The sequence below is a fragment of the Cajanus cajan genome, chromosome 5, assembly GCF_000230855.2.
Source record: "Cajanus cajan strain Asha chromosome 5, NIPB_CcT2T_4, whole genome shotgun sequence".
Lineage (NCBI taxonomy): Eukaryota > Viridiplantae > Streptophyta > Magnoliopsida > Fabales > Fabaceae > Cajanus > Cajanus cajan.
In genome coordinates, this window is record NC_138521.1 from 68,076,373 (window position 1) to 68,136,281 (window position 59,909).

At 28.4% G+C, this 59,909-nt stretch overlaps 3 protein-coding genes across 4 annotated transcripts; 2 read left to right on the forward strand and 1 right to left on the reverse strand.

Moving 5' to 3' along the window:
• Positions 1-27,571: 27,571 nt before the first annotated feature.
• TES (ATP binding microtubule motor family protein) lies at positions 27,572-34,152 on the forward strand. 2 transcript variants are annotated; one of them, XM_020370015.3, is made up of 15 exons: positions 27,572-27,863; positions 28,317-28,570; positions 28,827-28,916; positions 28,996-29,096; positions 29,325-29,438; positions 29,531-29,612; positions 29,841-29,908; positions 30,074-30,133; positions 30,223-30,347; positions 30,982-31,177; positions 31,570-31,707; positions 32,064-32,153; positions 32,226-33,137; positions 33,345-33,649; positions 33,765-34,152. In XM_020370015.3, exons 2-15 carry the CDS (start codon positions 28,336-28,338, stop codon positions 34,087-34,089), a joined length of 2,841 nt encoding a protein of 946 aa, XP_020225604.1. In that variant the 5' UTR covers positions 27,572-27,863; positions 28,317-28,335; the 3' UTR covers positions 34,090-34,152. The 2 variants fall into 2 exon arrangements, with proteins under 2 accessions (XP_020225604.1, XP_020225605.1); XM_020370016.3 differs by having other exon boundaries at positions 27,572-27,796.
• A 2,730-nt stretch (positions 34,153-36,882) lies between these two features.
• On the forward strand, positions 36,883-40,631 carry EIF3K (eukaryotic translation initiation factor 3K). The gene is made up of 8 exons (XM_020371302.3): positions 36,883-37,119; positions 37,239-37,295; positions 37,386-37,436; positions 37,529-37,591; positions 38,523-38,573; positions 38,646-38,712; positions 39,732-39,814; positions 40,243-40,631. The coding sequence occupies exons 1-8, from the start codon at positions 37,006-37,008 to the stop codon at positions 40,444-40,446; spliced, it is 690 nt and encodes a 229-aa protein (XP_020226891.1). The 5' UTR covers positions 36,883-37,005; the 3' UTR covers positions 40,447-40,631.
• A 2,075-nt stretch (positions 40,632-42,706) lies between these two features.
• LOC109809219 (phosphoinositide phosphatase SAC3) lies at positions 42,707-54,730 on the reverse strand. Its single transcript, XM_020372467.3, has 16 exons — positions 53,993-54,730; positions 52,821-53,025; positions 52,575-52,737; positions 51,788-52,010; positions 51,563-51,639; positions 50,498-50,685; positions 50,280-50,377; positions 49,584-49,717; positions 49,365-49,493; positions 48,552-49,167; positions 47,830-47,951; positions 47,184-47,285; positions 44,730-44,921; positions 44,115-44,291; positions 43,807-43,921; positions 42,707-43,300 (listed from the first exon to the last, which is right to left on the reverse strand). The coding sequence occupies exons 1-16, from the start codon at positions 54,095-54,097 to the stop codon at positions 43,184-43,186; spliced, it is 2,763 nt and encodes a 920-aa protein (XP_020228056.2). The 5' UTR covers positions 54,098-54,730; the 3' UTR covers positions 42,707-43,183.
• Between the last annotated feature and the right edge of the window lie 5,179 nt (positions 54,731-59,909).

Consider the following 59,909-nt stretch of genomic DNA (forward strand, 5'->3'; position numbering starts at 1 on the left):
TGATAAACATATAATTTAAAAATTTTAGTTATAATTAAAATTCATGAAATCATAAGTTATAAACGACAAAAATACAATTAAGCATTTTTTTAATGAATTTATGTATCTTTTATCAAAAGACTCTTAACTAAATCAGATAAAGTAATTTAAAGTTTAAACAACAAAAAATTGTCTCTAAATATTTAAGCGTAGACAAGTAGTGATAATTAAAGTTTAAAACCAGTGTCTAAAGCGTTGGATACAATGTGCTATGCGGTTGGTAGTAATACTAGTTTGGTACGGAAATTTGAATTTAAGATTTAATGAGATTCATAACTTGCCTCGAAAAGAGGCATTCATTATTACTGGCAAGCTTGGTGTGGTTTATTTGTTGTTTTCACAACTCACTTTTTTCTGCCATTACAGGAACCAAGAACCAACTCTCTCTCCGACTCATCAACTGTGTTTTAAAACTCATATCCTTATCCACTTCATTCGTACGTCCTCTCTCTCTCTACTAACCCTCTCTGTCTATTCCTCAATCCTCACTCATTAATTAATTATCCTGCCCTATTAAATAATGCATTTGTTTAAGCAGCCTTAACATGTTGTGCTTACCCTAATACTATTTGACTCAATGTTCTTGTCTCAACCTCCAAGGCAGATACATTCATTATATTACAATAATTAAGTGTCATAAATAGTATTTAAAACACAACTCTTAATATCATTAACTAATTTTAAATTAACATTTAATGATAATGCACTGAAAGATTAAAATAATTTTATACCATAATTTAATTCTATTTGCATAGATGATAAAATTTATTAATTTTTATAATAATCATTATTTGAAAATTTATATAAAATATAATTTTTAATTAATTAATAATATAAATTTTTTTATACCAATAATGTATCATCATTAAATCTTTTAGATTACAAGATTATATTTATTGTATTCTTTATTTAAGAAGATATATTGATGGCTAAATAATATGTTCAAAAAATACTAAAATATAAAGTCTTAGTAGTTAATGTATTAAAAATATCATTTAAAAAATTTAAAAATTTTACTTTAAAATTTTTTGAAATTTTTTTTACTTATTGTCAAAAATCATCCAACACGAAAATTAATTAATGTGAAGTTCTTCCAACTTAATTAAAAGTGTTGAGTTTGAATCCTAGTATGCATTTATGTTAAATAATAGTCTCATTTGATTCAAATATGATTAACTCAAATAAAAAGTACATGTAATTTTTTATCCAACAAAATATTGACTAGAAAAATATAGATTCAAGTGATTTACATATTTTTTTAATTATTTTAATTGTTTTAATATAGAAAATTCACAAACAACTATCAAAAATTAAAACATTCATCATGATTATTATCTCACAAATCATATTATCATGATTACAATCATGTATGATCTCATAAATCTTGACACCTTGTCTCATTTGTTATTAGAAAGTAATTGATCGCTAATAAAGTCTAATTCTAGTAGTAACATAAGAGTTCGATCATTAAATCCTAATTAGTTAAAGACTGATTCAAGTATTAGAAATGCAAAGTGTGATAATCTATACAATCGTTTAAAGGTCGAGACGATAAAAACGTAATATATTAAATTTGATACTATTGTAACTTTTTTTATTATATGACGAATGGATGACCGGTGTATATTAATTCTATAATTATAATTAAGAATATAAGTTAATAATATTATGTTTATAGTATAAAGGTATTTATATTGTTAATTATAGACAATAAATGTTAATTTTTGTAATGATTATTTTTTCATGAAAGAGTTTAACTTTTGTAAATTATTAGAGTAAAAAACAAATGCACTCTTGACTAATTAGGAAACATCATTAACGTAGCTTTTCAAAGTATTTGTTAAAAATAAAAATAAAAAGAAAATTCATCAAGATATTTTCTAATACATTCACTTATGATTTTGTCATTATTTTGAGGGAAAAAAAATACAAAAACTTGTAGGTCTTATATTTTATTTAACAGACTTCACTTATGATTCTAAAATTTGAAATAAAATTTAATCTATAATAAAATATATATTAGAATAGCAGGCTTTGTTAAATGCATTTTTCTGTGTGTTTTAAGTAATTAAGTTCTCTATATAGAAATACATAATTAGAAAGATAGGGCAAAAAAATTATTATCATAATACATACGAAGTAAATTGATAAAAATCACAGATAAAATGACTGTAATTAATTTATAGTATAAGATTCATAATATTAAGAATGTATTAGAAGATTATTAGGTAGTTACATTAAGAAATGTATAGATTTGGGCGTTAGTTATAAAGTTATAAGCTGATCCGAAGTTGGCAGCAGCGGTAGTTACCGTACGAATACGAAGGTAGAGAGGCAAAGGATGATAGATAGATTTGATGGTGTCGGAAAAGCAAAATGTAATGTACAAGATACTCCTTTATATACACACGATGACGTGGCATTCTTCCATTGGAGGACCAACTTTACATTGACGTAACACCAGATGCTCATGTGAGTCATGTCCCCTATCCTCTGCCTCTTGCTCCATTTTATTTTACATTTTACATAATTTTGCATTGTCCCATCTCTCTGACACGTGTCCCAACACGTTCAAGGACGTGTAACCGCTGGACCCCACCTCCATGCGGTGGCTGAGATTCCAATATCCGACGTGGCAAACACCGACAACCATTTCTGCCTCATCACCGATGAATACTGAAAATGCACTAATTATAACTTAATAAAAAATATAAATTTCATAACCTTTTTATAATTTTTAATTCATTACAATAAGATAAATACGTTAATTAAAATGTATTAACAAGAATATAGTTAAAATTCCTCCTTCAAGATATGACACTCATTCTTGGTTGCCTTTTTGTTTGTTCATAATGTCAACAAAATTTTAAATGGTACTATTGTACTGGTAGGTACTAGCTAAAAAAATTACATTAATATGTCACACTTCAATTTTCAATAAATATTCTTCGTAATTTGGTTTAATTAATTTTGAATAAAAAGAAATTAACTGAACATAAATTATGCTTCAATTTTAATCCATTTTCAATATAATACTAAAATTGATTCAATCTACCTAATAAAAAGTAATATAAATTGAATTAAATAATTTGGTTTTTATATGTCTTTTCTGAAATATATTAAGTTTTGATGAGTAATATATTTTTCAAGATATGGATAAATGTTCATAAGAGGAGTGATAGCCATGGAATTTATAACAGACTTTTTTTAATATATATTTTATTAGTTAAAAATTATTAAAATTACAAAATTAAGAAAAATAATTATTAAATAAGAGTCATTTATTGATATAATTGTACAGACGAGGTACGTTAAGCTCAATTTTTATATTAATTGTATTTTTTATTAGTTGAAATTTATTATAAATTACAAATTTTAAGAAATAATCATTAAATAAGAATTATTATATATATATATATATATAAATGGTACAATCGAGGTACGTGAAGCTCAATTTTTACATTAATTAAGCTTCTAATTTTATTTTCAAGACTGTGAGACACATTCTATACAATTTACAAAAGAAAAAAAAGAAAAATATAAATAAATATATTTAATACATTCAGAATACTAACTTTTGTTATGAGTTATGTATACTATAAAATACGTAGCAATGGAGAACGTGGTTTCTGACCGAGCACACGATTTTTCACATTCACCCATCAGTCGCTGAATTGACCCGTTGTCGGTCGGAGACGGTGTCCTGCCCGCAAAACTTTTCTTTTTTCTTGTTTTCATTTTTTTAAAAATTATAACAACAATGTATAAAGTTTAATCTATCATTTCTATCTCTATACGTTTTCTAGAGAATTTTAATTAATTTTTAAATAAAAAAATTATAATCAGGTGTTTTTTTTTTCCTAATATTCTTATAATTTAGTTTCAGAACTTCATGCACAATCCCAAAAATTCTTTATATTTTCATATCTAAAAAATTGCATTATATATTTATATGTTTCATGTTTTAATCTTTATTTATTAAATATTTCTAATAATATAAAAGACAAAATTTAGATACAATTTTTTAAGTGTAATTAGTGTTATTTTTTAATCATAATTAAAATTTTATCTCAATAATATATAAAAATATATAATAGTAATAGTTTCATTAAATTTAAATAGATAATATTACATTAAAACTTCAATTTTAATTGGAGAACAATACTAGCTATATTTAAAAAAATTGTATCAAGTTTTTTCATTATTGAATTCTTGTAATAAAGGAGATTATAATAATTTTTACAAGAGATTATAAGAGCCCAATTTATTCAACATTTTAACATATAAAGGGAGTTGGTATTTAGATGGTTAAATGCACAAGAATTAGAGGATAAGAGTTTTGAGGACAAGACTTCATTAAACAAAGGAAGACAACAAATACCCCAATACTTAAGTCACAAAGTCTTACATCAATATAATAGTATGATAAAAGTAAAGAATGTGATAATACATGAAGATAGTATATGTAAACACATTAAAATTTATTAGAATATTTCATATATAGACATACAAAGTGTGATGAGTTCGACACTTATGTTGCATAAGTGTTAAGTTGGATAGTGCCTTTGGTGAAGATTCATGCTTATATAGATAAGAGTTAATTTGTTAATTTCTAACAAACTTTAATTATTGACTAACAATAATATTTCAATAGTAGGTCAAGACTTGCAATATTTCTCCATAACAAGATAATGTGATACTTGTATCTTTGAAGGAAAAAATTATAAATTAATTTAACAAAGTTAAATGAAGTAAAATAACTTATATATTTTAATATAAAAAGAGAAAGAACAATATAATACTCTTATCTATCAACGAAATATCACTTTTTTTTATAATTATAATAATGTGTTTTTTTAGTGATTACATCTTATATTATAACTCATATTAGTCATGCAAAATAATTGTTGAAAAAATATATTATTCATTTATTTATATACTATTAGTTATTAATAGTATAACTTTTTATTATATATAATTCAAGATACCTAAATCGTCTTTATATATAAGACCTTCTCACTTTTTTTTATCATTTTTCGTAAAATTATATTCTAATTGTGAGATGTAATAATTATATATTTTTTTAAAAAAATTTACAATAAATTATTTGGATAAAATTTTTCTATCTCACTAAGATTAGAGAGGATAAATAGACACACACTCACATATACATATACATTTTTCCACTTAAACCCTAAATGATTAAGTGGAAAGAGAAATCTCAATTCAAGAGATGTTAAAGAAAATTTTAGAAAAAAAATTTAAATTGTTGATAAAATTTAATATTAATTAAATTAATTAATTTTCTTTAAAAATATAATTTAGTTAAATAATTGTAATTAAAGACGAATGTAATCACTTTTAAAACACTATCAAACATGTGCACTATAAATAATTAAAATATTAAATGAAGCAATAATTACAAATTAATATTTTCACTCTTTTGTTTTATTTTTGAAAGTTAACTAGCAATAAATACATATCAATTGCAACATTATCAGACTTGTGTATTATAGATAATTAAATATAATAAATAAAGTAATAATTACAAATTAATATATTTAGCTTTATTATTTTTATTTTTGCATTTGATATTTTTATTTTTAAATATTAAATATTATCAATATAATACTCCAATGAATGAATGCATAAATTCAAACGCTCATTAATGATAACATTAAAAGTCATTATTCTTATCCAATACATAACATTAAATGTGAATATAAATTTATTTTTCTATTGAATATCTTATCAATTAATTTAATTTCCTAAGTAAATAAAAAACACTCCGTCTAAATGTTCTCAATTAATTAGTTAATTTGTTATGAAGATTTTTAGTATATTATCAACTTCTTGTCCGGTAGTCTTAAAAGTGTCATCCTTTATCTATTATTTTTAATAATAAAAAATGTGTTTAATTTAAATAAAAAAATATTATGTCGAAACTTCTTTTATTTTATATTATTATAAAATAAAAATATTGTGTATAATATAAAGAATATATTGGAGGTTTACACAATTAAATCAACCATTTTATAAACAAAAAAATATGTGTTAACTCGGTCAATAACTGATCTTTATCAAAAAAAAAAGTCTAATTAACTGTCTTTAATAAAATTTTTACTCTTAATTACAGTACTTTTTAATATACATAATTTGAATTTGAAACTTTATTTAAGAACAAACATATTTTTATTTGGACTAATAACTTATTTGTAATTTAGGATTGTAACACCCCGAATTTTCTACTAATAGATTATTAATTATTATTTAATTTTATATTTATGAAGATTATTATTTTAGTTAATTAAAAGGGGCTTTATAGAATATTTTAAAGGTTTGTAATAATTTAAATTATTTATAAAAAAATTAATTCTGGTTTTTTTTAGGTTTAGAACGGCCTGTTCCGAAAAGCGGAACGGACTATTCCCAAAAAGCAGAATGAGCGTTCCAAAAAGTGAAACGGGCCGTTCCAGGATAATAAAATAGCCTAAAATTGTTAGTTGGAAACAGGCCGTTTCAAGTATGGTCAATATGAGTTAAAATCATCCCCAGAACGGGGCGTTTTGATTTAAGAACGGACCGTTTTGGTGTTGAGAACGGGTCGTTCCACTTATGATTAATCTGTGTAAAAAGGAATCCCAGAAAGGGCCGTTCTAATTTTAGAACGGGCCATTCTGCTCTTTGAAAACAAGTCGTTCCAATTTTAGAACGGGTCGTTCCAGTGGAAAAATTTGTCTATATTCGAAGGATCCGGAACGGACCGTTCCAAATTCAGAACAGGCCGTTCCGGGGACCCCAGAATGCCTATAAATAGGAGGCAGGGGGTGAAAAAATTATACTGAGTGAGAAGGTAAAATCTTAGAGAGAGAAAGGGGAAGAGAGAGAGAGAGAGAGAAAGAAAGAGAGGGAAAGAAAGACGGAATCCAGAGGAGTAGGTCCTGCCAAAGTTTCAACTCCTGCTTATCCAGGTAAGGGGGGGAGTGAGAAACCTCGCTCATGGGTGTGAGGATAATTGTTGGATAGTTTGTTTGTCGAATTGGCCCCCAATCCCTTGCTGTTGTTTTGTTTTATTTTCTGTTGTTCTGCTCTGTTCCTTGTTGAAAATAATAAATGATTATGTAACCCCAATCCCTTGCCGTTATTCTGTTTTATTTTCTGTTTGCTCTATTTTATTCTTTGTTGAAAGTAATAAATGAATATGAAATTAATGTTAAAAATAAATAAGTTTTAATATGAATAAAGATGTTCTCTATGAATTCTTATGCGGACCTTATGAGGAGTATTTATGACATGACCATGTGAAATATGGACAAATGACATGAGACCTAAGAATGGACTATTGAGACAAGTTATGATTATAAGAATATGGAAAATAATGACATGATATACTTGATGAAATTTTGTAATAAGTTAAATGTAGAGTCCATGAAATAATGAAGGTATGACATGCATTATATGCATATATTACTCCAGGTGTGCCGCTGAGGCCGCATACCAACGATGCTAACTAGGTGTACTTCCGGGTCACCCACGATGTAACATGCTAGGTGTACCTTTGGGTCACCCACGACGTAACATGCTAGGTGTACCTTATGGTCACCCACGACGTAACATGCTAAAAAGGTGTACCTTAGGGTCACTAGTGATGTAACTAGGTGTACCTTAGGGTCACCAATGATGAATTGTGAATCTTCCGTATGGCGCCACATGCATGCATTTATGAGTCGAGTCCATGACATCATAAGCATGATAAATGAGTATATATGTGATATTGATTATTTATGTGTATTGTTTACATGTGACTTATATTTGTTGTGCGTGTGTGTGCTATCTTAGCTTTATTTCTTCACCTAAAACTGAGTGAGATGTTTCTCACCCCCTTGTTGCTTTTGTATGTGTTTAAATTATGTTGCAGGCGATCAGCATCATGAGGATGTGGTTGATGAAGCCTAAGGCTTCAGTTGGGCATGCTCTGATAGGATGTGACATCGGGGCATAGCTAGCTTAGTTTAATATGTTATTGTTTTAATAACTTTAGTTTCTATTCTTTTGTAATTTCTGACGAAGAGATAACGTAGATAAAATTTATAATCTAATAAAAGACCCAAATGTGCATCTTTGTTATATTTTTATTACATGATTTGGAAGTTATAAATAAATCCCTAACCAGGAGGCACTGCCACTTTTACTGGAGTTAATTTATATTTCCTTTATTATTATTTGTATATATATATGATTTCTTATTTTTCACTAAATTGTATTGAAAATCTTAACTTTTTTTTATTTATAATTTTTACATTGGAGTGATGATTTATGAGTTATGAATGTGAATCTTCTACCTTGTGATATTTGAGACATTTGTCAACTACGAAAGATTTTATTTACTCAAAAAGAGAAAAAATTTGTTTACATTTATTGTGTATTAATGTTGGGATAGAAGGGTGTCACAAGGATAATTTAATTCATCTGTTTTTTTTTCTTTTAAAATTGAGAGACTAACCTTATACATTTCATAAAATTTGCTTTAAAACGCATTCAGAGTTAGATTCGACCCTGGTGCATACGAACTATTCACATGAATAATGTATACATGTATGTATCCATATATATACTCGTGGAAGGGAGTTATGGAGTGGTTGGGTGCTAAGGTACCAATACTTGCATCCATCCTGATAAAATTTTATGTGTATAATTATTTGTATTCATACCATTATTAAAGGATCATAATTAAGCGAGTATTTTTCTTGGTAATAATTGATATTTTTTAACAAGTACTCGTCAAATTCACTACCTAATATCATCACTCCACAATATTTGATTTACTATCCATACCACATGTTTTAAGTTAATGCACAATAAAAATAATTGGAGACAGATTTAACACAGAGATTTAGTTATTTTTAGAATAGTGAATCAAGATTCAAATATTTGATTGAAGATATATGTCAACATTTAGTTTCTATCCCATACCTTAGACAAAAAATTGTCTCCAAAATGAAAAAAAAAAAAAACACAGACAAAACCAAGGAACCTAATTTTAGGGTAGTTGGTACATTAGTGTGTTTTGTAGAAACTCCATATTAAAACATAAGAAACAATACTAAAATTATAATTGGACTACATTATTGATAAAATCTATGAAAATAACATATTAAAAAAATATTTGCAGTTATACCAACTAGCAAATAAACGTCCATCAAGTTAAATCTTAACTTTTAAACTTTAAATAGAATATATGCTGTTAATGATAAAATTAGAGACTTTGTCTAAATTGTTTTTCTTATGTATAATAACATTTAGCAACGGAATTAGCTTAGTGACCATATATATCTGTTGCTAATGTGAACTACAACAAAAAACAAGTTAAAATGCTGGAAATCATTTATTATTAGTTATTGAAAAAGTTAGTAATATTTTATTATTAGTTCGTGATAAAAAGATATTAATTGATTAGGTCTATTGATTCTTATTAATTAAGACTTAAAATTAAATTAATTTTTTATTATATTTTATATCTTTATGTAAAATTGAACTTGTATTGAAGTTGACAATATGTAATTTGATTAAAAAAATTTAAATAGTCTAATAATTGATTTTTATCATATATAAAGTTATATTTTACATTAATATAAAATTTTCTATATAAAAAATTATCTACTATTAAAATTTAAATAAAGTTGCTAAATATGTTAATAACTAAATTTATATCTTATTATGAAAAAATTTAATTTCGCCTCTTATTTATTTAGTCACTAATTATTTTTAGTTCCAATATCATAATCCTAATTTTTCTTTGTGCTTGTATATATGTCTCTTTCTAATGTATAAGATAATTTATTTAATCGCATTATTATTTTTCCTATATGTTAATTAATTAGCAGTTTTTTAAGAAAAATAATAGATACTAGAAATAATTGAGACAGTTTTTTTTTCCATTAGGATTGAAAAATATGAATAGGCATAAGTTTTAAAACATTAATTAATTAAATAAAATATTTTTTTTATACATGAGTATATATAGATGTCACTTTTATAAACATAAGAATTAGTAATTAGCCAAAATTCGATAACTCGAACAAAGCATAAAATAATTAAATGAAAGTAAGATTATTATGAAAAATATTAAATGCTTATTATTTATGAAAAACATATTAAAAATAATTATGAAAAGTAATTTAAAATTATTTATAATTTAAGTATTTAAAACAACAAATATAGATAACTAGTATTTTAATATGAATCACGTATTTATATATAAAGAAAATTATATGTGTATATATTATATCGGTATATAAATTATAAAAGTTTAAATTTTATATAAATAAATATTTTTAAAATATAAATTATGTTTTATATTTGTGAAAATACTTTGTATTATGTAACACAAGTATTTTAAATTATTGATATTATATTTAAAAATATATCAAATTTAATTTAAAAATAAATATAATAAATAAAATATAAAGAAAAATAATAATCTTAAAAAGCCTCTCGATTAGTGGCTAAGAAGCAAAAACACCCTCATCCATAAGAAATCTTAAAAAATATTTACTCTCACAGAATATAATTATTTATATTTAATATATTAGATGAAATTCTTTTCTCTTTTCACACAATATTGGTATCACGGTTACAAAGGAACCATGAAGTACATATTTGTACAAAGAGCTGCTAATAATTCTCCAATGTGAGGTAGTGTGCAGATGATAATATGGGTCTTTAATACAGATTTTAAGAATATACTTAAAAGTAGTAATATTTAATTGAAAATATTGATTATTAGAAATTTTAAAAATAAAGATGTTAAATAGCACTTTCGTTTTTAATTTAAAAAAACAACCTCGAGTATTTAAAATAAAAAAAGGTTAAAAATACACTCTTTGATATACTTTCTATGGTCGGTTAAAATTGATTAAAAATTATAAAATTTAAGAAGTTCAATATCTTATTTAACAAATCTCTTATTTTATTTTGTACATTATTTAAATTTTTATATAATAAAATATAGTGTATTAAAAAATCTGTTTCTACACTCTCTTTGAAATGAGTCATTTTATTTTAAGTAAATCAAAATATTTTTTAATAAAAAATTAAAGACTAATTTTTCAAAACAGGAAGATACAAAATTATTTATCAATTATATAAGATGTTAATTTTTAAAATTAGTCTCAAATATGATAACATTTTCCTATTTTTATATAGGCACCATAGAATTCAATATCAATTTATTTAAAGAGAAATGAATAAATAAGTGTTGCGATAGGTTTAGTTTGGTAGGGAGCAGAGGAGGAGTAATAAGAAAATAAAACATGTGGGGAGGGAGTGGGTGGTATGGTGGGGTTGTCACGTTCAATCTCGCCTTCAATGACTCCACTCTGTCCCAACAAATGCAAACATTTTGCATACAAGTTTTTCAGTGTCAATGTTATCCATAGTGTCTAAGAGTTAAATATAAGTTATTAATATATTAAATTTAAAATTAAGTGATGTTTTATAACACTAATATAAAAAAAAAATAGTCTTCAATAAAAAGAGTAAATTGTACTTTAAAGTCTTTTCAAGTGTGAAATTATAGTTTTTTTAATTAATTATTAATATTTTAATAATTTATAAGTTATTGTTAATGTATGTTATTATTATTAACATAAATTATGAATGGAAGAATTAGAGGAAAAAAAAAACTTATATTACATTGAAAAGTGAGAGTATAATTATTTTTTAAATATTAAAATTACAATTATTATAAGACGAAGAGAGTAAATTGTGAAATTAAAATAGTAATTAATAGTTTTAAATGATAATTATAATTATATTTCATCTTCAAGAAAGCTCTCTCATGTTAAATGATAAATTTTCAATATATAGTTTCATTTGCAACATTTTTCTTATTTAAAAATATAAAGAAAAAAAATCACATAATGAAGATTCACTTGAATCAATTGTCAAAGATGAAGAGATGAATATTTATTATATAAATGGAAGAACGGTTTAAATTATGTGCATGGTTTTAAATTCTAATTTTATTATTGTGGTTGTAAAAAAATGTTATAATTTACATTTATATTTGATCATAAAATATAATAATTAAGACTTGTTCTCGTCACTTATTATTTTTTTTTTAATAAAACAAAGTCATAAATTATAAAATAAAAAAAGTGATGCATCATTATTTAGGTGATAAAAGTGATATATCATTTAATGATGATTTTTAGAAGAAAATATTGAATGAAGTAATAAAATATGAAATTTATACCGAACAAGCCAACCAATTACTCAACATTCCTAGCCTATGATAGGAACAATTGTTAAAATTAAGGACAATATTCACCCGGATTGTGAAGTAGAAGAAATTATTTATGCTTAGTGTTTGACCTAGCAGGTAGTTGAAACTCTCATGGTTTGTGTTTGGCCAACTAAACAGGTGAACTCTCATACTCAATATTTAAGTAGTCGAATACTTAATGAAACAAAAATAATTACAAAAAAGGCTTGGGTATTTTAGATGATTGAATAGTCAAAGACACCCTAGGCACATAACCAAACCTTAAGTACAGAGAGGAAAGCAATTAAGATTATTTGAATTGTAAGTACACCATACTGTCATTAAGCTCAAATAACCTAATTGGTAATTGTGGATAAAAGCAATTATAATACTTAATTATAAGTAAATTATAAGTACACACATACACTTATATGTATGTATATGTGTACATTCTGAAGATGATATAAATTAGAGTCTAACACTGTTTCAAAACAAAATGTAAAAGATTCACTTTCTTTATTCATGATTAATGTTCAAACTTTATTTTATATTTTGACTTAATATAAAGTTATTAATAAAATTGAACACTAATTAGTTCTATAACTATGATATTTTATTTTTGTTAATATTGAAAGTCCTTCCTAACTATAATTCTGGTAGTATAAGTTAAACAATCTACAATAACCTATTATTTAATTTTATTTTATGACTTCTTATATATGTAATTTAGTATTTCTAGTATCTCTATATTATATATAATACTTGTTGTTTGATTGATAAGAAAAAAATGTGTTTTTTTTTTTTGTTGAGGAACATTGTTGCCAACAAAATTAACTTGGCACTTGGAAACATTAATTTTGATGTGAACACCTAACAGTCTTTAATTAAGTGCACTTATTTTTAAAGTCATAATTTATCTTAGGATTCTATCTCCTTCTAATGTTACCGTGACCTGACCCCTCAACGTCAAACAGCCATATTTATTTTAGTTTGTGTCTGCTGCGGTTTTCTTTTTCTCAATTGGTTCTTCTGCCCATTTTATCAATCGAGACATTTAATAAATGCTTTTTTCGTACCTTCGTCTTCGTCTGGTGTTAAATTTTCTGCACGTGATATGCGCTTATCCGTTTGGATATTCCCTGTCATTGTGGTGTCACCACGGTAAAGTTTTTTATTTATTTATTATTATTATGTCAAAAATAAGTATAAATAAATCCTGCTCCTTCACCTATTTGTTTTTCACATATTTTCGTTTACTACTAAATACATTTACATTTTTTACCTTACTAATTTCATTATTTTAAATATATTGTACTTATTTAACTAAATTTATTATGCTTTATATTATACCACTTGACAAACTTAAAGGGATATTATTAAAAAAAAATTTAAGTTTTATTTTGACTAGAGATAAGATATAAACAAAAAGTAATTTATATTTTATAAATTAATTTTATAGGATTGAATTAGATTCAAATATATTATTTAAAAAAATATATTTTTTCTAGCTTGATATAAGTAAAAAAATTAATTAATTTAAATATAAGTAAACTTTAAATTAATATATAGGGTCAAAGGAATATGATAATTCCAAAAGAATGATAAGGAAGAAAAGGTGAATAAATTTGACGTTCTTTTCGTTTCCATGTGTTCTTTAGAGTCTTGGAAGAACTAGAATGTGTCACAGAAATGGCAATTCCATTGAATATTAATAGCACGGTGCGCATCAGATAAGTACTACTATTTTTGTTTCTAGAGACATGGCTCCTTAGTCGTAAATTGGATTTGTTTATTTTTTCCTTTTATCTTTCATATATACGTGGATATTGTTGTGACTTGTGACATTAACACATTATATATAGTATTATACTGCTTCTTACTTTATTTTTATTCGTTTTTAAACGTTATAATTCTAGTAGCAGTGTCCACATAGAACACGTGAAGCATGCAGTTTCAGGTCGAAGAGTCAGTCTTTTGTCTTCTTCTTTTTATCTATTTGTCTTAGGAAAATTCCAATTATAATTTATTTATTCATCGTAAATTCCCGTTACAACTCAGCGTACACACCTCTTTTAATCATGCGTTTATAGACACTTTTTTCTTTTATCTCATCCTTTTTACACTCGAAAAATTGATTCAATTTCTTCTATTTTTATATCAACAATTTTGTGAGAACACGATGCAATGGAGTAAAATATGTAAGATAATAAAACAATGTAATGACACAAACTATGAATCCAACTAAATAAATAAAGATGGTTTGGTGTGACAATTCTTGTAACCCCCTCTTTACTCTTCAATATAATTTAAACGAGTTGTTTACTTGGTCCGTCCAACATAATTTGAAGTCTAAAATCAGTTTTTAAGTTGGAAATTTTTAAAGATGAGAGAAAATGATAAGAAAATCAACAGTCATATCCATAAAATAAAAAAAATAGCAAAAATTACAATATTAGAATCAAATTTCAGTCCTTTAATACTAGACTTAGACAATGACCAATAAATCAAAATTAATATTAATACAAGTGATTCATTAAATTCTATAAGTAAAAAAAACATTTTGAGAGTCTAATGCTAAGGCTTGGGTTACCTTATGCTTGGCCGCTCTGATTGTTTGTGATATCTTTAAATTCATGAATATAATAATATCTAAGTTCCCAAAACTAGATTAAACCCTTATCTCCAAAGTCCAAACAAAATTTAAAGGAAGAGATGTATTTACTCCAAAAATAAATTTACTTTGACTAATTCCATTAAATGTAGATCCCTTATTGATTGAGTCTATCTAAACTTAATTTTTTGAATAAGTATTCTCTCTCTTTATATATATATTTGTGTGCATGAAACGAATCAATAATAAATTTACCTTTACGAATTTATACAAATGCAATCATGATACTAATCCTACGAATCATAAATGACTTATTATTCAAGTTTAACTCAAAATAAAGTAGTGAATATTGGACCTCTACGATGAATATAATAAAATATTCATTACTCAATCATTAGTCAATGATACAGATTATAGATTAAGAATAAATAATATAAAGTATAATGTAAAAACATATATTTACTTAAAATCATTATTATCAATAATAAACTCACAAATATTAGAGAGAAAGAAATTTTATTTTTTTAGAGAGAAAGAAATTTTATTTTTTTAGAGAGAAAAAATAAAAAAGAATAGAGAAATCTTCTAACTTTTGCATTATCTAGATGTGTGAATCATCATATACTTTATATAGATAAAGTCAAAGACCCTTTCATAAACTCATAAATATAAGTGTCCATTTAATTTGACTCATCTATTAAAAGTTAATAATAATTTTTTTTGAAACTTATAACAACTGTATCAATTTTAATTATGAGTCACTTAATGTTATATTCTAACCGTGAATACTTAATTGAAAAAAAAATTAATAGACGAAACTGAATGAACATATTAAGCAATAATCCATCATATTGTAATTGAATCAAAATTATTCCAAACCTAATCTACAAAAATTTTATTTTATCTGTAAAATGAAAAGGGAAAAAATAAAACAAAAGAAAAAAAATTAAAAAACCAATATTTACGATGATTCTTAATACTATTATCTGACCTAAAAGACTCTTAAAATGGTCTAATCTAATACTTATTCACCCAACCATTCATTAAATTAATACAATAAATTTATATAAGATATAGATTTATCATCAACCAAAATTCAAAATATCTACTATTTAGTGACAAAAAAATGTTTAATAGTGTGATAATGACTAGGATATATATACACGGGAACTGTGATGACTTTAATTACTCTTAATCAACTCAATATTATATAAAATAACTAAAGTAAATATTTTAAAAAAAATTATACTTATACAATTAAAAAGTTATACAGAAATTTATAAATATATATTTTTTTTTGCTTTCTCTGTCACATCATTTATTACATTAATTAATAATAGAGAAAGATAAACACACCAAATAATTAACGTTATACAAATTGTTGTAAGATTTTTTTTTTTTGACAGAGAATTGTTGTATTGTACTTGTATGTGTATCAATATTTTTTTATATTAAAAAAGTCGACTAAATATTTGATTAATAGAAACTAAAATTAGATAGAGTGTATATAATAATAAAATAATTTAAAGGAATCTTAAACTAACTAATTTCACGTTGAAAAATAGTGGTAATTTGAATTGTACGGAGAGGATTTGGGCAATGACAAGCTTAAAAACAAACGATAGTGGATTAGTGGAGAGTGAGTGGATCTCAATGATCAAACAATTCGGTAAATGTAAAAATCTAGCTCCCATAATTTTACGTGTTTATTGGTTTGAATAACCAAAGTAGTAATAATAGTTTGTTTTACGAAAGCGATATCTAATCTAAGCTTAGGCTTCTTCAAATATATATAATCTACACACCCTATCAAAATATCTAACCTAGTTTGGTTTGCATAACACCTAACTCATGTCGTGACTCATCATACAAGTCTTTGATTAACACATCTTCCTACTAACAACTTGGACTCATTTCCGATTATCAATTGTAAATTTTGCATACCAACCTGTTAGTTCACCAAAAATCTTATGTTAGTGATTGGATTTAATTGTTATCTGTATATTATTAACGAATTTATTTTCTCAAAACTATCGTATCCAAAACTCACTTATTTTCTAAAATTTATCTGCCTTTTACAACTTAAATTTAATGACCTCAATTAAGGACATGGTATTTTTAATGCTAATTACGTGCTTTCAAATTTTTTTTTTTTTTTTTTTTGGATTTTATATAGACCAGTCTTTTGTTAGTTCATAAGTAATCTCCTTTTCAATTTGTGTTCTCCTCCTTCACCTATTATTCTAAGTATATATGTACTTTATTAGTTTTTCCCTTTTATTTTTGTGTTTATAGTGATGAGATAACTTAAAACGACGAATATGATTAATAATATTTAAAAATTCTTCTATTTTCATTTTTTCTCTTTCTAAGATAGTTGATCATAAAGGTTGTTTTATTACTCTCACAATTCAATATATTCTTCATATTGACTTAGTGAATTGTGCAATTAATTGGTATTTAATTTTTTCGTCTATTGTCCAATTTTCATCATTCTTTTGTTATCAAGAGGATATGAGGTACATTATCTCCTTTCATTCTTAATTCTCATTATTTTCTCACACATATTTTTGATACTTAATAACTCCTTTTACATGAGAAGGACAATTGAAAAACCAATAAACATGATACTTTTATTATGAATTAAGTTTTAGACTTCTCATTTTAATGTTATACGAAATTGATAAATAAAAAATGAAAAGTTAATAGAAGCTGTATACAAAAAGATATAAAAGTAACTTTATTATTATTATTATTATTATTTTATTTATTTATTTATTTATTTATTACTATTATTATTATTATTATTATTATTTGTGATTCAATTTGTTGAACATTAATTATAATTATCTATTAATGTAAAATAGTTAATTTTTTTAGGAGAAATATAGGGAAGTGATTTTGTTAATGATAAATCGGACATATTGATATAACATTTTATAAAAAATAATAGATAAGATGGATATCATTGGTATCGCAAAGTTTTATTTGTTTATAGAAGATTTACACATGATTAAAAGACTTAAAATATTTCCAGTCGTCTTATTGATTTTTTTTTCTATTTTGTATTTTTTTATCACATGAATCATATTTTTTGAATTAATTTTTTTTCAATTAATTACTCATTTACATAACTAATTAAAGATTGAATTTTTTAATAACTAAAATACACTCAATTTTTATAAAATTATAATTACAATAATTAATTGTAATCAAATTTTTTATCATTAATTATGAAAAATTATATAATATCATTATAATTAGTATTCAAGTCATAATGTCTTATTTATGAATTTTTAATATGTTGTTTAATTTTTTTTTATTCATATCATGTTATTTAACCAAGGGTTAATATTTTATGCATTAATAATATTAAAATAAAATTACTCTGTCATTCCATCGAAATAATAAGTTTTAAAATTTTAAAATAATTACTTAAAAAATTATATTAATAATATTTTATTTGAATATTATAAATTAAATATCATGATAATTTTAATTTAATCTATAATTATCATAAAAGGGTTTCATTAACTTTTTTATTTTTAGTGTCGTGATATATAGAAAATTAGAGGATCGTAACTTCTTTTAATTAAACATCAAATAATTTTAAATTATAGTAATGATATTGTATTATTAAAGTAATTAAACAATGTAATTCTACTTGAAATAAATTTATATCACCCGTTCACTTACATTTGTCTACACACTCACCTTTCACTTAAAGGAAAGCATTATATATAGTATTCTAAAAAATATATACTATACTTTAATCATTAACATCTGATCATGATTTTAATCATTAGTATTTGATCGTGATAAAAATGGATCACAAAAGTTTGATATGTAATTTTCTAGTTTTTTCTTTCATAAAATAAATATAAAATTATGAAAAGAATAAAGAGAGTCAAATTAACACGACCAACAAAATCAATGGCCTATACAAAAAAGTCAAAAAGTGAATGAGATGAGAATAATATTCATGTCATATCTCGCGAGACATTTTTTTTTAATTTATAAATAATTTTAGTAATCATAATATTAAAATAAAGTATTTTTTTACAAAAATAATAAATAATTTTTATAAGAGACTATGAACACACATAAAATAAATATTTTTCTTCTAATATAATCTATTTTATATTTAAGGTTAGAAATTAAACTTCAGATAAATTAATTAAGAAACACCAACAATTGTTAGATTGAATTGTACAACCCATTTTTATAATTGAAACTTGTAATGACATGTACATTATATTATCATAAAAATAAGAAAATTATATTTTGATCATCAATATGATCATAAATCGAGACATAATTTGTTTTTTCCAAAAAATTTGTTATGTATTTTTAAAATAATTTTTAATGTTAATTATAAGATAACTTGGTCTTTTTTTTTAATCTATTGTTCATACTAACTAAAAAAACTCATTTAACACTCCTTTAATTATAATATTGTATAAACTTAATAAGGACAAACTTAAAAATAAATGTTACTATTTTCGTAATAAAATGTGTTTAAAAGAATATTAATGAATAGTGAAAATTTAAAAAGATGATTATGTAAATTTGGAGGACTTATGTTTACATTAAGTTAGCACGAAATTAAGTACAATTTCTTCCACTTAGAGTTATTTAGACAAAGAAAAGATTCCATCCCCATCTAGCCATTTAATATATATTTGTCCTCGGCGAATCAGTTTAGTATTTTAGTAACATTATTAAAAAAATAAATGTGGCAACAAAAACTGATCTATGCTTGTTCTTTTCAAAAGTAAAATAAATAAAAGAGAAAAAAAAAAAGGAAAGTACTTGAAGAAACACATGTTTGTGCGTGCATTTCAAGCAAGAGGGAGTGATAAATTATACAGTAATATGTAAAATAAAAACATAAATTCTGAAATAAATTCTCAATACTGTGATGATTGGATATTGCATTTGCAGAACACGTGGGGTCGTTGACCAACAAGTTGCAATAAGTCCCATGATATACAGTAATCTAGGCCAAAATTATAATTTTGATACTTTAATTTTAAAAAATAAAATGTTTTAGCCTGTTTCATTTATCTTATATTTTAGTTATTATAGTTTAAAATAAATATTTTTAAATTATTAAATTTATCTTTTCTAATCATTTTTAATCACTATAATTTAAGACAATTAATTATTATTATTTTAATCATTATCGATAATTTCTTTTTTGTAATATTGTTTTTTTTTTGTGTTGATATAGTACAAATATTTAATTTTATAAAGGTAAAAAAAATATCTTAACAATAAATATTGTATGTGAAAATAATAAAAAAAACACAAAATATCAAGATATTTACTTTAGACTAGAGATAAAAATGATGTTATTCGATAATGAATAGTAGGATACTCATATTCATCACATCAAATTTATTATTAAAAACAATTTTAAACAATCTCATCTAATTAAGTATTATTATTAATATAATTAATTATTTATTATAAAAGTCAACTATTTATAATAAGTAGTCTATAATTAAATAATAATATAAGTTTATTATATTTTATACTCTGAGTACTTCACCCATTTTCACAATTGTTGCAAAGAAAATTAGCCTTAGTAACCTAATTGTTGTGATCCTTAATCTCTAATGAGTGGAGAAATTAAGTGATTCAATGAGAGAAGGTATAGATGTTGTTGTAGTAAAATAAAAATCAGTGGGCAGTTAGATGGTATTGTGGGGACTGAGATCTGATTCATTGGCTTTTCATTTGCTGTTTGCTCAAATGACTTTTGTTACACTCAAAGCGTCACTGATTTAATTATTGTGATTAGCGTAACCAATATATTAGAATTATTTCCCCTTCTGTTAGGAGTTGAATGCATAAAAGTATTTTATTTTTTGCGTGATTAATGAGTTGCTATGTAAAGGTAACGTGATAAGGTTTGTTGATTTGTTTGTGTGAAAGATAAATGAAGTACTGATAGTTACCAACCCAAAAGCTGCTTTCCCTTTCACAGTCAAGGTAGTAATCACTTTGCGCATAGCTGTCAACCATGTTTCTCCGCCTTCTCTGTCTAACAGTGTGTTTGCATTCGAGTTCTGACATAAATTTTTACGTTTAGTTTAAAGTGAAAAATACTAACTTCTACGTAAAATTCATATTTGACGCGGAGAATGTAGGATTCACATTTTTAAATCTAATCTAAATATGTACTAAATCACTAATTTACTTTCATCTCCTATGATTTTTTTTTAATAATTCTTTTTTGTGATTTCAAGTTTTTAGTTATATCAAATCTACGATTTTAATCTTATGACTAAATATTCATTTATTAATGTTCCGGCCAAATGGTGGACTAGGGTTTTTTCCTAGATCGTGTCTCAAAGCCAGAGCATTTAAAAGTGTAATCTGCTTTCTTAGCCTTAGGGTTTTAGGTTTTATACTTCGTCGTCCATGGGCCTTATGGGCTCCGAGAACATAGGGATTTCCTCAACCGTTCTTGCTACGAGGCCGCGCAATGAGTGAGGATTAGTCAAGTCGGATTTTGACCGACTAGGCTTGTGCCAAGGGTCCAATCGGGTAGGCGCCGAGCAGCCCCCTTATAGGCGAGTGGAGTCGACTCGCGTAGGGATGTCAACTCGGTTGTAGGCCGAGTGGCTTCCAATCAGACAGAGGATCAAGTCGGATTTTTACCTAGATGGTACACTAGTCGGGTTTTTACCTAGATGGTACACTAGTCGGATTTTTACCTAGATGGTACACTAGTCGGGTTTTTACCTAGACGGTACACTAGCCTTCCAGCCCTGAGTCGATAAGGCGAGAGGGCTTGTGGCCTGGTAACTTAGTCGTGTATCGACCGAGTAGAGATCAGTCGAATTTTCACCTAGACGGTACACTAGCCTTCTAGTCCTGAGCCGATAAGGCAAGAGGGCTTGTGGCCTGGTAACTTAGTCGTGTATCGACCGAGTAGAGATCAGTCAAATTTTTACCTAGACGGTACACTAGCCTTCCAGCCCTGAGCCGATAAGGCGAGAGGGCTTGTGGCCTGGTAACTTAGTCGTGTATCGACCGAGTAGAGATCAGTCGGATTTTTACCTAGACGGTACAATTAATTATTAAAATGGTAATATTCACTATAACATAACATTAAACAGAACCATAACGTCAAGCAAGTATTATGATCATTAATATTTAAAAATAGATAAAAAAAAAATAAAAAATTAGTGAAGTTTAATTTAAATATTGATTATCATAAAATCTATTTATCTTTATATCATGGTTAATGTTATAATTTTAATAATTAACAAATAAATATTTAGTAGTAAAGTAAAAATATAAATTTTTACAAATTCAACTATCCTCAAATTTACTTAAACCTTAATTTTTTAGTTAAAAAATTCCAAGTTCCTTAAGAAAAAACCTAATTTGTTAATAAAGTAATCCACATTAAGGTCAAAGACATGAAAATTAATTAATAAAACATTATTAGTGCTATTCTCTAAACCATAACTTTAAAAATATTTCTCAATCTCAATTAATTATATGAGATCATGCAAAGAGAAACCAAGTCAGAATGCGCATTAAGTGATAAAAAATAATAATTAATTAAATAAAAACATTAATCAAATAAAAACATAAGTTTTTTTCATGAAATAGGAAAATTATATCATTCTCAACGATTAATAATTTAAGAGTATTGATACAGTCGTCAAAATTTTGTCCGAAAATTAAAATAATAATACTTTTTAAATAAATATATTATAAAATAATTATTTTATAATAAATTTATTTAAAAATTATTATTATTTTAATTTTTGGATGAAATTTCGGATAAAGAATTCAAAAGTTAAATCATAACTCATAATTTAATCACTTATGACTAAGAATTTTATTCATAAAGTGACAAAATAAAAATTTTAATAAAATATTATTCTTAATCATAAAATATATTTAATAATTATCTAAATTAAATAAATATATTAACATATTTAATAATTATCGATAATTAATGTGGTTATGTCATACATAGTGATAAAAGAGAAATACAACATAATAAAATTTCAAGAGGTTGGTAAAGTGAAGCAAGACAATACATTCGACAAGTCGCATGATTGTATCTTCTTGTGATAAAGTAAACGGAAGTAACTCTAAATATTTTTTTGAGGTCGATAAGTATCACTACAAAAAAAAAATTAGTTTTATTATATGCTAGATTTTTTTCTCCGAGAATATAGTTCGCTTTTATTTTAAATAAATATAACATTTTTCAATGTCTTTTTTTAGCGAGTTGATCTGAAAAATAATTTTAACTATCATTTCACGTAAATTATAAAATGTCAAAATAAAAAATAAAAAAGTTTGTAAAAAGTGGAAACCCCATATCTAATAGAGAAATTGATGACGTTTTTCTTGCATTGTATTTCATAATTTAGAAGCCTATATTACAGGCTAATCAACCTGAAAAGAAAGAGAAGAAAGTACATAGAGAAAACGTGAATTTCAATAAATTTAATCTCTGTTTACAATTATAATAGAAATGCCTAAATTTATAGTACTTTAATTCAAAGTAACTTTCTATATCTCTTAAAAAAAATCCTATAACTAATTAATTAATACAAATTTAATCAATAATTAGTTATGAAAACCTAGAGTTATGGTTGGTTGTTGTCTTTTTATAAAACATTGCAATCTTGACGAAAATATCTTATCAAGATTTCAAAATTTCTTTTCAGTGGCTTTATGTTGTGAACTAATTTTGACAACTTTCCACGTTTATAGCCTTTCTACAACTCCAATTTAGCCTGCAAGATGTTTGATTGGTTTTCTTCGTATTTGACTTTTGTTAATGAAAATAATGATAGGGGAAGCATAAAAATAAAAAATATATTTAATATCTTTATTTTTATTTTTAAAAGTATTATATAATTCTCTTAATTTAAAAATAAAAAACATATTCCATTTTTTATTTATTTCAAAATTGTACTCACACCCTTAGAGACTCTGATCCCTTTGTATTGTCAATTTGTTTGGGTAAAATTATATTTTTGACAATCATTCGAGCCATCGAGGTGTTTATATTTTATTTCAGTATGAGAGTGAAAAAAGGAAAAAATGAAACATGTGAAGATAGGAAGAGAGAAATTAACGAAATAATAAGAATGATAATATATGCTTGTTTGCTTTACAAATTACAACCTTAAAACGAATAAATATTTGGGAATACACATTGAGTACAACCAAGTTGGTTGGCTTTGAACAGTAGTGACCTTTTTATTTTTCATTAAAAAAATGTTGGCCCATAAGATAGGACTGGTAGCCATTGGTTTCTTTTTACTTCGACAAAGTTAATTATGATTTGGAAAGTTGAAAAAGAAAAAGTTAAATGTCTCAAATCGAATAATATTGGAATCATATGATCAAGTTTTTGCTGAAAAAAAAAACTTAAAAAAAGGATAAGGTCATTATTTTAATCCAACATTTTCATTTATCAATGAAGAGTTATAATAATGAAAAATAGTGAATAATTACTCTTTTCAATTTCTATAAAAGGTGATATTGTAACCATAATAATCACCATTTGATGATATTTAAAGTTTGTTTATATAGAATGTATGTGGTCATGAAGATGGAAAGTGTATCATCACATATTTTGGTACTTGTTCCACATTTTTACTTGAAATGAGAATTAAACGTTAGTGAATAAGGGTATACGGAAGAGAATGGATAAATGAAAAAGTGCATAGTAAATGACATGTGGATGGCTCCTCAAGTGTGTCCTTTAATATAGAATAGTAGTTAAGATAGTTACAAAGACAAATTATTTAAATAATATAAATGAAAAATATAGTAATCCCCTTTATTATAGATATAGATTAATAATACTCTAGTAAAATGATTCACATGTAAAAAAATTAAAACTTTGAATGCAAATAGACATTTTAACTTTCAGTTTTTTTTTTTTTTGCCTCTTCACCTTCCATTGCTTAATACCTTTTAATTTTGGGTAACTTTTGATATATCTAAACCATATTCTAGTATATATATATATATATATATATATATATATATATATATATATATATATATATATATATATATATATATATATATATATATATATATATATATATATATGGGAATGCTAATGTACTCCCACCTATTTTTTAGTGGGAGTATGTTAGTAACCTACACCAATTTTTTAGGACAAAAAAATCACTCATTTATTTTGATTTGGTTAATTCGTACAAAAGATATTATAGTAATTTAATTTAATTTTAAATGAAAATAAAAATATTTTTTCTCTCTTATTAATTTTATTCTCCAATTCATTTATTTTTTTTATTAATAAATTTTTATTTTTTCAGAGAGAGAGGAGGGAGACATCATAAGAGATGAAAGAGAAATGAGTTAAAGAAAAAATTTAATAGGAGAGAGATAAATAAGTTAGAGAAAGAATTTAATAAGAAAGAGAAATGAGTTGGAGAAGAAATTTAATAAGAGAGATAAATGATTTAGAGAATGAAATTAATAAGAGAGAAAAAATATTTTGTTTTCATTTAAAATTAAATTAAATTACTATAATATCCTTTGTACGAATTAACCAAATCAAAATAAATGAGTAGTTTTTTTGTCCTAAAAAATTGGTGTAGGTTGCTAACATACTCCTACTAAAAAATAGGTGGGAGTACGTTAACATTCCCCATATATATATATATATTAATGATATTTGTAATGCAGGTGTGTTGCGTTTATTTGAATGTTATTGTGGATAGAATTTTCAAAATGAATGTTCCAAATTTGAATTTTGATAAATTTATTTACTCCACCTATATTGTCTAAGTATTTCCGTGTTAGATATAGTTTTTATGGTTAAAAGAAGAAGAAGGTTGGATAACCTCAATTAAAAGAATTAAAATTTGTCATGATCTTAATAATATATAAAAAAACAGCTTATCATATATAAATTAAAAAAAAATGTTCAAATAAAAGAAACATAATAAACAAGAAAAAAGTACAAAGAAATGAAATTGAAAAAGGTTATATTTCATTTTGGTAACACATTATTTTTATTTCAAATTAAATTTATGAAGTCCTATGCACTCTTATTTTCATCAATTATTGTTTGTTTGATAATGATTAAAAAAATTAACTTCTGTTGTCATGTTATATTAATATTTATATATTTTTTAAATTTAGTTTACATAATATTTTTTCAAAATTAAAATTTGTTTTTGTAAAATAAAGTTATAATCTATACATAATTTATCGTGCATCGCACATGTACACGCACTAGTAATGTTTAAATTTATAAAAGTGAGTTACCATTTTTGATCGAATTGAGAGGGCACTATATAATATTTATAACAAAAGAGTTATATATAAACGTTTTTTTTTCTTAAAAAAATTGCTCCGGCCCATTCCAAAATTATTAATATTTATTTTTTACTTGAAAGTCATTAATATTTTATAAACTTCGTGTTTTACTAACTACTTTTTTCCACGTATACCTCATATATATAATCATTTTGATTTTGACAAACACTTGCAAGTTAATAAAGAAAAAACACATCAATCAACAACAAACTACATTTATATCTTATTTAAGTAAGCGTGTTGTTGATTAAATAATATTTTACATTTATTAATTTTTCCTTAATAAACTTTCACAAATCTTAAACATCAGCTTTAAAATAAATGAAATATATAGATGCAACATGTGTTTATATATTAAGGTGAATCAAGGGTATTTCCAACCCAAAGTCAATGACTAACTCTTAGAAGTTTTTATCTTTTTTCATTTTATTTTAATTTATCAGTTAAAGATGAATTGTATATGAAAATCATTAAATTAAAAATAAATAATAACTCAATAAATTGACAATCTACTTAACAACAAATTGTATTTAAGCTTTCTGTATGTGAAAATTCACCGGATTAATGATAGTCACATTATTTCAAGTGAGATTAATCTCTAATCGAGGGAATTAAAAATCCTTATGATAGAATATTTTTTTAAAAAAGTTCACTCTTAAAATAACTAAATCATAAATTCTGCATATATTGACTATTATTATACACAAAATTCTCACAATCCACCTCATGAAAAAGACACTGGTATAAAAAAAAATTGAACATTAGTGGCACGCAGTGGAAAAAAGGTGACGAATATATTACGTATCGTGACGAATAGGCGTGGTAAGTGACGAGCCATGCATGCGACCAAATTTTATAAGATGTAGAATTTACTTCACGTAGTTTTCAATAGAGATTAAAATCATTTCTTTAACAATCATCGTAAAAGGATAGTTCAATACATGCATAATTTAAAAAGAAGCATGTGCAGATAAAAAACTTGCAAAATAAAGAAAAGTCAGATGGAGTTCACTACCAATTAGATCATTGCATGATTTCACGAAGTTCTATTTGCTCACGATGACGCAGAAAATGCAAAGTGCATGGATAAGGTTCCATAAAAAATGTAAAGCATTTGTTATTATTTTGGTCAATAAATCATTTGTTGTTCAAATACCTCAAACCACATTTTTTTTTCCGTCATGGTTGAAACAAAATACAGAGGCCCAACAAAGCCCATGAGACAGCCATTGGGCCCAAGAGGAGGCCCGTGAAAGTGGAAGATGTGGGACCCAAGAATTTAAAACGTCCGTTTATTGTTTCCCGTGCCGATGCGCGCACTGAACGGAAAGGAGTACCAGAAGTAGCCGTTACTATACACCTCTGCTATCTCCAGAGCATTGAATTTCAAAGAGTTTTTTTCTCTTTCGAAAAGTAAACCTTAAGAGGTTGAAGAATTTTACTTGATTTCGGGACTCCAAACTACGTCGTTCAGCATTTTCACCGGCGAATACACCATTTCCGGCCACCGCGCACTCCTTCTTCGTTTTCAAGTACATCTTCTCTTTCATTTCACAAAGAATCATTTTCTTTTCGAAGAAACGTGTCTGAAAGTGCAAGGTAAAGATCAAGAAAAAGAAGGTTTAGTAAAATACCACATGAAACACATATCAAATCATCTTAGTGAAGTAGTGGAATATTATTTTGTTTTAATCGGAGGTGTTTTGATAACCATTTGCTACGCGATTCAACAATTTTAGAAGCTTTATATCATGCTAGGTTTTAGCTTAGTTTTCCAACGCTCTTTGCAACGTAGCTTATTCAGACATCGGATTTTGAATTTTCACTTCCACGAAGCTTGGATTTCCGTTTTTTCTTCTAATACCGCTATTATGAACCGTTCACAGTGAGCTCCAAAAAATGCAAAAGTTTTCAAAAGAGCACGGCATTGCTATTATTAATATTTATAATTATAATTATGATAATAATTATTATTGTAATGTTATTCATCTGTATTTTGTTTTGAGATGAAGTGTTGTAAATCGCTGTTGCTGATGGATGATTGATCTGCAGAAATTAACGGCGGAACGCAATGACGGAAACACCGGCGTCGGCAACGCCACTGTCTAAGATACAGAGGAATCCGTCAGGTACTCCTGGTGGCACCAAAGTTCGGGAGGAGAAAATCCGAGTCACGGTTCGGATGAGGCCACTCAACAGAAAGGAGCAAGCCATGTACGATCTGATTGCGTGGGAGTGCTTGGATGAGCACACTATTGTGTTCAAGAATCCAAACCAAGAGAGACCTGCAACACCGTACACTTTCGGTATGTTTGAATTTCTTTTCTCAAACTGAAATTTTCGTAAATGCAAATAAATGAATTTAAATTTAGTTTCATTTAAATTCTTTATAAATGGAAACTTACGAAAATAAACTTGGTTGAAGCAAGTGGATCGAAATGATTCCTCTACCGCATTTATTGTTTTAATGTTTGTTGGAGTGTCCTTGTATTTGTTAAGTTTCTGTTTCCTTTTATAAGATAATTTATTTATTTTATTTATTATTTGTTATTTCTGTTATAGATAAAGTTTTTGCACCTGCGTGCTCAACTCAGAAGGTTTACGAGGAAGGGGCTAAAGATGTTTCTTTATCGGCATTGTCTGGAATCAATGGTAACTTATTCTCAGCTAATGCTTATTCTTGGCTAAGGACTGTTTTGAATACGTTCAACGATTTCATTTTTTCTTGCAGCGACAATTTTTGCGTATGGGCAGACAAGCAGTGGTAAGACATTCACGATGAGAGGCGTCACTGAAAGTGCTATTAAGGACATTTACGAGCACATTAAGAATGTAAGTTACTAATTTACTGTTGATATTTGATACCTACCAAACTTTGCTCTGTAGCATTACAAGGTGGATGTAGAGACTAGAGCACATGCCTATTATGCATTCGTAAAAAGAAAGTAGAAAGGCTATACGCGATTTGATCCTATAAGTATTAGTATTTAACTATTTGAATAGTGTTTAACTATTGATTATTTGCAATTATGAACACTTTTTTGGTTTCAATTTCCACAGACACCAGAGAGGGATTTTACTTTGAGAATCTCTGCTTTGGAAATCTATAACGAGACTGTCATAGATCTTTTAAAACGTGAATCTGGTCCTCTTCGGCTCTTGGATGATCCTGAGGTATATAGTTTTCAGATAAAACCTCTACTGAAATTTGTCAACGTATGCTTTTAATGTTTTTTGATTTATATATTTTTAATCTTTGGATACAGAAAGGGACTATTGTGGAAAAACTGACTGAAGAAGTAGCTAAGGATGGTCAACATCTAAGACATTTAATTGGCATATGTGAAGGTAATTAAAAAATCTGGCGTGGTTTGTCTTGCATAGATTTCTCAAGAGCATACAGTATCATCTTGTTGTTCGGCTAATACTTATATGTTTCGCAATTGCTGATGTCCGCTTTGTATAGAAACCAATGTGACTGAGTTGTAGAAATATAGAAGTCGTGGGCATTTTATTTTAAGTACTGATTAGGTTATTTGTATAGTACTATTATTCATGTAAATATTGAATCTGCAGCGCAAAGGCAAGTAGGAGAAACTGCTTTAAATGATAAAAGCTCAAGGTCACATCAAATAATCAGGCTGGTAAGCTGAGCTGATGAAATATAAGTGTTCGTTATCATCTTTAATTTCAGTATTTCAGATTGGTTACTTTCCCATTTCTCTTTAGCTACTTTATGTGGAGATTAGAGATAAGACATCATTCTTACTTCTCCGTAATCCGTATTTATTTTTATACGGGTATTTCAGACTGTAGAGAGCAGCCTTCGCGAAAGTTCAGGTCATGTAAAGTCTTACATAGCCAGTTTGGTATGTTTTATCTACTTAGTTTGACCTGAAAAAGTCTTTATAACAATTAACAAGACAGTCATATTGATGAGTGATTAAAATAACCTCAGAATTTTGTGGATCTCGCTGGAAGTGAACGCATCTCTCAAACAAATACATGTGGAGCAAGAATGAAGGAAGGCAGTCACATCAACCGAAGTTTGTTGACACTTGCATCAGTAATCAGGAAGCTAAGGTCCAGCAACTGTAAATTTTTTAAATATCCAAATGCATGTGGCTATTGTTTCTTATTATTGTTCTTCAATTCTTCAACAAAGAGTCATGCCATGATTATATGTATACATTTTAGCAGCCATGAGGTGTAAAAATTAAAAATATGTTTAGAAAACCCATAATAATTAGATAATTATTTTAAAAAAAGCAAAATCCTCAAAACAGTATTTTGATGCTTATCCAGACGTCATAGTAAAGTTGTCTTGTGACATGAAGGGCACAGGTTCAAATCTTTGAAACAGTCGCTCCACTTACAGGGGGGGGTGGGGTGGGGGGTAAGACTGACTGCCTGCATCTATCCTCTCAAGATCTCAAAACCACCATAGCTATTTCCATGAAAGTTCTATTTGAGTTACATATATTGTGAAAGGGAAAAGTTATTGACGAGTATTAATAAAATTAAGGGACCTAGTTTGTCCCGTAATCGTTTTCTTTTTGATTTATAGAAATTGCTTACTGTGGAAGTTGGTTAATTTGAAATTATAATTGATTATTATGATAAATTAAAGACATATAGTGCTATGTAATTTGGTCAATACACAGGAATCTGATTCGGCTTTGGAGTTTTTTTTTTTTTTTTTTTTTTTGCTTTGCAGTGGTGGAAAACGTGGTCACATACCATATAGAGATTCAAAACTAACACGAATATTGCAGTCTTCAATAGGGGGAAATTCTCGAACAGCAATTATATGCACCATAAGTCCATCCTTAAGTCATGTGGAGCAAACAAGAAATACACTAGCATTTGCAACAAGTGCAAAGGAAGTCATTAATACTGCCCGAGTGAATATGGTATGACTAAAAGTCTGAGTAATATTTTGTTTGATTGGCGAATAGATTAGTATAAGAATCTTTTCTCCTAGAAATTAGTATCTTACAACTTATTGACCAGTGTGATAATTTTGGATACTAGCTTACGACCTATCTCACGAATTAGTATCTTAACATCTAATTGACTAGTAGCAAATGGTATTTGAAATTATTGAAGAAAGTGATGAATTTTCACAAAAAGCACTTTGTCTTTTATTTCCAGTGGCAATTCTAAGGACTTGTTTTTCCTTGTACTCACTTCTAAGTGATATATTTTATTTCAAGACGCCATCTCATTGATAAAAAATTCTTTCATATTTTTCACTGAAAAAGGAAGTATCACATTAAGTAAGCTGGTGATGGTTATATGACAGGTTGTTTCAGACAAGACACTAGTTAGAAAATTGCAAAAGGAAGTTGCCAGGCTTGAAGGGGAGTTACGAGGCCCCGACCTTTCGTCACGTTCATCTCTAAGGACATTGCTAGCTGAAAAGGAGTTGAAAATTCAGCAGGTACAAAGTTCTTGGTCTTGATTTCTTCCATGTAAAAATATTGACATGCAGAGTTAAAATTTTTGAACTAACCTCTACTAGTCCTCTAGAGAGATATTACAATGAAACTCTTTGGAGTTCTTACAGAAGCTATTGCCTCAAGATGTAGTCAATGATTTCTATTTCTATATGGTCAATGCATTTGACTTTCTTGTGAGAACTGGCGCTTCACGTTGGCTGCTGCTTTTCTTGTGAGAAGACAAGCATGAATTGTGAAAGGCGAATTTATTATTTACAGATAACTGTCTTTTCTTGAGTTTATTTGTAAAAGAGAAACTCTTTTGGATGAATAGAATTTGATAAACATAAACTTACAGATGGAAAAGGATATAGAAGACCTAAGGCGACAGAGAGACCTTGCACAGTCTCAACTTGATCTTGAAAGAAGAGCGAATAAAGTTCAAAAGGTATTTGGAGTGGTCATATCATTAGCGTAACCCTAAATTATTCTTCTGATTCAAATTATATAATTATTATAGGGATCAAGCGATTGTGGACCCTCTAGTCAAGTTGTCAGATGTCTTTCTTTTCATGAAGAGAATGAATCAGTTAATGGTAAACGTACTCCGAAGAGAAGAGAGGCAGTAGGCAGGCAGGCAATGCTGAAGAATTTATTGGCTTCTCCTGATCCATCCATACTAGTCGGTGAAATTCGCAAGCTTGAGAATCGGCAGCTGCAACTTTGTGAGGATGCAAATCGAGCACTTGAAGTTCTGCACAAGGATTTTGCAACTCACAAACTTGGGAATCATGAAACTGCTGAAACTATGGCGAAAGTACTGTCTGAAATAAAAGACTTGGTAGCTGTCAGCTCTACTCCAGAAGAAATTGTGACTGCAGATAAGGCAGACCTAATGGAAAAGATCTCTCAGTTGAAAAATCAAGGGATTACCATTGCATCTTTAGAAAGGAAGCTGGAGAATGTTCAAAAATCTATAGACAAACTTGTCTCTGCTTTTAGTGCCGAGGAGACTCCAGATAACAAGAACCCGCTGAGAAGGAGGAAAATTCTTCCTTTCACCTTAAGCAACAGTCCCAACATGCAACATATAATACGCGCTCCTTGCTCACCTCTCTCCTCTTCGCGTAAACCAATGGATCATGAAATTGAGAACAGGGAACCGGAAAACAACATTGGCGTCCCTGGCAGTGATACTTTTGCTAAGTTACATAAAGATACTCCGCGAAAGGCTGATCAAAGTAGTGATTCTATTTTATCGAGAGAAGGAAGCCCCGCTACAAGGCAATCCAAATCAGTGAATGTTAAGAAGATTCAAAAAATGTTCAAGAATGCTGCGGAGGAAAACATTCGGAGCTTTAGAGTTTATGTTACCGAGTTAAAAGAGCTAGTGGCAAAACTGCATTACCAGAAGCAGCTTCTGGTTTGTCAGGTAACAACATTCCTTGATTTACAATAGTGCTGCATTGCTCATTTTGTTGTGCTAAAACTTTTTCTTGCATTAAACCATGCTGGCTATTCTTTCAGGTTTAATCTATTGCAGATATTAGATAATGGTTGTGTATGAGTTTATTAGCAATCCATTAATCTTATTTAGTATATAATATGCTAATACTTTTTAATCCCTGCATGGGTTTAGGTTTTGGAGCTTGAAGCAAACAAATCGTTGAATGAAGAGAAGGATACACCTGATCGGTCTCCATTACCATGGCACATACAATTTGAACAGCAGAGAAAGCAAATCATCATGTTATGGCACTTATGCCACATTTCTATTGTGCACCGGACACAGTTTTATCTTTTGTTAGGGGGAGATCCTTCTGATCAGATATATATGGAAGTTGAACTACGAAGATTGACTTGGTTGGAACAGCACTTGGCAGAGCTCGGTAATGCTAGTCCTGCACTTTTAGGCGACGAGCCTGCAGGCTCTGTTTCATCAAGGTATGCAAGTGTCCTTAATAATTCCTCAAATGAAAAAGGTTTATGATGTCTTTTATTTGTATTGTGAACACAGAATAGTATTAATCTCATGCTAGTGATTGATCATCAAATGCAGCATTAGAGCTCTGAAGCAAGAAAGGGAATATCTAGCTAAGAAGGTGAGCATTAAACTTACAGCAGAGGAGAGGGAACTACTTTATGCAAAATGGGAAGTTCCTCCGGTTGGAAAACAAAGGAGGCTGCAACTTGTGAATAAATTGTGGACTGACCCTTATAACTTGCAACATGTGCAAGAAAGCGCTGAAATTGTAGCAAAGCTCATTGATTTCAGTGTATCCGATGAAAACAGCAAGGACATGTTTGAATTAAACTTTGCAAGCCCTTATAATAAGAAAACATGGGCGGGCTGGAACTTTATATCGAATCTTCTAAATTTGTAAACACAAATAGTTGTAGTGTTGAGAGAACTATCAAATATATATATTTCGATTATTGGTATACAAGTGGCATGCTTGCGAAGAATGAAAGACAGGAAGTTATTCAAGTTTTCTATCAACTAATGGTAGGCGTTTTTTTTTTAAGATAATAATTTGGTTTACTTTCAGTAACCATTGTAACTCAAAATTGAAGAATTGCAAGGACTCGAACATGTTTTTTTTTGCAAATGCTTAGGACATCAAATTCAATTTTTAAATTAACAAACAATGCATGGTGTATTTCAACTTCAATAATTATTTAATGTTATAAATTCCGATAATATTTTATAATTTTTAATTTCAAAAGTAGAAGTTTAAAAAAACAATATTTTATTCTCTTTAATTAATAAATTTCAAACTATTCTTAAAAACAGTTCAAACTTAAAATAAAGAAAACATTTATTTTAACAGTTTTTCCTTTATTTCCTAACCACCGTTATAAAAGTAAATACAGTCTTTATAAAATTAAAGCATTTGATAGACAATTTTAACTCATAACTCATCAAATATTTTATTTATAAAATTGTTTTATTTAAGTTTTTTTTTAGAGTTGTTAATTTTAAAAAGCAACATAAGTAGGGGTGGGTAGATGGGCTCGGGTCCATGAACCGCTCAGTAAGTCCGCGAATTTTGCGGATAACGGATCCAATTTTTTTAAAATCTGTAGGTTGATGATATATACACATCCATTTTCTTATAAGTACACCTCCTTTTCAAAAAAAATAATTAAAATTTTAAAATATTCTTAATTTTTTGCTTTTTTTTTTTTAATTTTACATTTACAACATTTAATTTAGTAATTTTTTTTACAGATCTTTCTTTTTTCTTCTTTTTTTCTTTTTTCAATTTTTACATGCACCCCGTTATCTTTCCTTCACTCCACCTATTTTGATAGCATTTAAAAATTGAAAGAGAAAAAAAAAGAAAAAAGTAGAAAATTGAAAGTTAAAGGTATAAAATTAAAAAATATATATATAAATAATATTTTATAATTTTTTTAAAAAAATAAAGAAGGTGTACTTATAAAAAAACAGGAGGTGTATATATTATGAGCCTTCCGAAAAGAACTTTTCGTCAAAATAATTACGGAAAGTACTTTCCAGAATACTAAAATTACTATTCTGAAAATAACTTTCCGTCAAAATAATTATGGAAAATACTTTCTGTAACACTAGAATTACTATTGCGAAAAATTATTTCCGGAATATTAACCGTGTGTGTATTTGTTACCATAATTCCGGAAAGAACTTTCCGCAATAGTAATTTTAGTGTTACGGAAAGTACTTTCCAGAATTATTCCGACGGAAAGTTATTTCCGGAATAGTAATTTTAGTATTCTGGAAAGAACTTTCCATAATTATGTACAAATACATCTCCGAAAAAAAATTTCAGGATAATTTTTTTTTATTTCAAATAATATTAAGGATAATTTAAGAATTTAATATTTTTTTTAAAAGGGGGTGTATGTATAAAAAAATGGAGGTGTATATATCATCAGCCAAATCTGTATGATTATGTTTAATTTTTGAGTCCGGTCCATGAAGTCTGCGGATTTGGCAAATTTAATCTGCGGGCTCGCGAGCTAGTCCACTCGCGAGCTAGTCCACGGACTTCACTAATTAATATTTTTAAATATCAAGACTTTAATATTAAGTTGTGTATTTAATCTTTTTAATTATTATGACATTAAAACTATATTTAGTTGGTATGTATTTTTCATTTAAATTATTTTTATGACATTTTGATGCTTTTATTATTGAAAATTTGGTACTATTATATAAGTTTTTGTAATTATTTTTACTTTAACATTTTAATATTTAGTATTTTAAACCATTTTAAAGGTTGATAAATTTTAGTGTGATAAAATTTAACTTATAAATAAAAAAGATTTTTTTTTCTTCTAATTTTATGTAATTTTATTATTTTTTTAAATTATTTTTTTAAACTATTATTTAGACTTGCAGATCGCCGTTATCCGCGGGTTTTGGCGGCCGAATACGGACTTTAAAAATAAATCAATTTATTTTACGGACTAGACTTATCCAATCTGTATAAAATGCAGGTTTTAAGGGCTGAGCCTTAAACGGGCCGGACCGATCTGTATACCTACTCCTAAACATAAGTAATTGTAAAAAAAGAAGCAAACATAAATATTTTTTTAAAATTAAACAATACAATAATATAAAACGGTCTGGCATGCACTGTTCAAAAAAATTATTTTTAAACATAAATTATATTTTAAATTTAAAATAAATAATTTATATTATGATACATAATTTTTTTTGATAATTTATTTTTAAAATATTAAAATTTAATTTATAAATAAATATAATAAATAAATAAAAATTAAATAAAAGGCTAATTTTTTTTTTGCATAAAAGATAAAATATGAAATTCACCCCTTTAATATATAAGGAGGTATTAATAAGTCTTTTTCATTTTTTTAAAGATTAAATATGTTTTCTTTATATGAATTTTGGTTTATTTTTATTGTTAGTTTTTGAATAAATTTTGGTTAATAACTTTTTTCGATTTTCATTTTTGATGTTTGGACTTTTTTCCTTGTTAATATTTTAGTCTTTAGCTTTTAATTTTTTTGATGTAAAAAATTTATTCAAGAGGTATAAAATTTATTTAAGGACTAAAAATAAAATTTTTTAACGAATTAAAAAATATATATATATATATATATATATATATATATTTTTTTTTTTGTTTTATTTATTTATTAAGTTATTACCTTTCTCCTTGTTCCATTCCACTCCCGTCAGCCAAATAAAAGGGAAAGGGTTTTGTAAAGTATTGCGTTTGGTGGCTTTCCGTATACTGTTGAGTTTCGGAGGCAAAGTAGGGTTTTGCGCATCTGTGAGAGAGACAAAGATGGGAAGAGAAAGAGAGGCAACGAAAGTAGCTTACACAGTGGAGCAGCTTGTAGCCTTCAACCGATACAATCCCGATATCCTTCCAGATCTCGAAAACTATGTCAACGACCAGGTTCATTCTCCTTCTCTATTCATCCACGCTTCACAATTCGATTCTCCTTCTTTTTTCCCCAAAATCCGAAACCTAGCTTCGTAAGCCATTGCCGAATAACAACTTCTGTCTCTTGTTAGGTTTCATCGCAAACTTACAGTCTCGACGCGAATCTGTGTCTTCTGCGCCTCTACCAGGTAATTCATTGGTTTAAATGTCAATTCCTCGAGGGAGGTAAGTGATTAGTTACGAGTTACGACTAACAGTTTGTTTATCCGTTGTTGCAGTTTGAACCAGAGAAAATGAGTTCCCAGATTGTGGCCCGCATATTGGTTAAGGTGCGGTTAGCCGATTGTATTTTGGCTGTAAGTTATAGGAAGCATATGAATGTCATCATGGCTCAAATCTCTGTTTTGTTTTTTTGGAACAGGCTCTCATGGCAATGCCAGCTCCAGATTTCAGCCTTTGTCTCTTTTTGATTCCAGAACGCGTGGTATGATTCTCACAAACACCTAGATATTTGAATAATTCATGATTAGCGTTATGTGGATTTGAATAAGCAGGATTTAATAGTCTCACCTGCAATTTTATGTATTTTGCTAGGTTAAATCTGGAATGTTTTGTGGGGGTTTTTTATGAGCCCTTGTTAAGTATACCAAGTCGAATAAGCAATATCGAGTATAGAATGAGTGAATAACTTTAGTGATAACTATATAAATTCAAGCAAAGAAGTAATAGAATATTGATTTTGTCAATTCCTCATGCAAATTCATTCTCATACATTTGACGGATATCCACTTCGTAAGCCAATCAGTTCCTCACTTTCTCAGTTATTCCTCTGATTATTGATTCAGATTACTAATTCACCAGTTCTATCAATTCAAAAGCAGAATAACAAGCGCAAAGGGATTTAACAAACCAATGCCAACCATATCAAGAGCCTAAAAAATTGACGTCTAAGTGTAGCTAATAAAAAAGCATTAAGATAGAAATAGACTTGTCAAATCAAATGAAAATAAATTTAGATTGGTAAACAAGATCCAATTACATCTAAATCAATGTCCTAATAGGAAAGCTTAGTTACAATCCATGAAAGAATGAAAAGAAAAATGGGAAGGGGAAGAGGAACCCCATCAAGGTTGGTTGTTGGAGAGAGTGGCTTCAGTCTTCCAAAAGAGGCTTCCTTCTCCTTCAAAAGACTTAATGGTGTGGTGTCCTTCCCTTGAGTGAAATGAGAAAAAAAAATTTAAGTTGCAGAAAGTGGGATTCTTTCAAGTTCCAGTTCAACTCTAAATATCTCTCTTTTGGTTTTGAATTTTTAAGTTTATCTGTGTGTCTAACCATATCATTGATCGATGCATTTCCTTGTTATACGTTGTGTGACATTTTGATTTTGTTTTGGATTTTTTTTTATTGAATCTTAGCAAATGGAGGAGCAGTTCAAGACTTTGATTGTTCTCTCTCACTATTTGGAGGTAAGCATCAGCTTTAGTTTCTCAAGGACTAAGCAGTCATTTGAAATTAGAGATTAATATTTGCCTCTTCAGACAGGAAGATTTCGGCAGTTCTGGGATGAAGCAGCAAAAAGTCGACATATAGTTGAAGCTGTTCCAGGTAATTATATAGTATTAATTTATAAGCTAAATTATAATTTAGGTCTTTTATCTTATTTTTTAGATTCATTTTGGTTCTTTATTTATTTTAATGTTCATTTTGGTCCTTTATCTTTTATATTTGGTTCAATTTGTTCCTTTTAAAACAATTATCATTTTCAATTGTGATACAATTTTGAATCAATTTTTGATTGATTTAAGATGAGGAACTTAAAACATTAGATTCATCTATATGAAAATCATAAAATACAATTGACATTCAAATCTAAAAAGACTATAAACATAGTGAAATTTGTGTGAAAAAATATATCACATGAACAACTAGAACATAGTGTGAAATTATATTTTTTGAAATTTTTTATTTTCATCTTGAATGTAACACTTTTGATTTGAATTTTAATTGCATTTAATAGTTTTCATACAAGTGAATCTAATGAGACAAATTTAAAGTTTTGAATTAGTTAAAATGATTCAAAAGGACTAAGTTGACCTTAATTTTAGAGATGAAGAACCAAAATGAACATTTTATTTAATAAAGGACCAAAATGAATTTAAAAATAAGATAAAGGACCAAAAGTATAATTTAACCTAATTTATAAAATGATAATTAGCTGTTATGATTAATAAACTTTGAATGTAACCAATAGATTTGAGTCTGAAAAATAATCATTTGAACACCTTGTTGCTGCTTTATTTCATCGTGCTCAATCTGGTTAATTGGGTCTTGTTGTGAAATTAAGCATATATTATCTGTCTAGCCATACGTATTATACAGTGCAAATTTTAACCAAATATTGGCATCTATTCACCTTTTCTGAACTAATGCAATCCTTATAATATGCTGCTACTGTATCTTGTGGCTGATAATATTGCTTTTACAGAAACAAGTGGGGATTTTAACTTGAGCTTGATGAGGCCTTTTCCCCTCCTTGTTTAGTTTTGACACTGATTAAGTTTCGTAACTTCATTTTTCCCCCATTAATTCTTGCTTATACTAGCGTAATTGTAATTTAATTGCAGGATTTGAGCAGGCAATTCAAGGCTATGCAATTCATGTCCTTTCCTTGACTTACCAAAAGATTCCTAGAACTGTGCTTGCTGAGGTATGTTTGTTTCTTTGTTCATTTGAAGCATTGATTCATTACTTGGTGATATATTTTTTTCATCTGCAGCTGCTAGCCCAAAATCTAGTGCATTTATTCCCTTATTGCTAGTTGAACTCATGTTTAATGTGACTCATACATTACGAATACAACACTTGTCTGCTCACAAATGTAATCCTCCATTGTGTGTTTTTAGATGTTAAATGGTTCTTGAAAACTTTGGCAGCTTGTTATTTGCATTTTTCTCGCTGTTTGTCAGAAACAATTGAGTCAAACTATTGACAGCTATTCTGGAGTCTTTTAGGAGCGGTTGATTATGTAAAAGTGTTTTTTTCTGACTCCGGTTACTTGTTTGAGTCAGACCGGAAATTAGTTTCTTATATTGCTTTGAAATATTTGATTATTAATTCTGCATTAAACTTTTATAGGCAATCAACATAGAAGGATTATCTTTGGACAAATTCCTTGAACACCAAGTAGCCAACAGTGATTGGGTTATTGAGAAAAGCCAAGGCAGGGGACAAGTCATTATCCTTCCTAGAAATGAATTTAATGACCCAGCTTTAAAGAAAAATGCCGCAGACAGTGTACCATTGGAGCACATTACTCGCATCTTCCCTATTCTTAGTTGATTTTTTTCTATGGTAGACTGTCAATTTTCTTCCCTGAGATCAGTTGGAGCAACATGTTGCAGTCTCCATTCGCCTTGGATGCTTCAATTTGAGAATTAGTGGACAGCTATTGTAGTTTTTACTTATGTTTTGTATTCCTTTCTTAAAATTATTTTGCTTTGCTATGCTTAATTATTCGTTGAACATATTACCTGTTCTCTTTAATGTGTCTATAAATTCTCCGGCAAGTTTGGTGAGGGTACGATACAAGATACATACTAGGAGTTCATGAATAATTTGAAATAGGAAGAAGGAATAGAGTTGGGGTTAAGGGGTAGAGAAAATTTCACTTATATGGAAATACTGGTGAAAATTTAAACTCGAAACTTATGCTAGTGGTAAAGGTCACTAAATTGGGACTCTTCATTGTGTGTTGAATTTTGTATTTTCATTGTACGGGTTTTTATTGTAGAATGTGTAAGAATAATCTTGGATGTGGATTAACAAAAATATATAAAAATTTAGTAAATGTCAAATTGTCAAAATGTGTCCGAGAATACGCTTTGATATATAATTACAATTTTGAAAAGTTAATATTCAATTTTGAAAAGTTAATATTTAAATTTATCTTTCCAATGAAAAAGGGCGTGCAATGAATTGTAATTCAGTGGTTAACAGTATGTTGATTGTTTGGATCAAATCAAATAGTGAAATTGTAAACTCATCTAATTCACTGTACGCTGCAAAAAATTACACTAAAATAACTTGCTTGAATAAACTAAAAAATCATGCAGTCCAAATTAGACTTGCATATTCATGTGATTTTATTTATGAAATTAGTATAATGCTAGGTTATACAGGTAAATGTTTATAAAAATGCATGACATTACTAAAACTTGGAAAAGTAAATGTTTATAAGAATGTATGCATATACTATCTATATTGCTCATATATCTTGCTAAGACTTTTTTTTTGTTTTTCTTTTATTATGCATTACATTGAAAATACAAATAATACTACAACAGATGTGAATGAGTTCAAGGGATGGATAATAAGACATCGATTCTATATCAATATTAGGTATAGAATAGAAATGGGTAATTTCCAAGTCTGGAATGTGAGAGCAAAATAACCGTAAGTTAGAGGACTAGGTATGGTATAATATACGGTTTTAATTATACATTTTTTAACTTTCAGAAATAATATATAAAGTAACTAACCTATCAATTAAAAAAGAAATAAAAACTTTTCAATGTTTGTGAAATTAATGTATAATCAAATATGCAATATAAAAAACTGATTATCAAAAGTTCTTTAAGCTAGCTAGTACTAAGATCAGTCAATTTATCCGATACCAAGTTGATGTTGTCAGATACTTAAGTGAAAAATGTAAGTCAAAGTCTCACTCTCCCAAAGCTTATCTCCATGCATGGCTATTTTTTTGGACCTTAATGTTGCAGGGTTCCAAAATTGAATCTTGGCTTATAATTTCCATTCCTAGGATGGCCTGTATGAACAAAATCTTAAATTTAAATTTTATTACCCTCGTAGAATATACAAAAATAAATAAATAATGTGCAAGGTTGTACATGATAAAAACTCTTCATAACAAATAAATATTTTTAAATTTTAAACTATTATGATGTTTATATGTAAGTTATATTTTATATTTATAATATAAAAATTAAATTCTTAAATAAGACCAATTTTAAATTGAAAAGGATAAACTATTGAAAAAAATCAATTCTAAGATAAAGAAAAAAAAGAAAAATAATTTGAGATGATTTTGATTAAAAAAAAGGCTAATTGTAAAAATAATATGAAATGTAGATAATATTGACAAATGTTAAGAATATAAAGAGTGTGAAAAAGGTGAGAATTTGAAGTTAGTAATTTAATTTATAGTATAGGGGGGAGAGAGTTAATATTTTAATGAATCAAGCATCCAAAATTTTTAATTATTTATTATATTATTCAAATTTAAATCTAAATTAACTTTTATCTTAAGTACTAAAAGCAACACTAAAATATTCATTGTTTCCACTCAGTACCACCGCCTCCATCACTATACTAAAATAAATTAATTCCAAATGTATCGAGATAATATTAAAAATTGTTGGGTTTTTCTTTTTTTTTTGTATTATTATGCATCACGCATCAAGTAATATACAAAATACAAAATTTTATATAATTCAAATATTTATTTTGTGTTGCTCTTCTTATTGGACTTTGATAATGTGTATCATAGGCATAAAAAGAACGTTAATATATAGACATCGGATTAATTAGATAGTGACTCATGAGCATGAGTTCTATATTATACATTATAACAAGCAAGTTATTTAAAAGAATCAATTATCTACAATTCTAAAGTGAAGCTCCCACAAGCAGGGTAATAATATTTACAAAAAGTACACCTACTATAACTGCTGAAAGAAGAATGAAAATAGTGAACTCCAAGAAGACAAAAACAACAGAAAAATAAAAATAAAAATAAAAGGAACAGACAGCGACAAATTTTACAAGCAGTTGCTATGCACTATTTTTTACTATGCCTTGAGGATTTGACTGAGATTTTCACAACAGAATTACGCTGCATGTCAATACCAAGATTGGTGTCAGGATTCTTCGTAGATAAGCATGAAGCCTACCCAAATGCCTGATTCACCCGTTCTTTCTCTCTAGTCTCTTCTAATCAGATCTTAGACCAAGCCAAAAAAATGTCAATTATATTAGTGCAAAAGATCATATGCAAACTTCAATGGCAAAGTGTCTGCCCATAAGTCACCCACTGTACAAAAGTATCTGGAAAATCCTCTGATGCATTGGACCGCGCATCACCATAGGATAACTCGGATTCAGTTTGCTCCCTTCCCTGACAACATTACATACAGTTAGTGAGTGAATTCTGCCATACAGTTAGTGAGCAAAACCTACACTTGGTAGACCTAGAATATCCTACTAAAAACTCATGTTAAAAAACTACATATACTGCATCATTGAATGAAAACTAGCATGTACATACAATTAAGTATTCAATATATTAATTACATCATATTCTTATGTATAAATGCACAATGAATCTATAGACATGAGGAAGTTGTGAATGTGATAATATATTTATACAGATTAAATATGTTTTTAGTTCTTGAACAAATTCTATTTGATTTTAGTCTCTAAATTTTTTTACATTAACAAAAAAATTTGCCCGCAAGGCACTAAAATGTCAACAAAAGGAAAAGTTCCAAAACTAAAAGTGAAAATAAGAAAAAAATTTAGGGTAGTAAAAAATTTTGTTCAGTGACTAAAATAAAAATTGACAAAAGTTCAGAAACTAAAATTATATTTAATCCATGTTTACTGTATCAGAAGGGGTGTTACCTTCAGGCTGGAACCCCCCAAATCACTAGTGGAGGCAGTTGTTTCTCCTACTATTATTCCATTGACAACATTTTCTGAAGAAACTCCGGCAATTGGAGAGTTGGTGATTGATGACCTGCATTCAATAGAAATTTGCTTCCAAAGTAAACAAAATATTTTCGGATAAAATAAATATATAACACCAGAAAGAAGGAAAGAAACACAGGAGAAATTTTGCAGACAATTGGAAAGAAGTATAGGATATAACCAAGACAGTGATATTACCCATTAATTGCATAGAAAATTCAGTTTCTGTATAAAAGTATTACCTCTCGAATGGCTCTTCTTCGCATGAATTTCCTGAAGAAGATAGCCAATCCAGGTCAACAAAGTTGGAGCAGCTGAAGGAATCCCCGTGATCAGAATAGTAAATATGTTCACTTTCAATGCCGCGCTCCCTTTGTATATCACCAAAGAGCTGTCTCCGAGGCATTGGGGGAGTGTACCTACACAAAACAAAATGAATTGTATATCATACACATGCAGACCCAATGGAAAAAAATAAAACAGAAAATGGCAGAACATGCCATCCTGCAAGCAGGCAACACAAGTTTACAATTTATATCAGCAAAAGATACTCATTGGACATTTTAGATAACAAATTTACACACTTTATTGGGCATTTCAACATACAAATACAGACAAGATTAAGAAAAGAGAGGACCATCTCAATCAGAATATATTTTTTCCCATCTTCCAAAAAATATGTATCATATAAAAATTCGTATACAGTGACCTCTTTGCAAAGAAGATGAAAATTTTCTAGATTAAGGTGACTAATAAAGGCAGTAAAAAAGACAGATATCGGATAACATGGGATTACTGATAATCTATTGCCTCCTGTATCCTACACATTTAAGTTCACATTAATACAGGACACAAACCTTGAAAATGAGATGTCACTCTCAGTAGTTGATATTTCTGGTGATGACTCACAAAGACCCTTGTTTCCTTCTCCTGATCGGTCTGGTAAGCCTTGGCTTGGGAATTTTTCGTGCCTGGCCTTTGGGGCTGACATTGGTGTAGAACTATCATTAAGAATGTTTCCATCTGAGAAGGATCTTTTGAAAAGTGACCTAAAAAACACAATTTCATAGTTAACATAATAGAAGCTTAGACAGGTATTTTCCGAGTACAAGGTTCAAGTCACCATCGTATTTGCAGCAAGCCCAGAAGATTATGAAAAATATCAACAAATACAATTCTAGGAAGACCTAAAGTGCACATTTGTTGAGGGAAACATAAAAACCAAACGTGATTTTGTCTGTGCAAATGATGGCTTTGGTTGGATGATCAGCAATGATGGACTACATATACTTCAGAGGTGCATTTGCACCCCTTGATTTTAAAATAATACACGTGTCTTGAGTTATCAATTTGTCTCCTCTAAATTTATAATTTGAACCTACTGTCTCTAATTTTTCAAATATTGCTAATTTTTATCATTTATTGACTAGTTTTGAGCTTATATTTTAATCTCTTTTCGGTTCACTTTTCATTCTTAATGAATGTTTCTCCTTTTTATGTAATATTTATGTCTTTATACATACATATATATATATATATAATTATTTTTATTTTTTAAATAAGATGCTCCTACTGATATTCGATCCCTCATGATACAGTATCAAGATTATGTGTAGTTAATCACAGGCTGAATCTGAGATTGATTTTGACAAATCAAATTTATTGTATTTTATGTATTTCCTTATTTTAGTTGATTAGGTCTATCATCAAAGTTAATCTAAATATTTTAGTTCCTTAATTTATTGATTCACATATTAAATTCTGATTGTAGAGAATTTGACTGGTCAATCCCCAGTGTGGCCAGCACCTATATATTGCACTGCTATTCCTAAATTATAAAATATCAGAATCACCATATGATGCTCTGTTTTTCTAAAGACAAGAATAACAATGTTAAGAATTTATGGCGTGTGTGTGGTCTAATGCAGTCCTCTGGCCTATTGGTTGGAGAGAAAAGCCTGCACTTTCAAGATGTCTCCCTCCCCTTACATTTGTGCTATGAATTGGAGTATACTTTTGGCCCCTCTTTAGTGTTCTACTCATGGTTGCAGTTAAGATTTTTCTAACATCCTTGCAGCATTTTTCTCACCCAATAATATCTTTTTTAGAGAAAAAAGAAAAAGAAGCCATGTCTAATATGCATCATCAGACACTTAATATTTGTGCTGTTGACTATCCCATACCTCGATATAGTACCCTAGTGATCCAAACTCCAAGTACAATCCGTTAACTTGGAAAGTAACCTTAATTGCAGTAACCCCAAGCCCACCTTAGTTGTGGCCTCTTTGGAGTTGCCTGAATTGCAGCCTCAAGGATGGTGGTCTAGTCCCACACCAACTAAAGCTTATAAAATTTGGGCAATCTTTTCCTTACAAGACAGTTTTGTGGAGTTAAGCTAGGCCTTAAGCCAAAATTCTAAGACAATCATCTAAATACGTGATACTTGATATACATACCAAACATGTCTTAACACATACTAGGCTTATTCTAGCTTTATTATCACATACTACTTTAAACTAGATGCAGGACAAAGGGGATCAATACTGATTAAATGTTCTGTAGAAACTTTAATTATTTTATCTTTTTGTTATTCAATTTACTTCAAATAGCTTGGATTGGATCTACTGTAAGGGTTAGGATTGGTTTCAAGTTGGGATTTCTATCCTATATTAAAAGGGGGTATTGAGGTTGCAATTTGCAATGGGTAAGGGGAATTTTCTGAATAACAAATAATTATTTTCCATCTCCCCCACAATTATCCAAAAGATTATCCCTCTATAGCTGTGCACCCCATCTCTTCACCCTGTCTTCTCTCCAAATATATTTTTTTGTGCTTTTTTTGGTGCTTCTCTCCAATTATTTCTTTAATGCAACGATAATCCCTTGCTCTTTTTGACTTGCATCAAATTTTACTTTATATTTTGTTTTATGGGAATATCCATGAAAGTGTTTCTTTCATAGATAAATATAGAAAATATGGAAGGGGAAGGTGGACTGTGTAAGTTCCAGACAGAGAAAAACCCCAACACAAGATCTTCAAAAAGGGACTAATGCATGAAGGTTCAGAAACGAAAGGTATTTTATTCCATAATTATATTCAAGAGAAATGCTAGAAACACACTCTCTAACACACTCTTCTTAACACATTCTATCTTATTGGATAAAATTGAAAGAAAATCACAAAATTGTGAGTGCCACAAGTTATTTAATGAACTTCTATCATGATTTTGTAGCTTTAAATAAATTTTAATCAATAAGAGAGAGTGTTAGGAGTGTGAGAGTGTTGCTAGAACTCTTCTGTATTCAAATACCTTGCATCGTCATCTCCATGTCTTCCTGTATCAAAGAGCTGATCTGAACCCAACTCCCACAGAGCGGGCTTACCCTGCTGTGGCTGAAAATGCCCCAGGAATCTGCCCCAATAATAGAAAGATCACCTCATGATTAGAAGAAGAGAATCATAAGTTAAAATTGCGAACACATCTTTACAAACAGAATATATCACAAAAAGTACAAGTTGCCAAAATAATATCACAAAATATAGGACAGAAAGACTTGCAGAGGGATAGGAAAGATCTGCCGTATTGTCACTGTTTTGATAGTTTTGCAATATTTGAGGCTTCCTTATTCTACTGTGTTATCCTTATTTCCATTTTAAAAAATTCTTGTCCAAAACAAAAACTCCAGACAACATGAGAGATAGAGACAGAGTAGAAAACAATCAAACAAACCACATTGATTACTAATCCTACTGTGTCATCCTTCTTTTCATTTTAAAAAAAAAAAAAAAAAATCTCTTATCCAAAACAAAAACTCCCCATAACCGAGAGATAGATGGAGTGCAGAACAGTAAAAACAAATAAACCAGATAGCAAACATGCTATAATCCAACCACTGGAAATAATATAACTTGGAGGCATATAGAAAAATAAGAAAATGCTTGACTGTAGCACATACACATTGATTGCATCCTGTTTCACAGCATCCATGTATGCATTGCTGTAATAGCGTTGAAGAGTCCTAAAAAACTCCTGAGACTGTGTTGCAGCTCTCCACTGGCCCCTCCTCTCGGAGAAAATCTACATAGAAACAAAGGTATTGAAAAAGACCATCAGAAAAGGGTAAAAAAACACGTTTACAAATGTATGGTGAAGACTACAATATAAAGTGGAACAAAGCAGGCAAAAAATAAACAATCATCTAAAGATTGACAGAGTGGATTAATCAACCATTCTCAATAAAGCAACATTAACTCTACTATTATTTTAGATAATTACTGATGGTCACAAAGTCATATTTGTAGATCTTATCTATTAGTGATACATGGAATCAATATAGGATATCAGAGCATTCTCACAGTACCAACAAGAAAGCTAACAAGGCAATTGTATGTCATCCAGCTCAAAGCCTCAAACAGCATAATTAGAAAGCCATGAACTGAGGTCCCCTTAAATATTTTTGTTTGGGAGATAAATAAAGAGGTCTACGTTCTCTATCCCCCCAAAAGAAGTTTGATTATTATCTTACCATCACAAAGTTTAAACCCAATGATAACATTTATTAAAAACAAATTTATTCAAAGGTAATTAAGAAAGAAAATGGAGCAAAAATATCAGTTCTCAAGTTACATTAGAATATGCAAACTAGCAATTTTAGTAAGCTGCAGAGTTGCAAATCACCTTGTTGTGTGCAGCAGAACCACCATACTGATGAGCAAGTGTATCACCCATCCGCTCATAAAACCTCATTAAATCATCAGCTACGGGATCATCAAGATCAATTTTTGGGTGATCAATAACTCCCAGAGCGTGGAGCTGATGACCAAGAGCAGCCAACCCATATGCATATTGAGCAACATTTGTGCGATCCAAGCAGTCTATGCAGTTGGTCCTGAGCACCCCCCTCTGCAACTTGGGAGGTTTGACAGAATGACTTTCATTAGCATCATTGTCTCCTTCACTGGGTTTCCTCTCTAAATTATTAGCATCATTGTCTCCTTCACTGGGTTTCCTCTCTAAATTATTAGCATCATTGTCTCCTTCACTGGGTTTCCACCCTGAATTATTAGCATCATTGTCTCCTTCACTGGGCTTCTTCTCTGAATTATTAGCATCATTGTCTCCTTCACTGGGTTTCCTCTCTGAATTATTAGCATCATTGTCTCCTTCACTGGGTGTCCTCTCTGAATTATTAGCATCATTGCCTCCTTCACTGGGTTTCCTCTCTAAATTATTAGCATCCTCATTGTCATCATTGACTTGTCTAGTAGGTGAAAAGGTTCCCTTATCAGCATTGCTGCATGCAAAACATAACATTAAAGTAAACAAAAAATGCACGTGGAAGAACTTTAGGTATTTCCTCTGGGCATCAAGCATTAACTGCTTTTGTATAAATATTGTTTGGCTTATTCTTTGGAGAAGTTTATATCATTGTTCTCATCTAAGATATGTTTAAAAATATAATTGAAGATTTAAAACACATGAAAAACTTACTCTGTAGTTGGCCATTTTAGACATTCTTCTGGTGTCAAGGTTGGTGTTGCTTGGCAATAGAAAAAACCTGTTAATGTCAATGCATATGCAGCCACTTTGCCAAGAAGCTGCAAGACATTTGCAGATTTGCTGGAAGTGAAATATAAGGCAAATCAGTTAAATCAGAAAACAAATTGTAATTTGCTAAAAAGGATAGAATTATATAATAAAATAATCAACCTCTGAAAATGTTTGTGCAGATCCCAATGAAGGAACCTAAGTCTGTTCTCCTCAGATAAATCTTTATTAATGAAATCTATGGCATTAGCAAACTCTGCACGAAGTATGGACTCACGAGGCTTCTTCTCATGGGTCTGTTGGTTTAAAAAAAAAAAAACGTATCAATCACCAAGGGTCTTATACAAAAATGATACTGGTGAAATTATAAGGTTTAGGTAGTAAGGAAGGAGAAAAGGAGAAAATACAGAATTGAAACAGTAGGATATTGAATTTCTAAGGTGTATTACAATTTCATACAAAATGCTAACGCAGTAGTCCTATATATACTAATACTAGACCCCTTATCCTAATTAAATAAGGGAAAAGGTAACTTAAAAGGAACATAAATTCTTCTAAACCATCATGCATCATTCTCTTCCTCTAAATAGTATGTACATATTCCAATAAATCAAACATAAAACAATACAGTCCATCAGCAGAATTTCCACTTTGTCATTATTATATCACCTTTAGTTTATTTTAACAAAAAATACAATATAAAACTAGTCAAGACATAACCAATTACAAATTTACAACATTGATACATGTCAACAGAACCAAGATACAACAAAATTGAATGTTTGGAAATATAGATGATGTAATAAAGAGGGGGGGGATAAATTCATTTCCTTAAAATAAAATATATAAAAAAATTACCTTTATTAAATTCAAAATAATGATAGGATTCCCATATCTTTTGACAAGGTTTTCAAAGTGAAGTCTAGTAGCTTGATAATTCTGATCCTTCTTTGACACTGGAGAAAAATAAGTGACTACATAAGCAAACATATGGGCATCTTTGAATCAAAGTAGAGGAAAAAAAGATAAAAATAACTCTGCTAGTGTTACAATATTTGTGAAATGGGAGGACATACATATAATATCTGGTTTAATATTTAGTTTTGAAGTTTCCTGTGACCAGAAAAGAGGGATTGAACCACGGTTCTGGATGATAGAGCTAATTTGGATGGGAAGACCTTCTGAAACATCCTCAAAGACTATTTGTTCTGTCTCAACATCATTTGCTACTCTTCCTTTCTCATTAACACCTCGCCTCAAATACCTAGTCATGATAATCAAATAAGTGAAACCATGAATTTTACACATGATTATTACAAATACATATTACATAACCATTCTTTCTACCATATATATCCTTCAAAATTCAATATTTTATTGCTTGCACTTTGCTTCTTTTCTTTAATGTATATTTCCTTACTGTGCCAGAAAATCTTGCATAATGATTGCTTTCAACTTTTCACTCATGATAAACTTTGTGAAGCCAACAAAAGATTTTATATACAGAAAAGATTGTGTAGTCTACCACCTCACTTTTCTTTTTAATGAAGGCAAGTCACAAGTGGGCTAGGCCAGCTGGACTTAGGGGCAGTGTTGGAAAAACAAAGTTCAACAATGGTGGGTAAAGAAAATATGTAAGTGAATATAATGCGGGAGGTGCCAAGTCTAAATGGCCTTGGGAATTTTCCACAAAGTAACAATTAAGCACAATCCTACAGGAAGACCCACCCATTATCCCACATTACAATACTTGGACAGAGGATAATTTCATCATCTTTCAACACCCAAATGAAAAACACAGAAGCATACAACCATAAGAACGTGAAAGATAGATAATTACATGCAACATTTCCTATGCTATACTAATTCTATATTCAAACTGCATAGACAGTGACAATTTAAAACACTTAAAAATAATAAATAAATAAAAATTACTGGAGTATGACCATATGGATCAAATCCTCAACACAAGAAGGATAAAATCAGAGATGGCACTTGATAGACTGACTAGCTAATTTTGCACACAATCAAATTATAGAACCAGATACCAAATGGACAATACGCAGCACATATAATCACAATGGAAAATGATTCAATGGATTTGATGTGTTTGAGAATAAGATATGGTGAACTTTACAGACCTAGTGCCAGCATAATGACGTGATCGTCTTGCAATGAGTGTAAGTATCAACTCCTGTCCAGATATCATAAGTGTTTCCTGATGAAGCCACCAGATAGATGTCAGATATTTAAGATCAGGATCACAAAATTGCTTGCAGTAAGCAGGAACAAACAAGATACTTAACAAGATTAATAAATAAATGAATATAGTATCCAACTACACATTTGGAGTAATTTATCTTCACCTGTTTAAAAAAGCCATACACTAGTGCAACTGTCCATATAGTATTCTGGAGGTGATTCCTAATTCCTCGAGTTAAGAACTCATTCCAAACAAACATGGTCTCATAAAGAACATGACCTGTCTCATTATCACACATGTTCCGTTGAAGACTACGCATAATGTGGTATGAGTAGCTGAAAAAGAAGTCCTTTGTTAGGTCGACCATGCATAGGAGTCTCTTGTACCTAAAAAATCAACGAAAAAACAATAATATAATTAATACAAACACCAAAAAACTATGTTTAAATTCAATGACAGCATTAATAATAGGAAGTAGGAACCACATAGTGTTTCTAAATTTTAACAAACTATCATAAACACAGTCTAAACTAATTTTAGGTTCTACACTTCTACTCACAAATCGGTGTGCTTCTTTAACATGTAACATGTATATTTGAGTCAAACAGAAGGGAAGTAATCATGTAATTTTAGCATTCAACTTTCCACTAACTTCTATATTAATTTTAAATGTTTATAAACAGGGGATAATTGAAATAATTTTAAAATTGGATAATGGTTAGAAACTGAAAAACAATTAGAAATCCAAGTAATTTAAAACAAAACAAAGTATTTTCTTGTTTTACATAGTTAAAGGAACCAGTGGGAAGAAATCTACATCGAAATGAAAAGAAGCAAATCAATATTAATATATAATTTATAACATATGCACATAGAAGCTTTGCATCATTTGGGCTAAAATTCAGGTTTTCCATGATACATACAATTGATATAATATGCAAGATTGTAACCTGTTTTCATTTTTAGAATTGATGTTAGACCGAACCGAAGAGTTTGGCAGTGGAATCATCTCACTCTTTGAGACAGCATATACTGTATGGCCACATATTGCACCAATTTGCCTCCTTTTTGTGATAAGCAGCATGTAGTACGGCCCCAGAAATTTGATAAACCCTAAATACCAGAATAGTATATCAAGATAATAGCTCACAATTGGTCAAAAAGCAGGTAGACAAAGACATTATGGATTTACATACCAACAATTCCATAACAAGTTGTAACAAATTTTAGTCCACCTGTGGACTTGTTACCCTCATGTATCCGTCTCAGAAGATCAGAACATTCACTTTCTGTATATGTGGTGGAATCTTCACGCAAATTTAGTTCAGAAGGATCTAGACGGTCAATCTTTAGTACTCTCCAATATGTCCTGCTCTTGTCCCTTCCTATCATGTAAAAGTTCTGTGGCATAAAAATAAATGAAAAAGTTAAATATTTTAAATATAAGAAAGGCACAAAAAACACTGCAACAACAACACAACAAGAGACTCAAATTTCTCAAATGGTATGTCCCAAGGTTAATATACACATTAGAATACACAGGGCTGATAATTCATACATCCAAGCATCTAAAGCATGATGAGAGGCCTGAGACAACCCACTTCCAAAGCTAAGATAAATGACATATCCCATTTAAGATAAGAAGGAATTATGAAGCATCTCCACATAGATGCTCGGATGCAAAGGCATAAAGATTTAATTCTGAAGCATTTCACAAAGGCGAAAGCCATGTATAAGAATGTTATAGGAATAGGATTAGAACTTCTTCAACACATGAAATGAGGCTACCAAGTAGTCCTTTCTACTTTGCCAAACTAATTCTTATATTGTAAAGCAATGAATGTAAGGAAGTTCAAAACACATATTGAACTCCATCATCAAGCAAAAAATCCAACACATTGGATGACTAGCTGATCAAAACATTCAAAATAAGAGCCAACTTTGAAACAATAGTGCATAACTAAGATAATAAATGCACTAAAACATGTTATGTATATAACACTCTCTATGAATATGAACAAGGGATGCATATCCAGTGAGAAGTGAGAGGGGTTGATCTTGACCATACAACCATACATGGATGGTCAAGATTAATTTATTCAGTTTTAATCTTAACCATCCATTTGAATTATTAGGTGTAATCTGATTCAACGTCTCACACTTTCATCCCTTATTTGATACCCTTACTAGGAACAAGCCAACAAGTGCATTCATAAAACTTTTGACCTACAGTGAAGATTGAAATTATCCACAAATATTTTCTGATTCCTACAACACAGAACGAGCAAATCACATGACAAAATCAAAGAGATCCCCTAGTAGACAGCAAACTACAACAACAGTAGAAAGAAGAATAAAAAGGCATTACCGATCGAGTCTCATATAGCCTAAATTTCTGCATACAGACATGGGGAGAAGGGGTTTGGTCAGAGGCAGGAGGAGAGTGACAAGTTTCATTCTCTGACGATGCCATAACTTTCTCTCTGATACTTAGATCCCCCGAGCCTCAGGCTCAGGGAAACCACCAAATGGCATGCAAAGAGACACACAAATCACCAAAATTCAGAATCACCGCAATGCAAAAAACCCACAACCCAAAAATCCAAACTCATAACGTGAACTCTAGGCTGCTTCAGATACAGCATTATTTCCCAAAACTGATTCCAAATTATTGATCTCTCCCCATCCTCTCAGCTCCACCCACAACCACCATCACTGCCTTCACCTCTCTGCTACAACCAACACCGACCCACTATTCATCACTCCACCTCCCACACACCCAGATCGAAAAATCGCCACCCCAGGAACAAAAATTGAGTTTTTTTTATAACGAATATGCGTTGGTGCACTCGCGCACAGAGAATCACAGCATGTGGGTATTTTCCAAATGGAATCTTTTCTCGAACAAGATGCGATGAGAAGATCGAGCAGAGAAAACTGGGCGAAAATTGAAGAGGAAGAAGATTTGGGAGGTTCGAGAACGAAAAGGTTGGAACCACGGGTGCAGGAACAATAGCTGCTAATTATTGATTCAATTTTTTTATATAAAAAAAAATGGAGATATAGTTTCGATTTTGTTTAAAAAAAATCTGATTTCTCTCTCAAGGAAGGCTCAGATCCAAAGAAAGGAAAGAACAAATCAAAACCACAACGTCAAATTTGAATAAATAAATAAATTTAAATTCAATGTGTGAATTCTACGACCACACATTGAAAATTCGAAAAAAAGAAAAAAAGAAACGCGTATATCTGGCATAGGTTTGTTAAAATTATTGCTCTTGATTATTCATAGTAATGTGTGTTGAAAACGTAATTAGTAGTAATTAAATACGTAACTAGTTATTATCTCTTATTTTCTCCTCACAAATTCAAATTAATTTATTATTGATATTCAACGACCGACGTATATGTGAAACGTGTCATCTAAAATTAGTTGGTGACGGCTACTTGAGAAGATGAAAATGAAATTACATGACAAGTATAATAATTATTGTCCAGGACGGCAATACAATAATGTTGCTCTAATGTACACACTTTTTTTCCAGTTTCCTTATCCAAAATTTATTATAACATTGAAATGTATTTTTAGCATTAAATGTTACTTTTTTATACATCGGTATCTCAATAATTTATTATTTATTAATTCTTTTTAACTTTTAATAGTTTTATAGTTGTACTATAATGCATATTATAGAAGTAATTGATAAAGTTTAACAGAGCTATTATATATAAAAAAATTATTAAAAAAAAGAGTGCTTATTAGAAGGGTTTATATGTTTTTAATGATTTTATGTTTTAGTTATCTGATTAAAGATGTCTTTAATTTAAAAAAAATACATTTAAAGAATGATAATGCATTCATATTTACATCTATATCTAATTGGAAGGAGAACCATATCTCCAGATGTATTTTTAGATATAGAGAAAATATAAAGATTTAGTTTATTTACTAGCAGTTTATGGATATTTTGATATATTTAATACTAATGAAAAATTTAATGCTACACTAAATATTTTTATTAGATTCAATGTTAACGAAAATTAAAAATTGGTTAAAAATAAAATATAACTATTTAATAATAAGTAATGAAAGTTACTTTATTTAATGTACATCGTAAAATAAATAAATAAAATATGTGAGAATTAAGGGAAGTTTGATTTGTAAGCGTTACTATTAATTTTTAAAAAAAATCGTACTATTAACTAGTAAAAATCATAATAAGCATGACATTTAGTGTAACTATTATAAAAATTAAAAAATATATATCATATAATAATTCAGTATAAAAATCATCTACCAACACATTAATAGAATTTTTTTGTGAGTGTGTGAACATTAACAGAATTTTTACTTCATCTGAAATCATCCTTTTGTTTTGGACTTGGACCTTTCTAGATTTCAATTGTCTCCAACAAAAAGAAGAAAACAATTTTTTTTTTTATACCGCACACATCATTCATTTCAATCAAAACATGCTTATATGCTAGCCAATATTTTTTTAAAACTACTCAAAACTATTTCAATCAATAAAACATGTTATTTTTAATATATATTTGTAAAGTGTAAACTCAGCATTTAAGAGTGGTGATGTAATGCTCATGATCAAATGGTGTGGGGGAAAAATGATTAAAAAAATATATTGAAAAATGTTGATACGAGTTAACTTAAGCGATTAAGAATCCACTACAAACTTATTTTGTATAAGTTTGAATCCTTGTAATTTGTACTTGTACAATAATTTATTGAGTAAGTCTCTACCAATAGTTTGTATGTATTTCATTAATGCCATGTCTAGTAATGTTGGAGGTGTATTTTGTCCTATCACTTGTATACATAAAAATATATTGGTAATATAATAATATTTTATAGTACTTAATAAATTTTATATGTTATGCTGATTATTTAATAATATTAGACTATAATAAAATCTAAAACATATTTTATGTATACATATATATATATATATATATATATAATATAATATAATATAATATAAGTGATACTTACATTTTCTTTTTACTTTTTTAAGATTTATTTACTCTTTAAGTTATCCCACGATCATGATAATTATTATATAAAAAATAATAATAAATGGTATTACAATATAAATCATTTTAAAAGTGTTTAAATGAATCATATATTTCATATTTTTTTTAAAAATTATAAAAATAATTATAATAAAAATTGAACCTAGATCTTTAATTTTTTTAATTATTCCATTCTCATCCCACCCAATAATTTTCATGTAACTCAAACGACAAATGAAATCGTGATAAATTTATTTATTTTTGTTAGTCAAGTTTTCATAATATTCAATTAATGATTTCTTAAAGCACTTGATGAATTTTTTAAAGAGGATGTCATCAAATCATCCAGGACTTCTTATCTCGTGGAATTAGGAAATTGTTACATAGAAATTTCCAATGTTGAGTATATTATTCGGTTATCAATCCACATGGCTGAATACAAAATGAATAACAAAAGTGAAAATCAGATGTGAAAATAAATATCATATTCGAAAAGTAAGCTAAAAAGTCTGCTTACAATAGTAAATTTATTCTGTTTCACACAGTTTAATATTTTTTAAAAGGTAATTTTTTATAAATTAAAATTAATTTATACATTATAATTTTAAGTTAATTTTAAATTTATAAGGTAAAGTTATTTAATTTTCCTAATTATTTTTTAAATAAATACTTGTAGAAATTTTTAAAATAGAGTCGATGAGTCAGAATAAGATTAAAAGTCATAAGTTTTTTTAATAAACATACTCCGTGCATTATTCCAAAATTAAAAATTATAAACTTTAATTTTTTTTCAATATAATATATATAGACTCTTTCCCTTTTTAATTAAATTCTTCTGAGATTTAACAATAGGAAAAATGCAGCCAATATTTATTACTATGTTTTTAAGAATGTGACTTTTCTCCATACAATCATAGGATTAATCTTCATGAATCATGCATGTGACCATAATCAATATATATGTATAATTTATGGTCATATGATTTGATTATTCGTTATAAGGTGACTTTGATCAATATGAACACGAGGCCTAAAGTCGATGAGAATGGGAACATTGAACCAAAGCAGGAAGATGAGCTCAGCATAAGACATCGAGACTAGAAGATACCATAAAGCATGGCATTTATTCTTGCCATGTGTTTATGTGATTCTTCTGTTCTAGACCAATCTAATAATTTGATGAATAGTACAACTTAAAGGGGGAAAATACTAATCTCACCACAAAGTTAATTGTGTTTGACACACAAAAATTACTATCTATTCAATTATTCTTTCAAGACTCGTACCAAACTCATTGATACGATTAGTAAATATAGTTTTCATTTTTTTTTATATATGATTTGATTATTTTTTATTTATTATGACAAACCATTCTCTTTATCATAACTTTATTTTTCTTTTACATTTTTTATTTTATTTGGATAATTATAAAATATATTATTCTTACATGTATCAATCTTATATATAAAACATAAATGACTTGCATGAAAATATTTTTAGATTTTTTTTTTGACAAAATAATTTTTAAGAATTCTGTTAATCTCATATTTAATTTAAATTTTATTTATTATAATTATTTTATAAATTTAAATTATAATTTTTTAAATAAATTATCAATAAAAAATATACTATAATAAAAATTATGTATCATAAACTTAAAATAGAATTTATATATTTAAAAATAATTATTTATTCAAAATTTAAATATAATTTATATTTTAAACATAATATTTATTTATATACATTATCTATTTTAAATTTAGTTATATATATATATATATATATATATATATATATAATCAACATATACATCACATTACATCGACTAAAATATGTAAAATTTCAAGAAATGTATCGATGAGTGATTGCAAGAAATTAATGTTTTTATTATTGGAAAACTTGGTCGATCTCTTACCTATAATAAACACTTAAAATGTATACTATTATATATATATATATATATATAAATAGTTCTTATTATAACTACTTTTGAATATTATTTTTATATAGATTTTTTTTTCTCTACTGTAACGACTCGTTATGACCGTCACACTGCGAAACAACACAGCTCACTGTTGAAATATAAACTAAAATAGTATAATAAGAATATTTACAATATAAGTTGCTAAACAAACAACAACAAAAAATTCAATTATACACAACCAAATATGCTACTATAAGGTAGTCCACAAAAGAAATATTCACTCCAAGCACCTCCTGTGGTCTCTAACAGTTATCTCCCGACTTATCCCTGCCCTGCTCTCATACATCGTATGATCATCACAATCCAAACCACATGGAAACATGCAAGGGTAAGTTAGAGAAAATAAATATCTCATAATAATTAAATATGCAACACAATAACTATATAATCATCTTCACATCCAACATCATTTCAACTTAATTCCAACACATTAAACGCTGATCAACACATTATCAACACATATGTTTAAAACATGTAACACAAACCACTATACAACTCATCATAATAGTCACCATATTCAACACAACAACGAACAACACATGTATTACATACCTCTCAACAACACATATTTAAAAGTAATTTACAACATAGGTAATCTAGCAACGCTATCATCATCATCATACTTGTTCAACATACAATACATAATAGTAAAACAACATATGAATATAAAAGCAACTTGTAACACAATCTCACTACCAACAATAACAGCTCATTTATCATGCAACACACAACACATAGACAACATACATCTCGACAGCACCTTCACAACACATCAACACATACAACTTATATCATCACAATATCAACTCATCAACACATATGCATTATCACACATTTCAACTCGAAGATCTCCTATAGCACAGGGTGAGCAGCTTAAGTGGCTAGGTCTTACTCAACCAACAACACATAATCGTTTTAGGCTTGCTAGGTAAACATCAAATTTGGATAAAAATCCACAACACGATAATAGTTTCTCAGACTTTGCCACTTAAACAACGAAGTATAGTACTATGTCAGGATAAGACAACCAGGTTTAGGCCTACCACGACATTAGCTAGCTCAACTAAGCCATATATGAGATTAGCCTATTGACTATCCTCAAAATATTACAACCCTCCGATAATCGGTTAGGAACTAAGCTCCCGACTTCGTACTTTACTCAAATTGGCCGCTTGTAATCGGTATAGCTCGATGTTAAGTCTCAATTTTACCTCTTTTTGGATGAGACTTATTGAACAAATTCCACTCATCCTTTGAACCATTGCAATATAAT

What these genes read in the sequence shown, in the direction of transcription:
- TES (XM_020370015.3), top strand. Translation starts at nt 28,336, where the DNA reads ATGACGGAAACACCGGCGTCGGCAACGCCACTGTCTAAGATACAGAGG. An exon ending in GGCTCTTGGATGATCCTGAG is followed by an intron (nt 29,439 to 29,530) that starts GTATATAGTTTT and finishes CTTTGGATACAG; the next exon opens with AAAGGGACTATTGTGGAAAA. An exon ending in AGTCTTACATAGCCAGTTTG is followed by an intron (nt 30,134 to 30,222) that starts GTATGTTTTATC and finishes AAATAACCTCAG; the next exon opens with AATTTTGTGGATCTCGCTGG.
- EIF3K (XM_020371302.3), top strand. Translation starts at nt 37,006, where the DNA reads ATGGGAAGAGAAAGAGAGGCAACGAAAGTAGCTTACACAGTGGAGCAG. An exon ending in AAAACTATGTCAACGACCAG is followed by an intron (nt 37,120 to 37,238) that starts GTTCATTCTCCT and finishes GTCTCTTGTTAG; the next exon opens with GTTTCATCGCAAACTTACAG. An exon ending in TTTTGATTCCAGAACGCGTG is followed by an intron (nt 37,592 to 38,522) that starts GTATGATTCTCA and finishes ATTGAATCTTAG; the next exon opens with CAAATGGAGGAGCAGTTCAA.
- LOC109809219 (XM_020372467.3), bottom strand. Translation starts at nt 54,097, where the DNA reads ATGGCATCGTCAGAGAATGAAACTTGTCACTCTCCTCCTGCCTCTGAC. An exon ending in GGCTATATGAGACTCGATCG is followed by an intron (nt 53,026 to 53,992) that starts GTAATGCCTTTT and finishes TTTATGCCACAG; the next exon opens with AACTTTTACATGATAGGAAG. An exon ending in CGTCATTATGCTGGCACTAG is followed by an intron (nt 50,686 to 51,562) that starts GTCTGTAAAGTT and finishes TATCATGACTAG; the next exon opens with GTATTTGAGGCGAGGTGTTA.